At 39.3% G+C, this 72089-nt stretch overlaps 1 protein-coding gene across 2 annotated transcripts; it reads left to right on the top strand.

Moving 5' to 3' along the window:
• The first annotated feature begins 47080 nt into the window (after positions 1–47080).
• On the top strand, positions 47081–71887 carry ZNF365 (zinc finger protein 365). 2 transcript variants are annotated; one of them, XM_057735863.1, is made up of 5 exons: positions 47081–47184; positions 48858–49613; positions 62063–62243; positions 68208–68245; positions 68975–71887. In XM_057735863.1, exons 2-5 carry the CDS (start codon positions 48871–48873, stop codon positions 69234–69236), a joined length of 1224 nt encoding a protein of 407 aa, XP_057591846.1. In that variant the 5' UTR covers positions 47081–47184; positions 48858–48870; the 3' UTR covers positions 69237–71887. The 2 variants fall into 2 exon arrangements, with proteins under 2 accessions (XP_057591846.1, XP_057591847.1); XM_057735864.1 differs by lacking the exon at positions 68208–68245 and having other exon boundaries at positions 68975–69153.
• Positions 71888–72089: the final 202 nt, after the last annotated feature.

Here is a 72089-nt window from a genome sequence, read left to right as displayed (position 1 = left end):
TTCCTAACACTATGGTAGCTCAGGGATCAAAGGCCGAATGGAAACATCTTCTGTAATGTTCAACAAACATTCAACACGTATTTTTTGAATGCCTTCTATGCAGGAGGTACTGGGTTGGGCTCTGGGTAATTAAATCAACCTGCTCCCTGTCTTGTAGAACTTACAGTAGTCTAGTAGGAGAGACAGACAACAAGCAATCAAATACAGAGAGAATTACAAATTGTTATAAGTATTGTGAAGCAAATGAAAATGACACAGCGTTAGAGAATGAATGAATGAACTAACACTATAACACGTTAATTTTGTTGGATTAACAAGAACAGCAACACAAAAGCAAAGGAAATAAAAGCAAAACTAAACAAATGAGACCTAATTAAACTTAAAAACTTCTTCACAGCAAAGGAAACCATTGACAAAACAAAAAGACAACCTACTGAATGGCAGAAAATATTCACAAATGATATGACCGATAAAGGGTTAATATCCAAACTATATAAACAGCTCATACAACTCAACATCTAAAAAACAAACAATCTGATTTAAAAATAGGTAGAAGATCTGAATAGTGATTTCTCCAAAGAGGACATGCAAATGGCCAACAGGCACATGAAAAGATGCTCAACATCACCACTCATCAGGGAAATGCAAATCAAAACCGCAATGAGATATCACCTCACACTAGTCAGAATGGTTATCATCAAAAAGAACACAAACAACAAATGTTGGCAAGAATGTGGAGAAAAGGGAACCCTTGTGCACTGTTGGTGGGAATGTAAACTGGTGCAGCAACTGTGGAAAACAGTATGGAGGTTTCTCAAAAAACTAAAAATGGACCTACCATACGACCCAGGAATTCCATTCCTCTGTATATATCTGAAAAAAACAAAAACACAAATTCAAAAAGATACATGCACCCCAATGTTTATAGCAGCATTATTTACAACAGCCAAGATATGGAAACAAGCTAAGTGTCCATCAACAACTAAATGGATGACGAAGATGTGGTATCCATATACAATGAAATACTACTCAGCCATAAAAAAATAATGAAATTTTGCCATTTGCAATAACATGGATGGACTTGGAGGGTATTATGCTAAGTGAAATACGTCAGACAAATACTATATGATATCACTTACACATGGAATCTAAAAAATACAACAGACTAGTAAATACAACAAAAAAGAAACAGATTCACTGATATAGAGAACGAATTAATGGTAACCAATAGGGAGAGGGAAGGGGGTAGAGGCAAGATAGGGGTAGAGGATTAAGAGGTACAAACTATTATGTATAAAATAAGTACAAGGATATACTGTACAGCACAAGGAATATAGTCAATATTTTATAATAACTATAAATGGAGTACAACCTTCAAAAATTGTGACCCACTGTATTATACACCTGTAATTTATATAATATTGTACATCAACTATACTTCAATTAAAAAAAAAGCTGAAAGCTTTTACCTCCTCCTTCTGTGAGTGAAGGTAGGGTGCAGGAGCAGAAAGGAGACAGGATTTGGTCAGAAAAGTCCAGTAGTCTGGTTCTGGTCCCACCACATAATAATACTGTAGCTGTAAAAGTGACAAATATTCTAAGCTTCACTTTTTTTAGTCAACCTTTTTCAGTCATAAGATTGTTGTAAAAAAAAAAAACAAAAAAACCCAAAATTAATCATTGTAAGTGAAATGTGATAAAATACTATTTATTATCTATTCTCTCAACAAACATTCATTAGTACCATCTTTGGGTTGTGCTTCTCTGCTAGGAGCTTGATATATAAAGCTTCAAGATACAGGCTGTAGGGACTTCCTAGATGGCGAAGTGGTTGAGAATCTGCCTGCCAGTGCAGGGAACATGGGTTGGATCCCTGCTCCGGGGGAGGATCCCACATGCCGCAGAGCAACTAAGCCTGTGCACCACAACTATTGAGCCTGCGCTCTAGAGCCCGTGAGCCACAACTATTGAGCCTGTGTGCCACAACTACTGAAGCCCACACGCCTTGAGCCCATGCTCCGCAAACAAGAGAAGCCACTGCAACAAGGAGCCTGCACAGCACAATGAAGAATAGCCCCCGCTCTCCGCAACTAGAGAAAGCCCATGTGTAGCATCAAAGAACCAACAGAGCCAATAAATAAACAAATAAATAAATAAATAAATTTACTTAAGAAAAATGATACAGGCTGTAATCACAGGTTTCATCTCTAATGTGGGGAGATAAATAAATATATGTAACTATATGTGTGTATTTGTGTGTGTGTATGAAGTTCATTTTTTTCTTTTTAAGGATGCTTTCTAGACAAATGGAATTTTAAAAAATCATATAAAAGTTTCATTTTAAAAGACTTCAAAGTTTTTTTCTCATATTAGTGGAGACCTAGCCCAATATTTGTCATCATTTATATCTATTGTAGTCAGTGGGACTGAATGTTTATAATGTGATGCGGAGGCTCAATCTTTATTGTGCCATTTGAACCACCAAAGATTAAATCATCAGTACACATTTGTGTGAAATACTTTGGTTTGTTTTTTATAGTCATGAAAATCAGTAATTCATATGTAGTAAAAATGATCACTTTCTGGAATTTTAGCTTGCCAGAACACACTATTTCATGATGACAATGTCACATAAGTGAGTTTTTTCTATTAAAAAAGAAAAAACACTATTGGGTTAAAATTATGGACTGTGCAAAGTAAAGGATTTGTGGGTGAATTAAAAATGATTGTGCCAAAACTGAAGTCTTTTAAAGAAGAGAATAAGCTGGAAATATTGTTCCTACAGCTAGACTTTCTCAAGAGTTCAAGCAGAGACTTTATTTAAATTTAAATTAAAATGGGGGGGAATGAATTGGGAGATTGGGATACCAAATTGTACACTCTAAATATACGCAGTTTATTGTAAAAAAGAAAAAGAAAAAAAAATTTAAATTAAAATAGAAAGTTTAAACTATCCCTTTTGAATCTTTAAAAATAAAGACTCCAGGGAGTTAACTCCGTCATTAAGAGTTATTTGGTTCACAATTTCTACAGCTGGTTTGCCTGAAGAGATTGAATTTTAAGACTGCACTGATGAGATATTTTGTTAGCTTTATACCTGTGGATGTTCAGAAACCACCCACATCCACATTCCCTCTCAAGTAGCTTATTTCTTTTTCAAAACAATCTCACATTCCTACCTGTGTTTAGTTTAATCTTTATAAAGTATTTTATAAATGCTACCTGAAACATGTAGCACTTAAAACATTCTGGGAATAACTAAGGAGATGTTCTCAACAAAATTGAATAAACAACACAAAGAAGTGGATAAGACTTCTTGAAAATTCATTTTGGCAACTTTATAGGAATTTAAAAACTCTAGATTGCCTTGTCGTTTATACACGTGGCCCTACTCTGCTTAATTGGGACCTAATTATTCCTGTTTCTAGATTATTATTATAGTTCCACGCTTCCTTCCTTTTCCTCTTTTGTCCTCTGCAAGAAACTAAATGATATGACTTTTAACATTTTCTTTATTGATAGTTCTTGTTATGAGTAAGATGGAGACAGAAGACAAAGCCATTTATGGAAAGGAAGCTCATGGATTACTGGTTGGTAATGATTTCCTGTTGAGTGGGAACCCCCAAAAGAGCAATGACCTTACCCATCATGTGCAACACCACATCTCCAGGACCTGGTATGGGAGCTGATACCTGAGAGGTGTTCAGTAGATACTGAATGGATAAATAAACTCATCTCGTCTTGGGTGTTGCTGATATGCATGACACAGGCTAATTGTATAATCATGATAAAATAGCTGTAATAGGAATCATGGAACTTGATCCGTCAATAACTAGATATAACTCTGGGCAAGAAACAATGCTTTGTTTTTCGGGACGTGGATTTTTAATTTAAAATAAAGATTTTGGACGACATCACAACTCTGAAAACTTTGTTAGTTTTATTTTAGTAATGAAACATTTTTTTAAAAAAAGAGACCATAAGTGGAATATCAACACACTTTATACAGCTACTAAAGGCAGAATAAATTTGGTTTGAAACAGGGCCAGAACCTCCCTTGCTTGGCCATTCTACGCCTGTTGTTTCCTCTCCCAGGATGAGCCTTAAGTTATCTTTTTTGGAACCCTAAGGCTCCAGAGAATACAATTTGATCAATGAATTTCAATAACCAATAACCAATGACTTAGTTATTTTTAATATCCTAGTTTGGAAATTTTATAACCAGCATGAAAAGATGTCATAGTGAAGAAAGAACACACAGGTCCCAAGAATAGCTGAACTCAAGCTCTAGCCCTGCATTGCTGTGTAACTCTGTGGTTCTGTTTCTTATCTATCAAGCAGACTGCTGCTTAATAAGTGGTGTGCTGATGAATGACTAGATAACCTAGGAGATAACTGTTTCGGTTACCTATTGCTGCAAAACAAACTTCCCCAAATGTTGTTTGCTTGCTGGTATTCAGCTGGAAAATCTGGGCTGGTCTGGAGGGTCCAAGTCAGTTTCATTCACATTTCTATTTCCTTGACAGGAATGGATGGCTGGAAGCCTGAACTCAGCTGGGACTGTCGACCCCAGGCCTTTCCAGCGTGGCAGACACAGGGCAGTCAGATTCTTACACGGTGGCTCAAGACTCCAAGAAGAATGTGCTAGTAAACAAGGCATAAGCTGTGTGACCTTTTATGACCCAGCTTTGGAAATCACATAGCCTCCCTGAGCCATACTCTATGTCTCAAACTGTCACAACCTTGTCAGAGTCAAGGGGAGGGGCTAAGAGCCCAGCTCTCAATGGGAGGACTATCAAAAAGTTTGCAGCCATGTTTTAAAACTACCAGAGTTATCCTACTCTTCAGTCTCTCTCATCTCACTGCAGAAGTAAAGGAAAATTGGTAGGAGTGGGTAATATATTTCTCTCCACAGTCTTAAGAGAAGAATATTACAAGGGATTCCGCACTTTCTTGAAAATTCCATATTGGGATTAAATGTACCAAGCCAAGCCAAGTGATTACTGGGTTTCTTGAGTTCTGTGCTTCAGGCAAGCCTCAGACCTGTGCAACAGAAGGTTTTGGCAGAATTCTTTGCCATCGGTATCATTCACTATAAACAAGGCTTCTCTAATTAGGACGTGCTAAACCACTCAAGCATTGTTTGGATAATGGGAACAGGACATGCACATTTGGAGGGCTGCTTCCGGAATTGTGATTCTAAGAGTACCCGGCATGTAGGTTTTGTTACGCAACTGGAGCCATTTGGATATTTTTTTCCTGCCTCTCAGTAATACTAGAAACAAATAAGTTGAAGCCATAGAATGTATGTTGTCTGGGGAAACATACTGAATGCACTTTTGGACACAGCTCTTTTCTTAAAAATGTATTATAGCATGGAAAGAGAACGTGAAAGTGTTTAGGAGGCTAAATTTCTTATTTTCCTTTGTACTGATAAATGGACTCGGCTGGACTTTTTCTACACAAATGAGAGGTAACAGGGAGTGTTGTTTCACTAACAAAAATGATCTTTTTTACCTCTGTTAACTCTACATGTTGCCTGGAGAATTCTTCTCCTAATGTGGAATATATAACTCAAAATTGTAAAGACACATAACAGAAAATAATCTCAGGAATCAAATCACATTGATGGAAAATTACCACAGAATTTTTTCACAAAACTAAGTATGAGAGATTTTCTTAGTGTCTTGCACAAGACCACTTTATACCAAGTGGATCTGCAGTTAATAAGGATATAACTACCAAAATGTCTCTTCTAATCATCATAGCCGTCTCTAAAATTACCAGTATAGGTTAAGCCCTTTGTTTAAATGAAGGTAATGGGTCAACTAGAGTTCTTGCTACCCCTCAGAGAGGTAATAATGAATAATTATTGGCAAGTGCTGCAGTCTTATTATTTAGAAAACTTGCCATTACTGAAGGGAAAGGATGGCAGTGTTCTGAAACCTTGAGCCTCAGGGAAGGTAACTGTGGCTACAGCCAGGATCACTGCTGGGACCCCTGACTAGAGAGAGGCACTAGGAAGGGAACCCTGCACCCCAAGAGGCAGCACCAGGATGCTGCGAGCCAGAGGCACGGAAAGGAAAGCTGGGCTGAGGATCAAGATGGAGGGGTACACCCATGACAAATACTGACTGTGCTCTTTTATATAAGGGTGAGCCTATCTCTGTAAGTTTCCTGGTTAGGAATAACCTGGTTAACAACTTGGTTTTAGTTCACTTAATCTCTACTCTTAAAGATTCAATGAAATGACACATCTGGAAGTGTCTTAACACAAAAGAAGTTCTTGATAAAACAATAGTTGTGTCATTAGAAAGAAACAGACAGCCCATCCAATTGACTCATTTGCGGAGCATTTTGTAATGGAACTCTTTATAAAGGCGTGGGAAGGATGTGGTGAAACCCTAAGCTTAGTACAACTGTGCTATTCACCCAAGGTCTAAATAAATAAGAAAAGAGGGCATTTATCAGAACCTGGAGACAGAGAGAATCGTTGAAGAGAGCTGCCTGAGAGGAGATGGGACTTTCGGTAGACGGACGAAGCCAGCGCATAGCAATCCCACAGGGGGCATAAATAATCCAACTGGAGCCACAGGGTAAGGGAGCTCACTGGTGACATCCACATGGGTCAGCCTTCCGGGGGCACAAAGCAGGGTGCACGGAGAGCGGACTTGGAGGAGCAAATGGAAAAGGGACTCAGCATAACCATAATTATTACTTTTTTTTCATTATTCCGATACCTAATACCAGAATATTCAGTACGTAGCACAGTGCCTGGGACCTAGATTCGTGGAATGAATGAATAAATTCCCCACCCATGATGACATCCGTTAGGAATTAAGTCAGGTTGATATGAAAAGAAACCCAACTACAGGGGCTTAAAAACATGAGTTATTTTTTACATAAGAGAAATCTGGAGGCAGATTTCCAAAGAAGTAGTATCTTTCTGAGTATATTTTACCTTGAATAAAATCTGCTGTAAGTAAGGAAGAAGGTTAGCATTCTCTTGACCAAACCGGATGGACATCAAAGACCAAAGTTTCATACCTGAGAAAAGAGAGTCATGGAAGAACCACATAAGTCATGTCCCTTTATCTGTTTCTTAGACTGGGTCTGAGCTAGCCAAATAATCTAGCGATCTGCAACAAGTATCGGACAGTGGAAGAGAAATAAACAATGACTGAGGTATTGTGTGTTTGTATATGTGTGGTGGGGGGAGTATCTTCTGTTCTTAATCTTCTAACCCCTCCCCACCTCACTTTTTGTGCAGCTTACAAACCAACCACGATACTGAATCAAATCCCAGCTTGTTCCCCCAAAGTAGTTCTAAAAATGGCCCTGAAACATCATTAAACCTATTGCTTGACGGAATTTTTGTCTTTAAATTAAAAAAAATAATAATAAGGAAAAAAATCAGAAAAGTACAAAGGGCAGTACATCAAACTCCCATGTTCTCACCAGTCACAACAGAAAATTAACATTTAAAAAATACTTGCTCCTTTTAAAAAGTAAAAATTATAAAACAAAATCCCCCTCTAGACCAAAGTCAGGGGTGTAAGAAAAGCGGACAAGATGCTAAGGGCAGGCTTTTTGCCCAGGATCTCTTCTGGGGTCTCTTGGGAAGACAGCCTTGCAAGTTTCCCACATACGGACATGAAAGTTGGCCATGTCAATGTGAACTGGGAGGGTCTCTCTCGGGGGATATGTGCAGGAAGAAGGTTTAGCTTTCCAGTACTCTTCTAATTTCTGCATGCCACTGATTGGGTCCAGGGTTTCCTGATAGAGGACATGGGGAATGGGGTGGGGGAGTGAGGGATCAAATCAGAAGACTGCTCTGTGGAAGTCAACAGGTCTGAGAAGCATGATATCATAGTAGAGGCTGTGGAATCAGACTCAAAGCGGAGCAAGACAGGGGCTACGGGAGAGACCCAGCAGGTCTTGAGCACCATCAGGGCTAAGAGAAGACCAAGTTAGCCTGGGAGCACCACTGGGCCAGACCACATGAAGACCAGACAGTAAAGGACACCAGCTGCCAACTTCAGCTGCCGTGCAAGAGGAAAGGCATGACCAGGCAAAAACGAGAGATGACCAGCAAAAGTCCAAGTCCACTGCATCTCCCCGCCCCAGTTCTACCACCATGAGATGGCTTTATCTGTCCTAACCAGATGCTATTCATAGAGCATTAGGGTAAGTATGAGGGATGGATCAGTTTACTCAGTCACACAAAAGATACTATTTGAAACTATAGGTTGAATGTTATTGCTTTAAAAAATATGCTTCATTTTTATAGTGACATATTAACATGGTCCATAAATTGATACAATGTACAGGAAAAACTTTTGCTTTCCCATCCCCCTATTCCTAATCCCCCAACAGCATTCCTCTCAAAGAACACAATTTTCTTGTATATCTTTCCAGAGTTTCTTTATGCTATTACTAGAAATGTTAACACATATTTTTAATCTTATTTTTTCATTTTCCTAAAGCAAAGGTAGCATAACTATTTTTGACCCTTTTTCCCATTTAAATTATATCACTGGGATTTCTGTATCAGGACAGTATATAGTGTACCCATTCTTTTGTTTGTTTTTTGGAGAGTCGTGTAAGGATATTTCACAATTTATTCAACTCTTTCCTTATTGATGGACATAGATAAAATTTTGCTATTATAAGCAATGCGTCAATGAATAGCCTTACAAATATGTTATTTTGTCTACATGCAGGTATATCTTTAACAAAAACCTAGTGAGTTGAACTTTAAATAAAGGTGTAAAGTGGATGAAGACATTTATGCCACAGAAGATTGGAACATTGCCAAGTCTCATTGTCCCAGGCACACAGTGAGAAGTACCTTTTAGGGGATCAGATAAATTAATGGAGAAATAAAGAAGCAACATACTCTTGGTACATTTAAGAATTTTGTTAGTAAGTTGGTTACTCTACCTCACATCCATAGATAAGTGTAAGCACACATTAAAAATATAAAATTGGGCTCATAGTCTACACACCCTTGTAATGGTTGCAAGACAGAGACCCACTGAGGCCAGTCCTGAAAGGATTTACAGAGAATGACAAGGAAATAGTCTTGGAAATCTAAGAACAGGGGCCAGCTAGGGTAGGGCAGGGTCCTTGTGCAAAGGGCTGGAGTTTGCATCTGGATGCCAAGCGCCTGCCAAAACCTCCACACCGGAGCCAGAGTCCCTGCTGCAGAGCTGCACGGACAGCTCGGCAGGCTGCCCTCCATCCTGTCTTTTGCCCCACCTTCAACTGCTCTGTCTACTTATTTTTAATTTCTGTTCCCTCATAGTTTCAGTTTACTACTTCTTACAGCAGATTCTCAATCTTTAAATCTACCGTATTACCTTTTAACTGAGCTCTCACTCTTACTGTCTCATGATTTCTGGGTTTTTAGTACAAATTTCAAACTTTGCCCTGCTCATTTTTTTCATCAAGCCCATAGGGACAATAGGTTGCTGGCAAGTCTACTAATTGGTTACCCTTGGATCTGTTACTCTCCGGAGCCAGTCAGCAATAGTGGAAGGAGGAACCGTGTGGGAAAACAAGGCCCCCCTCCCTGGCGGCAGGAGGAGTGGGTGGGGCTGCTTCCTTCACAGTGGGGTGTGGTCAGGGCAGGTGTGATAACATTTCCCATATATAGAATCATGACAACATTTTTCCATGTTGTTTAATATCCCCACATGATTATAAATAACTGCATAGTCATCTATCATACGGAAATTCTGTAATTTATATTATGAACTCCTATTGCTGGACATTTAGATTGTCTTAAGTTATTTTGATGATCCTTTTAAAATAAAATGAAATGAAGACCAGGTTTAAAAATCCCTCAAGCTGACAAAAAAAACTAAGCCACTTATGCAAAACTAAATCTAGCTTATTTAATGAATTTAAGTGAAATGTAATTTAGGTTATTTCTTGTCCATGCCTTTGATAATCATAAAACAATTCATCATCCCCAAATGGTATAAGATAATCACTTTGCACCAACCCCCTGCAGTCTGGAAACCCCCAAACTAATAACCAATCATGTAAAGGCTAAACAACATCCTCTTTTTCACTTTAGAAGCTATCCTGTAATGCCATGCCTCTGAACTTCGGACCAGGTTTGGGTTTGAAGTCTCCCTGTTTTTGTTTCTCATTCAATGAATTATTCATATCAAGTAAAGTTCTCTGAGTTTTCTTTTGATGATAGAAACAACACTGCGCTAAAAATTAAGGAAAGAGATACTTTAAGGGTGAGAAACAAGGGCTGGCTTCATCGGTGTGACCCAGGCCAGTGTTCAAAAGGGCCCTCTGCGTGGCTTAATGTTCTGCTATAGCTGTATTGAAATTAGTAGTATTTTTGAAGAAGTGGCCTTGTGTTTTTATTTTGTGCTGGGCTCCTCAAAGATGTGATACTGATGTATTAACTGATGCATTTTCCCCCTGTTCATCTTTGCCTCTTATCACTGTCCTCACCTCCACTGGGGCAGCTTCTGGGAAGAGAAGTAGGCAATTCTCTGAGTATTCAAATAGGCCTTTGGAATGATATAGCAGAAACAACTGTCTTGAGACAAAAGGTGTTCTGAGTTGCAAGAGCCTGGATTCTGAAATCTTTAGAACAGAATAATGGTTTTCGAAGAAAATATTCTCTGTTCAAGACAGTTTTCCCATTCTCTCAACTACAATATCCGTAAGAGAGAAGAATCACAGCACATTTAGACACAGTTGTTTTCTGGACAGGGTCCTGTGCCTTGGTCCCCACTGCTGGGGCACGTCCTCAAAAAGTTTTGGGGCTCTAGTGACAAAGAAGTGCTGCGCCTCACTTCCTGAGTGGAACCAGGAGAGACAGCAAGCTTTAGGGGTCTCCCCTCAGCAGCACGGTGAGAAAGCAATCAACAGATACAGTGGACGAGCGTCTGCTCTGGGGAGCCTGAGACACCCTCACATGGTTCCCCAAACCCAGGACGGCTGCTGAAGCAGCAGAATGTTTTCCTGAGAGACGAAGCAATGGGCACAGGCCGCTGACAGAGAGCTGGACGTAAGAGACTTTGTGGTCAGGAGTAAATGGGATCCATGTGTACCCAGGACCTGAGCCAGGTGGGAAAGAGGATATTTCAGAGGATGCCTTTGAAGGCAGACAAGATCAGGGACCAGAGACCCTCCCTGATGCCTTGGAATTACCTACATACCCTGAGCAGGGTCAAAGTGCATCAGATATCAGGGTAATAGGACATAAAAATAGAAATTAAGTCAGTTGTGGAAAAACGAAATACATTTTAAAAACTTGCACTTGTGGCCTGAGATTCTTACCTGCCACACATACTTTTCATAGGTGCAAATATCTGAGTTTAGATAGTCCCTTACAACTCATGAAACACCTGAAAAAAAAAAGTGATTTAAGAGTAAACACTCCTCTGCTCTTTTAAGTGTTTTTACATTTCATTAATAGTTGAACCGGTGTCTGGCTCCTAAGATACTTTGATAAATATCTCAGACACATGATGTTCACCTTTTTCGAGGAGTGATTTCTCAGACTTGACATACTTTTAGCAGTGGAACCCTGTCCTCAAATGAAATATGAAGAACCTCGATATACAAACAGGTGGGGTGTTCTGATGGGAGATTAGAGTCTCTCCTTCCCTCACTGTCCCCTTTCACCCTGACGTGGTCCTAGAGACCCCCCCGCCCTCCACCCCAGCACACACACGCACTTGTGATGGTAGTGACTTGCGTACAAGCTGGAAAACCACCACTTGTTTAGACTGTTCTAGTCTTGATGGCCTCATAAACAAGAAGCAGAATGGTGATGTCTCACTTAGCCGACTGATCCTCTGCCTACGTGCCTGTAGAGTGAGCAGGATGGACTAGCTCAAAGGTGTAATAGGCATTAGAATCTCCAAAGTGACTTTAAGGATGTCTATGCCTGTTTCCCTTCCCCCTGCTGAGATTAGTCTGGAGTGGGGCCTAAGAATCTGCATTTTTAAAGCCCCCCCCCCCATCCTAATATGCAGCCAACACAAGAATGTAGAGGAAGTTACTCTTCAAAGATCGCTATCAACAATAAAATTCCATGAATAGGAATTTGCGGAGAAGAGATATCTTCTCACATTTTAACCAGATCTGTAAGTGACTGGAATAATTTGCTGGTGTACCTTAATTTGATGAACCAATTGGAACAAACTCTGGAGGGTAGGAGAGTCTTTTGAGGACTCATAGGCAGTAGGAATAATACATTTTCAGTTTCACTGCTGTTAAAACGAACAGTGAAGCAGAACAAATTCTATTCTCCTAGGAAAGTAAGAATTTCTTTCCAGCAAAAAAGAATCCTTGAAATAATTATTTGTCCTTGGCTCTTTGGAAAATCATGGCTTACGACCCGATGGGTATAGAAGAAGAATGGGTTTATTCATGTGAATGTCAATATTGCCTTCAGGAGGTAGGAATGTTAAAAACAGTGTTTGAAAATTTTGGAGCCCAGTTATCATATAATTAAATCAAACCTCAGCTACAATCTTGCCTTCTCTGAGAAAAGAATTATTCTATTTTTGTTAAATATTTAAAAATTAACCCATAAGGAAATGAAAATCATCATTTTAATCTTGCCTCATATTTGTTTAATAATCTCATATGATTAATTTTCTAATTAAGGAAATGGAATTGATTTTGGAAAGTTATCATGTAGTATTCATGGTTGAAGTGTTCAATATTTCATTATGACATTTAGCCCAATTTAATAAAAATTTTTCTGCAGTTTTCTAGAAGAGCATTCCCCAAATGTGTCCTTTGCTGCTGCAAGAGTTTGCGGTCACACACACAAAATATTTCCATATTGAAAGAAGTTTGGGAAACACCACACACATATATATGTTTGGATTTGCATTTCAATACCCTAATTAAAGTTTTTAAAAATTTCCTTTATACAGGTGCTTTTACCTCAAGACTATTTATAGACATAGAATAAGAGGCAAAGACAGATTTTTTTCTTTAAAGTTGTTATTCTCAGCCCGTCTCTACGCAGAGACCGTAACAAGGGGGAGCCCACTTTTAACTCTTGGTTCTCCAAATGGAGATGTTGACAGATTACATGGTCATTCTCAGCTGAGACTCTAAAGCAGATCAAGGACTGAGCCTAATGAGGTTCCTCTCAGAATTCTGAGGAGGAGCACAGATGAAAAGACACCATTTTGGGTCAAGTTGCTGATTTTTATCCCTTCATCGCGATGAAGTCTGACATGTGATATAGTGGCTACACTGTCCAATAATGGTGGTCACTAGCGACATGGAGCCATTTAAATTTAAATGTAATTAATTAGAATTCAATAAAAATTAAAACTCAGCTCCACAGATGCATTAGCTACATTTCAGGTTCTCAATAGTCACAGATGAATACGTCCATCATCGAAAAAGTTATACTGGAAACACAGGTCTAGAATACTGGTCCCAGCCACTGAACCCTAATGCAAGATAAAAATTCTGTACCCTCCTGTTTGTCTGGGGCATTCCATATCCATTTACACTGAGCTCCTTTGTCTTGACAAATTGGTTTTTATTTTATATTTCACAAGATTTTCTCTCTAGGTACTATTTTAGTACCTACCTTAGTGTTTCAGTTAGTTTTTATTTTCATGATTCTGAGAGTTAGCTAGGCTCAGTTGGTGGTTCTTCCTCTTTACATGGTTCTTCCTCTTCAGTAGGATCCCTTGTGTGATTGCAGTCAGCTGGGAGCTTCACATGAACCTGGAATGTCCAAGATGACTTCATCTGCATGCTAGGCACCTCAGCAAGGGTGACTGGAATGGCTGGGAGCTGGCTGGGTCTCTCTCTCATAATTATGGTTCAACCTCTTGTTTTACTTTATAAACAAGTGAAAGAAGAAGCTGCCGGACCTCTTACGGGCAGGGCCTAGAACTTGCCTGACATTGCTTCTGTCACATTCTGTAGGTTGCTGCAAGTCACAAGACCAACTGGAGTCAGGGGGAGGGGAAACAGTTTTCAATGCTTGATGGGAGGAACGGTTATCTTTGCAGATGATCTATTATACTATCCAACCCCCTTTTTGATCCTTACATAACACGGTTCTTGAAGATAAATATAAAACACAACTGTATGATGAATAAAAACAAATAAACTTTTACTTTACAGTTTTCACATGCAGAAATATATATTCATAAATAATATTTTCACAGCATTTAAGAACCAGAGGTGGAGTCATTATAAACTGTTGTGATAAAAAAGGTCGGGGGGTGGGGAGGAGTGTGAAATGATTTTCTTTCAAACCCCTCTTCTACCCCTTCTCTTAGAGGGTCACAGTGCTCACGAGTGTACTAAAAAATCTGAGCAATCCTGCAGAAAAGAAGCAGTTTTTCGAAGGGAATTTGGACTTGTCTCTCTTCATATTTACCCATAATGAGATGATTTCCCCATTTTCCTTTGAGATGCTTAAAAGAAATTCTTAGTTGGGCAGTTCATAAGTAAAAGAAATATGTGACGCTAAAATGTATTCATAATTTAAAGATGCAACTGAAAAAAACAAGATATCATATTTTATAAATAATATTTTCCATAATTAGAACATTAGTAGCTTCCAGGATGAGAATGTGTGTGCGGAGGCGGGTAGGGGTTCAGAGTACTGTAAACTTGTGAGAATATAAATTTAAACAATTTTAGATGGCATTTTAACAATATTTATCAAAATTTAAAAGGCATATGACTTCTCAGCATTTCTACTTACAGGAATTTATCCTTAATCCAGTAAATCCTTAGTCAAATCCCTCTCTTAACACACTCTGTATATTTAATGACCTTTTTATCTCTTGAGGAAAAAGAGAAATATCAAATTGAGAGATAGCAATTGTTCACAAGTAAGATGTATTGGCATGGGAATGCTCCTTTCTTAGTAAAAACAGCTTCACATTATTGCCACAAATTGCATGCGGAAAGATTGCAGAGTGTATGGAAAATCTCTGTTCAATAAACTGATCCAGAATGCTGTGTAATATTACTTTAACAATTAGGATAAGAGACTTGGCACACCCCAGTGGATTTTGACCTCAAGGAAGATAATTAAAAGAATTAAAACTTACTTGCCCTTTGAAGATGTCATTCACCTGTAGACAAAACCTTCCATGATCATCTTGGTAAAACACAGTGAGTCCAGACAGCTCAGATATTTGAAAGAATTCTGCTCACCAGCAGCAGACTGAAGCCAATGTGGTAATATCTGAATATTGAATAAAGTTGCTTTGAGTAGAGAATAAAGGTGCTATATAATAATTCTTTTTAACCGGCTTCTGGGTCTCTTGGATCCCTTGAAATTTATGCCCCATTACTTATTATAACCTAAATTAGGACTTGCTTAGAAGGTAATCCTTGATTTTCAAGCACCTAATTCAATTTGACAGACACTCACATAAGTATGCAAAAATATCCATACAGGACTGACTGACCATTGTAGTATGGTTTGCAATTAAAAAAGGGGAAGTAATCCTAAGAGGGATTGGTTGCCTAGATGATGTACATCCATACAATGGAATGCAAATGTACATAGCCATTAAAATAAAAATATTGAAATATATATATGTATATATTTCTGTGGAAAGATGTGCAAGATATGTTAAGTGAAAAAAGAAAGGTACAGAACAATATGCAAAATATACATTCATCTAAGTAAAAAAAAAAGCGTGTGTGAGTGTGTGTTTCAATAGACAGAAAATTTCTGAAAAGGACTATGTAAGAAATTTAACAGTGGTCATCTATGTGAAGGGCATTAACTACACCTTCGTATTATTTGATCTTTAAAAAAACACAAGCAAAGCATACTTTCATAACTTTTAAAAACTAAATGGCAAAGAAATGAAATAATTGGCAAGACAAAGGAAAAAGAAAAATTTAAAGTAATGTGTTCTAAAACAATCCATATGATGTGGTTAAATGATCATTTTAATCTGAAGCACATGGCAGTCAACAGTTTTATGAGACACAAAAAAGAATACAGGGTCTGGAGCCAGACGGATCCCGGATTAAATCCCAGCTACCCAGCACTTAGAGTAGAGCTTTGGGAAGGTCACGTTCACTTTTAGAAACTCAGTTTTCACGTCTGTCAAATGAATATAATCATACCTTCCATACAAGGACAATTATGTTGGTAAAATATATGGTATACTTCTTGTCCCGTAGTATTTGCTCAATAAGGGTTGCTGCTGTCGTTACACTATATACAAGCTGTCTGGATCTAAGAAAGTCTCAACTTCACAGTTTCTACATCTGAAAACAGGAAAAATTAATACCCATTATATGGGCTACAGAGAGGTAAGCTCAGGCAGTTAGCAAAGGGTATTTTTAATATCTCTGCACAAATTTCTTAAGATACTTACAGATGATTTCAAACTCGTGGAATAAAGGAAAAAATATTAGTTTCCATTAAATCCACTTCATAATCAGCCTACAAAAGACCATTCTAGTTGAATATCTTCCCAATGGCATTCTCTTATTCTGTTGCTCACAGCCTTGTGGGTCGATTCCTGTGTTGAAGAATGCTGGCTCACGTCTCTGGGTACTAATGACAGTGTATGTCTTAGTGAGCTCATCTTGGTTAGAAATCTCCCCTTAATCAGACCATGTTCAAAAAATATTGTTTTAAATACAACTTTTTGTTATGGGTTTGATTGGTCAGGATCCTCTACAGAAACAGAACCAGGAGGACACAGATGGGTATGTATGAGGAAATTTGTTATATGAATTGGGTTATGCAGTTGCGGAGGCCAAGATGTCCCACAATGTGCCGTCTGCAAGCTGGAGAACCAGGAAAGTTGGAGGTGTAACTCAGCCTAAGTTAGAAAACCCGAGAACCAGGAGAGCCCATGGTATAACTCTCAGTCCAAAGCTGAAGGCCTGAAAACCAGAGGGCCATTGGTGTAAGTCCCAGAGTCCAAAGGCCAGAGAACCAGGAGCTCTGATGTCTGAGAGCATGGTATATGGATGTCCAAGCTCAAGAAGAGAAAGAGGGAATTCACTCATCCTCCTCCTTTTTGTTCTATTCATGCCCTCAATGGATTAGATGATGTTCATCCACATTGGTGAAGGTGGATCTTCTTTACTCAGTCTACTGAATCAAATGCTACTCTTTTCCAGAATCATCCTCACAGACGCACTCGGGAATAATGTTTTACCAGCTATGTGGGCATCTCTTAGCCCAGTCAGGTTGACACGTAAAATTAACCATCATGTGAGTTTTCTGACTTCACTCTGAAAATATTCCCACCCATCCACAACTGCATATACTATATTTTTTTCCCAAAATATTTGTTGCCTCACTTTTAGAAAAAGAAAGGAAAAATCATCTATTAGTGGTTAAAAAAATGGAGTATTTATCTATGTTTGACTAAGGCCTCTGACAAAATTCCAAGCCAGCTTTCCATGGGAAACCGAGCAGTTTTATTTATTTAGTACGTGATAAATCGTATCTTTGTCAATCATTTCTCTATCATATCTTTGTGAGTAGGAAGAGGTATTTGGTATAAAAATCTTAAAGGAAATATATTTCTCAGTCTTCTCAATTTACTCTGTGAGCAAATACTAAATGTCCATCGACAGATGAATGGATAAAGAAGATGTGGCACATATATACAATGGAATATCACTCAGCCATAAAAAGGAATGAAATTGAGCTATTCGTAGTGAGGTGGATGGACCTAGAGTCTGTCATACAGAGTGAAGTAAATCAGAAAGAGAAAAACAAATACCGTATGCTAACACATATATATGGAATCTAGAAAAATGGTACTGATGGCATTAGGGTAGGAACAGAGATGCAGATATAGAGAACAGACTTGAGGACACCGGGTGGGAGGGGAAGCTGGGATGTAGTGAGAATAGTATTGACATATACATACTACCAAAGGTAAAATAGAAGGCTAGTGGGAAGCTACTACAGAGCACAGGAAGATCAGCTTGATGTTTTGTGAAGACCTAAAGGGGTGGGATAGGGAGGTTGGGAGGGAGGCTGAAGAAGGAGGGGATATGGGGATGTATGTATACATGTGGCTGATTCACTTTGTTGTACAGCAGAAACTGACACAATACTGTAAAGCAATTATACTCCAATAAAGATTAAAAAAATACTATAAAATGTTGTAAAATTTAACTCATAAACATTTTAGTCTGTATCTCTAGTAGATATCACCACATCTAACAAATTTAGCAATGATTCCTAAATATTATTCAATGCATAGCCTAGGTTCCAATGTCCCTGGTGTCTTAAAATGCATTTTTCAATCACATTACAAACAAGTTCAGCAAATTTTATTTGGCTATAAGTGTTTTAAATATATAAAGCAAAACTTACAGACCTAAAAATAGGAGTATCCAAGTCTACAAGAATAGTGGGAGAATTTACATACTTTTTCACTAGGTGATAAAACAAGCAGTCAAAAATTCATCCTTAATAATGTTGGTGAGAATGTAGACTGCTGTAGCCATGATGCAAAACAGTTCCTCAAAGAACTAATAATAGAACTACCAAATGATCCAGCAATTCCACTCTTGAGTATATATTCAAAGGAAACAAAATCACTAAAGATACCTGCACTCCCATGTTCACTGCAGCATTACTCACAATAGCCAAGATATAAAAAACAACCGAGGTGTCCATTAATGAATGAATGGATAAAGAAGGTGTATATATATACAACAGAATATTATTCATCCATGAGAAAGGAGGAAATCCTACCATTTTTGACAACCTGGGTGAGTCTGGAGGGCATTTTGCTAAGTGAAATAAGCCAGACAGAGGAAGACAAATAATATATGGTATCACTTTATATGTGGAATCTAAAAAAATCAAACTTATAGAGACAGAGAGTAGAATAGTGGTTGCCAGGAGCTAGCTGGTGGGGGAAATGAGGAGATGTTGATCAAAGGGTACAAACCTTCAGTTATAAGATGAATAAATTCTGAGGATCTAATATACAGCATAGTGACTATAATAATACTGTATTACATACTTGAAATTTGCTAAGAGTGTAGATTTTCAGCATTCTCACCAAAAAAATTTTTTAAGGTGAAAATATCATTAAAAGTAAAGAAGATTTGAATAAGAGGATTAACAGAGTTGACATAAATGACATATGCAGAACACTCTACCCAACAGTGAGAGAATTCACATTCTTCCAGGCGCACATGGAACAAACCTTAATTAATCTCATGCTGGGCCATAAAGCAAGCCTCTACAAATTTGACAAGGCTGAAAACATACAGATTATGCTCTTTGATCATGGTGGAATTAAGCTAGAAATCAATAATAAAAAGAAAATTAGAAAAAAACCCCAATTTCTGGAGATTAATCACATACACTTAAATAACTTATGAGTCAAAGATGTCATAATGGAAACACCTGGAGTATAAAAACAAAAGTGAATACTTTAATAAACTTGGGAAGGAGATTTCTTAAACTGGAAACAAAAAGCACTAATTATAATGGAAGCATTGTAAAATTGAACTACATTGAAATTACAAATTAAATGAGTAGTTTCTTTTGGGAAGAGGGTAGAGTTAGTGACTTAGAAGGAATACACGGGAAATTTCTTAAGGGGTGGGGCTGGCAATGTTCTATTCTTGATTTGGTTAGTATTTATATGAATATATTCACCTTGTGTAAATTCATCAAGCCTTAAAATTTATGACATACTCTTTTCTGTACATATATGAAAATTTACCAAAAACTTATTCTAAAATATAAGGTTCCTAGGCATAAAACTACCCTCCCAAAGCAACTTCTTTAAAGAGAAAAACTAAAACTAAGACTGAATAAAAGATGTAAAGACAAATTAGAGACTTAAACTATGTTAAAAGATTGAAAGATCCAATAATGTGGAGGTGTCAAAGATATTGATAGGATATTTCCATTTAAAATTTTATATGGAGAAGGCATGACCTAAAATGAACCCATACACTATTTTTCCACTTATTTTTTTTATTGTGGAAAAATACACTTCACATTGAAACCTATGAGACATTGCTGCAAAAGCTATACTAAAGACTGAAAGTGTTAGCCTTAAATGCTTTCATCATTAAAGAAGAAATAACAAAAAAAGGATGGATTCTTAGTATACATCTTAAGAACATTGAAAAAGATCAACAAAATATACCAAAAGAACTAGAAAGATGGAATTTAAAGATAGGAAACAAAAAAATTAATAAAGGTAAAGCAAAAAAAAAAAATCAAAAGATAATAATGCTTTCAAAATACAAAAGATCAACAAAAATTAAACTATGTTTGAGTCTGATTAAGAAAAAATAGAGTAGTCCCCAAGGGCCCTTCAGCCAGCCACTCTGGGACACGGTCCCTCTCACCAGCAGGCAGAACCAGCCCTGGGTCCGCTTGGGTGCAAAGCCAGCCATGCCAGGAGCTGTACCTGTGTACCAGTGGGCCAGAACCAGCCCTAGGACAACCTAGGCTATGTAGCAAACTTCCAGGACCCAGCCCTGCCCACTAGCGGGAGAGAAGCTGGTCCCACCATAACTGAGGGCCCATGCAGCCCACATAGGGGGCACCCCTAGAGCATATAACTCTGGTTACTAGTGAGGAGTGTGCTGCTGGGCTTCATAGGAAGTGTCCCACATAAGGCCACTTCTCCAAGATCAGGAAACATAAACATTTTGCCTAATACATAGAAACAAACACGGAGAATTAGGCAAAATGAGGAGTCAGAGAAATATGTTATAAATGAAGGAACAAGACAAAACCTCAGAAAAAGAACTAAATGAAGTGGAGATAAGCAATCAATTTGATAAACAGTTTAAAATAATGATTGTAAAAATGCTCAACAAACTCAGGAGAAGAATGGATGAACATAGTGAGAATTTTAACAAAGAGTCAGAAAATACAAAGAAGGACCAAATGGAGCTGAAGAATACAGTAACTGAAATAAAAAGTACACTAGAAGGAATCAAGGGTAGATTAAAGGAATAGATCAGCAAACTGGAACACAGAGTAGTAGAAATCACTCAACCTGAACAGAAAAAAGAAAAAAAAATTTTTAAGTGAGGAATTTAAAAAAGCTCTGGACAACATCAAACATACTAACATTCATGTTATAGGGGTCCCAGAAGGAGAATTTAGGGAGACAAAGGGGCAGAGAACTTACTTGATGAAATAATAGCTGAAAACTTGCCTAACCTGGAAATGGAAATGGACATCCAGCTCCAGGAAGGGCAAAGTCTCAAACAAGATGAACTTAAAGAGGTCCATACCAAGACACATTGTAATTAAAATGGCAAAAATTAAAGATAAAGAGCAAATCTTAAAAGCAGAAAGAGGAAAGCAACTAGTTAAATTGAAGGAAACTCCCATAAGATTATCAGCTGACTTTTCAGTAGAAACCCTGCAGGCCAGAGAGGAATGGCAAGATATATTCAAAGTACTGAAAGGAAGAAACTACAACCAAGAATACTTTACCTGGCAAGGCTATCATTCAGATTTGAAGGAGAGATAAGGAGTTTTAAAGACAATTAAAAGCTAAAAGAGTTCAGGGTCACTAAACCAGCTTTCCAAGAAATGTTAAAAGGACTTCTAAAAGTGGAAAAGAAAAGACCACAACTAGCAATATGAAAATTACAAAAGGAAAAATCTCATTGGTAAAGACAAATATACAGTAAAAGTAGTAGACTAACCACTTATAAAGCTAGTGGGAAGGTTAACAGGGAAATGTAGTGAAATCATCTATATCCACAATAGATTGTTACAGGATACACAAAACAAAAATATGTAAATTATGATGTCAGAAACAGTAATTATTTGGTGGGTGGGGGGGTAAAAAGGCAGAATTGTTAGAATACATTTGAACTTAAGAGACCATCAACTTAAAATAAGCATGTATTTATATAGGTTGTTATAAATGAACCTCATGGTAATCACAAACTAAAAATCTATAATAGATACAGACACAAAAAGAGAAAAAAAAGAGAGAGAAAGGAATTTAAACATAACACTAAAAATAGTCATCAAATCACAAGGGAAGACAGCAAAGAAAAATGAAACAAAAACCTACAAAAACAACAAAAAAGCAATTAATAAAATAGCAACAAGTAAATATCTATCAATAATTATTTTAAATGTAAATGGACTAAATGCTCTAATCAAAAGACATAAGGTGGCTGAATGGATTTTTTAAAAAGACCTATATATGTGCTGCCTACAAGAAACTCACTTCAGAGCTAAAGACACACACAAACTGAAATGGAAGGGATGGAAAAAGTATTCCGTGCAAATAGAAACAAAAAGAAAACTTGGGTAGCAATACTTATATCAGACAAAATAGACTTTAAAACCATGACTGTAACAAGAGACAAAGAAGAGCATTACATAATGGTAAAGGGATAAATCCAACAAGGAGATACAACAATTATAAATATATATGCACCCACCATAGGAGCACCAAAATACATAAAGCAAATAAACATAAGGGGAGAAATTGCCAGTAACACAATCATAGTCAGAGACTTTAGCACCCCATTTGTATCAATGGACAGGTCATCCAGACAGAAAATTAAGAAAGTAACACTGGCCTTAAATGACACATTAGACAAGACGGACTTAATATAAACCAGTTACTAAACCACAAAGCTATGAGAATAGAAATAAACTGCAAAAACCACAAACACGTGGATGCTAAATAATATCTTATTAAACAACCAATAGTTAGTGAAGAAATCAAAGGGGAAACAAACAAAAAAAAATACCTGCAGACAAATGAAAATGAAAACACAACAATCCAAAATCTATAGAATGCAGCAAAAGTGCTTATAAGAGCGAAGTTTATAGCAATACAAACTTACCTCAGGAAACAAGAAAAATTTCAAATAAACAATCTAAACTCACACCTAAAGGAACCAGAAAGAGAATAACAAACAAAACTCAAAGTTAGTGGAAGAAAGGACATAATAAAGATCAGAGCAGAAATAAATGAAACAGAGATTAAAAAAGCAACAGGAAAGATCAATGAAACTAAGAGCTGGTTCTCTGAAAAGATAAACAAAATTGATAAATTTTTAGTCAGGCTCATCAAGAAAAAAAGAGAGAGGGGCCAAATAAATAAAATTAGAAATGAAAGAGAAGTTACAACTGAAACCATAGAAATACAAAGATTCATAAGAGTTTACAATGAGCAATTATATGCCAATAAAATGGACAACCTAGGAGAAAGGGATACATCTTTAGAACTATGCAATCTCCCAAGACTGAATGAGGAAGAAATAGAAAATATGAACAGGCTAACAGGAGTGAAACTGAATCAGTAATTTAAAAATTCTCAACAAATGACAGTCCAGCATCAGATAGCTTCACAGATGAATTCTACCAAACATTTAAAGAAGAGTTAACACCTATTCTTCTCAAACTATTCCAAAAAAATTGAAGAGGAAGAAACATATCTGAACTCATTCTATGAGGTCAGCATCACCCTGATACCAAACCAAAGACGCCCCCCCACTCAAAAAAAAAAAAAAAGAAAAAGAAAATTATAGGCCAATATCACTGATGAACATAGATGCAAAACTCCTCAACAAAATATTAGCAAACCAAATTCAACAACACATTAAAAGGATCATACACCATGATCAAGTGGGATTTATCACAGGGATGAAAGGATGGTTCACATCCACAAATCAGTGTGATATATCACATTAATGAATGAAAGAATGATCATCTCAATAGATGCAGAAAAAGTTTTTGACAAAATTCAAAACTCATTTATGATAAAAAAAAAAGAAAAAAACTCTCCAGAAAGTGGGTATAGAGGGAAATACCTCAACATAATAAAGGTCACATATAACAAACAAACAGCCAAGATCATACTCAATGATGAAAATCTGACAGAATTTCCTCAAAGATCAAGAACAAGACCCTGTTCCTGATGAAAAGTGCATGCTCTTGCCACTTCTACTCAACATAGTATTGGCAGTCCTAGCCATAGCAATCAGACAAGAAAAAGAAATAAAAATCATCCAAATTGGAAAGGAAGAAGTAAAACTGTCACAGTTTGCAGATGACGTAATACTATATATAGAAAATCTTAAAGAGGCAACCAAAAACTATTAGAACTAACAAATGAATTCAGTAAAGTTGCAGGACACAAAATATACAGAAATCTGTTGTGTTTCTACACACTAATAACAAACTATCAGAAAGAGAAATTAAGTAAACAATCTCATTTACAATTGTATCGAAAAGAATAAAATACCTAGGAAATAATCCAACCAAGGAGGTAAAACACTTGTACTCAGAAAACCATAAGATACTGATGAAAGAAATTGAAGATGACACAAATGGAAAGATATACTGTGCTCATGGATTGAAAGAATTAATATCATTAAAATGACCACACTACCCAAGGCAACCTATAGATTTAATGTAATTTCTATAAAAATACCAATGGCATTTTTCACAGAACTAGAACAAATAATTCTAAAATTTGTGTGGAAACACGAAAGACCCCAAATAGCCAAAATAATCTCTAGAAAGAACAAAGTTGGAAGTATCATGCAGATTTCAAACTATACTACAAAGCTACAATAATCAAAGCAGTATTGTACTGCCACAAAAAGAGACATAGATCAATGGAAGAGAATAGAGACCCCAGAAATATACCCACACTTATATGATCGATTACTCTATGACAAAGGAGATAAAAACATACAATGGGGAAAAGATAGCCTCTTCAATAAATGGAATTGGGAAAGGGGGACACTTACATGCAGAAGTATCAAACTGGAATACTTTCTCACACCATATACAAAAAGGAACTGAAAATGGATTAAAGACTTAAATGTAAGACATGAAACCATAAAACTTTCAGAAGAAAACAGAGGCAGTATATTCTTTGACACTAGTCTTACAATATTTTTTTGGATATGTCGCTTCAGGCCTGGGAAACAAAAGCAAAAATAAACAAATGGAACTACATCAAACTAAAAGGCTTTTGCACAGTGAAACTATTAACAAAACAAAAAGGCAGTCTACTGAATGGTAGAAGATATTTGCAAGTGATATATCTGATAAGGGGTTAATATCCAAAATATACAAAGAACTCATACAACTCAACATCAAAAAAACAAACAACCTGATTCAAAAATTGGCAGAGGACCTGAATAGATATTTTTCCAAAGAAGACACATGAAAAGATGCTCAACATCACTAATCATCAGGGAAATGCAAATAAAGACCACAAGGAGATACCACCTCACATCTGTCCAAATGGCTATTGTTAAAATGAACAAACAAACAAACAAACAAAAAAAAACCAAGAAATAACAAGTGTTGGTGAGAATGTGGGAAAAAAGGAACCTTAATACACTGCTGATGGAGATGTAAATTGGTGCAGCCACTATGGAAGACAGTACAGAGTTTCCTCAGAAAACTGAAAATAGAACTAATACGTGATCCAGCAATTTCACCTGTGGGTATTTACTCAAAGAAAACAAAAATATTAACTTGAAAGATACATATACTCCAATGTTCATTGTAACATTATTTACAATAGCCAAGATGTGGAAGCAACTTGTGTCCATCAATAGATGAATGGATAAAGGAGATGTTATGAATGGATAAAAGAGTTGTTATGAGATTATTCAGCCATAAAAAAATGAAAAAATCTTGCCATTTGCAACAACATGGATGGATCAAGAAGGTATTATGCTTAGTGAAATAAGTCAGACAGAGAAAGACAAATACCACATGATCTTACTTACATGTGGAATCTAAAAAACAAAACAAATAAACAAATAAAATGAAAACAGACTCAAAGATACAGAGAACAAATGGGGTTTGCCAGAAAGGAGCGGGGTTGTGAAGTCAGTGAAATAGGTGAAGGTGGTTAAGAGGTACAAACCTCCAGTTATATAATAAATAAGTCATGGGAATGTAATACACAGCATAAGGAATATGGTCAATAATATTGTAATAACTTTGTGTGGGGGCAGATGTTTACTAGACTTGCTATGGTGATCTTTGCATAATGTATGCAAATATCAAATCATTATATAGTACACCTGAAACTAACATAATATTGTATGTCAACTTTATTTCAATTTTAAAAAGAAAAAATAAAATAGATACTACAGATTTTGCTCGATTCTAAGAAGGAATCATAGGATTTTGTAGATTAAAAAAACAACTCAGGAGAACTAATACAGATAGCACAAGGCTGGGTGAGGGGGAAGTTTTCCTAATCTAAGGGTGAGGACTCAGTCTAGATCTAGGACATTTGGGTGCGGTGAAGGGAAGATTTTTTAGAATGTTCTTGAGGTCAGAAAGAGTATCGTGTTTCAAAACACTAACTTTCCATATCTAGGACTAAGGAAACAAGGATCATATGGGGTAGAATTTTGCTTGAATGCATGAATGATATCACAGAATCTGTCTTTCTTTGCAAATAGCTACAGGCTGGCAACAAGAGGAAGAAGAAATACATCTTATTACCAAGATATATACTATTGAAATATATGATATTATATGTAGGTACAAACTGGATACACAAGCTCTGGATATTATCTGAACACTATTCCAAAGGGAGAATTTTTTTTTCTCGCTCTTGTAAGCTTTCAGCTCAGAGAATTCTACCTGCTTTGCTATTTCATCATGTAACTTAACACCACATATGTTAGTCACTTCCTGTGTGTCCAATCTACTATGCGGATAAATTGGATACCCAGCAACCAGGAAGTATATGAATAATCTCTGTGAAGCTCTTACTCACCATGCATTAGTGATTTGAATACTAATTAGTGTTTGTAAAGTAGGAGGAGAAACAGGAGTTAAATGGTGGTTGATTTTCATTACCTGACAGTAACAAACATATCACAATATTATTCCAAAGAATGGCATCCTACTGTCCTTTCATCTTGCCAATTTAAAGAAAATGAGTCTTTACCTCATTCTACTTGGAAAGATCTGAAACAGATAAGGATAATTAAAACATGGTCTTCAAAAGGGCTAAAAATAATAGTGAAACCTATATTTCCACTCCTAATATCTTTTCTACTTGTCACACCCACATACACAAGGACTTATTCAATAGGTTCAGCTGGATATCCACAACTCAAACTTGTTCAAAATGTCAGTCATCATCTTACCCCCAATTCAAAAGGTACATCATGGAATTCTACATCTTTCCCTTTAAATCTACTCTTCTGCATTTTCTATCTTCATATTCAGCACAAACATTGACCCACTTTCCTAATCCATAAATCTGGGAGTCATCTTATCTCTTCAACTTTTGCCATGTCCATAAAAATATCTCCCCCTGTCCTATTGCTTCTACCTCTTAAATTATATTCAAATTCCATATCTTCTTCATCTCCACTGCCACCACTACAGGCTGTTATTACAACTTTCAGATTCCTGTAATAGCCTCTTAATTTCCTCCTGACTCAACTTTTGCTCTTCTCCAATTTATTTGGTATGTATTGGTACCAATCAATCCTTATAAAATGCAAGTCTCATTGCCTCTCTCCCTAGTTTAAAACTTACCATTGTTCCCTACAGTACTTTGGATTAAACACAACAGTTTTCGTTTCATCTCTAAAGTTCTTGATGATCTGAGCTTTGCCTCTCTCCCATATGTACCTGACACAATAGCCACACTGAGCTACTTGTATTCTTCTGGGCCTTTGCCCTGCTGCTATTCCCTCTGTTGAAGCATTTTCCCTCTTTTTTCTACTCTCATATCTTTCCAGTACTCCCCAAACCTGCCTGCATTGTATTCAATCTTAAAGACAGCTCAAATGTTACCTTTTCCCTAGACATATGTCCTTCATCTCTTGCCTTCATCAGTCTGAGTTAAATGGCCTTCTTTGTACTACACTACAGTGAAGGTTGGCAACTGTTCTCTGTGAAGGGGCAAATAATAAATGTTTTTAGGTTTTGATAGTGTAGTGGGCTGCATAGTGGACCCTAAAAAGATCCACGTCTTAAAACCAGGAAACTGTGAATGTTACCTTATTTGAAAAAAGTATACTTGCAGATACAAGGAATCTTGAAATGAGGAAACCATCCAGGTGGGGCCTAAGCTTGATGACAAGTTTTTTATAAAAGAAACATAGAGGAAAAGACAGGTAGAAGAGGTGGAAGCAATGTGACCATAGAGATAGAGGTTGGAATGGAGTGATGCAGCCATGAATTAAGCAATGCCAACAGCCACCAGAAGCTGGATGAGGCAGAAAAGGGATTGTTCTCTGGAACCCTTTGAGGAGTGTGGCCCTGTCAACACCTTAACTTTGGACTTCTGACCTATGCAATGTGACAGAATCAATTTCTATTATTTTAGCCACCCAACTTATCATCGCTGCCCCAGGAACCCATGTAGCAAGTTATACAGTCTCAGTCACAACCACCCAACTCTGCCACCATAGTGTGAACACCGACATAGACAATATGTAAACAAATGGGCATGACTGCTTTCCAGTAAAAACGTGACTTACCAAAACAGATGGTAGGACAGGTTTGACCCACAGGCTGTAGATTTGTAACCCATGTTACAGAGCAGTGATGATCATACCTGATTATTACTCCTCTAGAATATAAAGCATATTGAAAGCAAGGATGATGTCTTTTATCTTAGAATCTCTAACTGAAGAATCTGAAACTTTAATTTCAATAGTGACCAGGCAGGTGAATTAAGTGAGTGAAGCAGACTGGGTGAAAACGTGAAAGTGTCATTTCATGAGGACAACATCTAGTCAGCTTCTGGCAATTAGTGCCATGTTAGCCACTCCCCCCCTCTCTGCCCCACAAAAAAGGGCCAAATAAATAATATCTGGGGTTGATATTTAGTTTCTGGGCCACAATCTTGCAAGTTTGTATAACCAATGCCTGGCACAGCATATAGTAAATACTTTGTTGAATGAATTAATACATTCACAAATACCAACATTCTAACCCTGAACAATGAGAATATTCTAAGTGTATTAGCTGGGATATAAATTCAGCGGCATGTGATAGGGACAAAAAGCATTAATGGTACAAACCACAAAAAAGGGTAGATTTCTCTCTCAAGAAAAAGTCTGAGCTAGTATGGTGGCTCTTCTCCCTGAAAATGTGGGGGACCCAGACCCCTTTTTACTCTCTTTTTCCTAAGGAGTTGCCTCTGTCCATGTAGCACAAGATGGTAGACCACTACATGCATATTCCAACCTCCGGAAACAGGGAAAAAGGAAGGGGAGGGCAGATACTGTCCCCTTGAAGATATGACCAGGAAGATATTATATGACCACATAATTTATGCTCACATTTCAAGGGAAAACATATCCATACTTAGCTGCATAGGAGTTTGGAGAATGCAGATTTTATTCTGGGCAGCCATGGACCCAGGTAACAGCTGAGAGTTCTTTGACTGTGGATGAAAGGGAGAATGGATACTGGGGGACAACAGGGAGCGTACAGGGAAACCAATAAAATAATTTACACATTGAGAGCAATGTACAGTGTGGTGTAAACACTTCTACAAATCAGGGCGATGCTCCTACTGCAACAACTAGAAAAGATCAAATCAATTTTTTTAAAATCGTATTTTTAAAAACTCAGTGAACTACAAAAGCAATGAAGACTACGCTAGTCTGCTCAGGCTGCCATAACAAAATACTTTAGACCAGGTGGCTTAAGCAAAGGAAACGTATTTTCTCACAGTTTTAGAGGCTGGAAGTCCAAGATCAGGGTGCCATTGGTCAGGTCACGATCAGGTTCAGGGGAAGTCTTTCTTCCTGTCTTATAGATAGCCGTCTTCTCGCCGTGTGCTCACATGGCCCTTTCTCCGTGCATTCTTGTGAAGAGGGAGAGAGCAAGTGCTCTGGTGTCTCTTCCTATAAAGGCACTAACCCTCATGATATCATCTCTCCCGAATTACTTTCCCAAAGCTCCATCTCACACTGAGGCTTAGGGTGTCCACATATGGATTTTGTGGGGGATATAAACATTCATTCAATAATAAGGGCTACATGAATGAGATGCACTCATAAAGAGTGAAGAACTTTCCCAGATGAGCTGTCAGTCACCAGCTGTTCTTTCCTTGGAGGCATCTGCTGATCCTGGGTTCAGGATGAAGGTCTGGCTTAGCCAAAAGGAGAGACTCTGCTCAGGGAAGAGATAAACCAGTAAGCTTTTAGTGGTCATATGGGCTGCAGTAACAAATTAGAGACTTAAGGGGCCTCAAAAGCACAGTGAGTTCTGGAGCTAAGTGGGACATTGGGGAGTTAGGCTTCTAAAAAGCAAGGTAAAATCTCCTGCAGTTTTACATAATTGAGAAGAAAAGATCATCCAGGGGAGAAATCCCGTTTCAAGCACAGGATGGTTTTCACATCAACTATTTGAGCGAGGCATTGTCTTCATCTAAGGGTGATTCTTGGGGAAGGACCAAGCTACGTTCTGTCAGTGTGCAATACTCCTGGTAAGAGGAAAAGTACCTCCATCTTTAAAGAGGAGTCTTGGTAGTATACTTGAGCAGCCCCTGCACAATGAAAGTTAGAAGATAACTGATGAAATCTTTAGAGAGCTAAAATAAAATTACTTCCAACCTACAATTCTATATTCATTGAAAATATCTTTTAACAATGATGGTTGGACTTCACTGGTGGTCTAGTAGTTAAGACTCCATGCTTCCAATGCAGGGATGTGGGTTTGATCCCTGGTTAGGGAACTAAGATCCCACATGCTGCAAGGTGCAGCCAAATAAATAAATAAATAAAATTTAAAAAACATGATGGTGAACTAAGCACATTTCAGACAAACAAAATTAAGGGAACTTGGGGGCGGGTGTTTCATAAATTTATTTATTTATTTATTGGCTGTGTTGGGTCTTTGTTGCTGTGCTCGGGCTTTCTCTAGTTGCAGCAAGTGGGGCTTCTCTTGTTGCGAAGCACGGGCTCTAGGCGCGAGGGCTTCAGTAGTTGTGGTTCGCGGGCTCTAGAGCGCAGGCTCAGCAGTTGTCTTGCACGGGCTTAGTTGTTCTGTGCCATATGGGATCTTCCCAGACTAGGGATTGAACCCATGTCCCCTGCCTTGGCAGGTGGATTCTTAACCACTGCACCACCAGGGAAGTCCAAAATTAAGGGACTTTGTTGATAGAAAGTTTTCTCTAAAAGTAAATTTATAAAATGTCTTCAGGCAGAGGGAAAATGACCCCAAGCAGAAACATGAAAATTCAGGAGGAAATGAAGAACACCAGAAAGGGAAACTAAATGGGTAAATATAAATGAGCATTCATTGTACAAAACAATAATCATAATATCACATGAGCTTTACATTACATTGGGTTGGCCAAAACGTTCCTTTGGTTTTTAAGTAAAAATAAAAGACATTATTCATTTTCACCAAGAACTTTATTGAACAACATATTCACTGTTTTGTTTCACTCCTTTCTGCCATTCTTCAGGCAACTTCATAATTCCATCTTCCCAAAAGTTATCTTTTGAGCAAGGCACTGTCCCAGGTACCTTTTACAATCTTCCAGGGAACTGAAATTTTTTCCATTAAGAGAATTTTGTAAAGACTGAAATAAATGGAAATCTGAAGGTGCGATATCTGGTGAATACAGCAGATGAATCAGAACTTCCCAGGCAAGCTGTAATGGTTTTTGCCTGGTCATCAAAGAAACATGCTCTCTTGGGTTATCCTGATGGAAGATTATGTGTTTTCTGTTGACTAAATCAGGACATTTTTCACTGAGTGCTGCTTTCAGTTGGTCTAACTGGGAGCAGTACTTGCTGGAATTAATCATTTGGTTTTCTGAAAGGAACTCATAATAGAGGACTCCCTTCCAATCCCACCATATACATAACATCACCTTCTTTGGATAAACACTGGCCTTTGGCGTGGTTCATTTCCCTTGCCCCATGATCTCTTCCGTTCCACATTATTGTACAGTATCCACTTTCCATCGTTACAATTTGTTTTAAAAACAGAATGTCTTTGTTATGTTTTAGTAGAGAATCACATGCGGAAATACGGTCAACAAGGTTTTTTTTTTCCGCTTAGCTTATGTGGAACCCAAACATCAAAGCGATTAACATAACCAAGCTGGTGCAAATGATTTTCAGTGCTTAATTTGGATATTTTCAGTATGTTGGCTATCTCTTGCCTGGTATAATGTTGATTGCTCGCAATTAATGTCTAGATTTGATTGCTATCAACCTCAAATGGTCTACCTGACTGTGGAGCATCATCCAGCGAGAAATCTTCAGCATGAAACTTTGCAAACCATTTTTGACCTGTTCGATCAGTCACAGCACCTTCTCCATACACTGCACAAATCTTTTTTTGCTTTTCAGTTGTGTTTTTACCTTTCTTGAAATAATAAAGCATAATATGCTAAAAATGTTGCTTTTTTCTTCCATCTTCAATATTAAAATGGCTACACAAAAATTCACCAATTTTGATTTTTTTTTTTAATGTACACTGATATGACAGCTGTCACAATACAATCTAGCAAAACTATTTTGAATGCAGTTAAAGAAAACCAAGCGCTACTAGAGCCATCCTATGGAAAAAACCAAATGAACTTTTTGGCCAATTAAATATGTAGAGCAGGGATATTAAAAGAAGGCGAGTGCCGTAGGATGGACATTCAGAGTTCACATACACAGCGTGATCTGAGGGGCGCTGACCAGAGGTTACCTCTTCCATACCGACCCTTCCTGGAGCCTTGAACTGTTTCATCACCGTCATCAGCAATACGATCTTTTGTTCCTGGGGAGACAGACCACGGGACAGAAAACCATATCTTCATGGCTGTTTTCCTTGGAAACCCAGTGGAACGTTTCAGGGAACTCAGTTCTGCAAACACACATCAGTTGAAGACAAGAAGTCCTTTCGAGAAAAAGATGGCGGCGAAGTAGAGAGACGTGGAGTGCATCCCTCTCCACAGATGCATTGGGAATGCACGGAAGGACACAGTCATTCCCACAGAGAACCAGCTGAACACCAGCAGACGGCCTCGGACACCAGAAAGGACTGCGGGGAGCCCGACATAGCCGGTAGGGAGGCATCTACGAGGGCTCAAAGAGGGTGAAGCGGCGGAGCTGTGGCAGACGGGAGGGAGTGAGAAACATACGGAGGGTCCGCAGCGCAGCTCAGCGTTCCCGGACTGAGACATCGATCCGCGGCTGAACGGAGGGTCCAGGAGCGGGAGCGTGGGAACCGGAGAGCTGGTTCGGGGGAGAAACACTGTTGCCGGTAGGGTGACGGACCGAGAGGACAGGAGGGAGGAGGTCCGCGGAGAGGAGTGCCGATCCCTGAGAGCTGCCCGGCCATGATGGCTGCTGGAGGCTGCAGGCTCCCTGGCGGGGGTGGGGAGGAGCCGCGCGCATAGCCTCTCTCTCTCTTTCTGCGCCTCTGCAACAGGCAGCGGAGAGACGCCCTGCGGGGCCACATAAGGCGCTCAGGGATAACAAGCACCCTCAGGCGCTCGGGCGGGGCTAGATTAAAACTCCTTGCAACGCCAGCAGCAGGGAGGCTGCCGAGAGAAAAAAAAAAAAAAAAACCAGCATCAAAAAGAAAAAACCCCGAGAGAGGCCCAACTCTAAGACTTTCTGTGTACGCCTGAGCCACCAGCGCCCTCTGCAACAGGCACCTCCAAGCCTGACTGAAGCAACAGTGCGCCACTGCTCACTCCCTCCCAGGAGAAGGAGCCACTATTGCACCCTCTCCCTCCCCACACACCCAGGCTTACAGACGAACAATAAAGGAACCTCTGCTGGTCACAGAATAACGCAAAAAAAAAAACCCAAGGCAAGGAAAAGGACACTTACAGCTGAGACGCTAAGGAAACAGAAATAGTAGTATCAATACCTATTGAACTGGTCCATTCGGGGATCAGTTCTGGATTTTTTTTTTTTTTTTTCCTTTCTCTTTTTTTTTTTTTTTTTTTTTTTTTTGCCTTTTAAAATACTTCTATATCTAGCTAAGTTTTTGGTAGTACGGACAAAATATCTTTCATACTTTCCTTTCATCCCTTTCTTTTATACACTTCTATTCCTTTCTTTTTCTTTGCATATTTCCAACCACATTACGCTCTTCTGTTCCCCTTTCTTCCAGCCATTTTAAGTGTATTTTATCTTAACATACTTATAAGCAACACTATCGGTCTGCTCAGACTCCTTGCTCTATTCTCCAGATGATGCACTGCCTTGGTATTAATATTAGGCTTTTGTCTTTATCTTAGTTCTTAGTACAGTTGTCTAATTACATTCTGAGAATCTCCATTCTCTCTGGTGGTACTCCAGCTCATTTCTATATTTGATCCTAGCTTACAAAATCTCCCTGGATTGATGTTTGTATGTGTAGGGTGTTATTTGTTGTTTGTTTGCTTTTGCTTTTGTCTCTGATTTGTTCTGTTTCAGTTGTCAATTTCTGCTGGGTTTCTCTCTGAATATCTGATAGCACACTGGGGTTCTGTCAGGTCTTTCTAGAGCCTTATGTCCTAACGGATTCAATAATTGTGTGTCTTATACATGTATGTGTTTCCTAGACTTAATATTCGTTTAATCCAATACTTGGACATTAGTCTGAGGCTTGGACAGTCTTCTATAAACACCTCTATCACCAGGACAAGCAACCCCAAAAGCTTGGACAACCATGAGGAAACAAAGAAACCCCATGCAGGCAAAGGAGCAGGAAAAAAACCCACAAGACCAAATAAATGAGGAGGAAATAGGAAAAATGCCTGAAAAAGAATTTAGAGTAATGATAGTAAAAATGATACAAAATCTCGATAACAAATTAGAGAAAGTACAAGAAACAGTTCATAAGAACTCAGAAAAACAAACAGCAATGGATAACAAAATAACTGAAATTAAAAATACTCTAGATGCTCTAACCAGCAGAATGACTGAGGCAGAAGAACGAATAAGTGAGTTGGAAGATAGAATGGAAGAAATAAACGCCACAGAGCAGGAAAAAGATAAAAAAATAAAAAGACTAGAAGACAGCCTCAGAGACCTCAGTGATAACCTTAAACGTACCAACATTCGAATTATAGGCATCCCAGAAGAAGAAGAAAACAAGAAAGGGTCTGTGAAAATATTTGAAGAGGTTCTAGTGGAAAACTTCCCCAACATGGGAAAGGAAATAATGAACCAAGTCCAAGAAGCACAGAGAGTCCCATACAGAATAAACCCAAGGAGAAATACACCAAGACACATATTAATCAAACTAACGACAATTCAACACAAAGAAAAAATATTAAAAGCAGCAAGAGAAAAGCAACAAACAACATATAAGGGAAAACCCATCAGGATAACAGCTGACCTTTCTACAGAAACTCTGCAGGCCAGAAGGGAATGGCAGGATATACTGAAAGTCCTGAAAGAGAGAAACCTACAGCCAAGAATACTTTACCCAGCAAGAATCTCATTCAGATTTGAGGGAGAAATCAAAAGCTTTCCAGACAAGCAAAAGTTAAGAGAATTCAGCACCACCAAACCAGCCTTACAACAAGTGCTAAAGGAACTTCTCTAAGTAGGAAACACAAGAAAAGGAAAACACCTACAAATACAAACCCAAAACAATTAAGAAAATGGTAATTGGAACACACATGTCAATAATCACTTTAAATGTCAATGGATTAAATGCTCCAACCAAAAGACACAGACTGGCTGAATGGATACAAAAACAAGACCCTTCTATATGCTGCCTACAAGAAACCCACTTCAGACCAAGGGATACATATAGACTGAAAGTGAAGGGATGGAAAAAGATATTCCATGCAAATGGAAGTCAAAAGAAAGCTGGAGTAGCAATACTCATATCAGACAAATTAGACTTGAAAGTAAAGACTATTAAAAGAGACAAGGAAGGACACTACATAATGATCAAGGGATCCATCCAAGAACAACATATCACAATGGTAAATATCTATGCCCCCAATATAGGAGCACCTCAATACATAAGGCAAATGCTAACAGCTATAAAAGGGGACATCGACAGGAACACAATTATAGTGGGAGACTTGAACACCCCACTTACATCAATGGACAGATCATCCAAACAGAAAATAAATAAAGACACACAAGCTTTAAATGACACATTAGACCATCTCGACTTAATTGATATTTATAGGACATTCCATCCAAAAACGACAGACTACACTTTCTTCTCAAGTGCACATGGAACATTTTCCAGGATAGATCACATCTTGGGTCACAAATCAAACCTCAGCAAATTCAAGAAAATTGAAATCATATCAAGCATCTTCTCAGACCACAACGCCATGAGACTAGATATCAATTACAGGAAAAAAACTGCAAAAAATACAAACACATGGAGGCTAAACAATTCACTATTAAACAACCAAGGAATCACTACAGAAATCAAAGAGGAAATCAAAAAGTATCTAGAAACAAATGACAACGAAAACACAACAACCCAAAACCTATGGGACGCAGCAAAAGCAGTTCTAAGAGGGAAGTTTATAGCAATACAGTCCTACCTTAAGAAACAAGAAAATGATCGAATAAACAACCTAACCTGACACCTCAAACAACTAGAGAAAGAAGAACAAAGAAACCCCAAAGTGAGCAGAAGGAAAGAAATCGTAAAGATCAGAGCAGAAATAAATGAAAAAGAAAGGAAAGAAACCATAAGAAAAATAAATAAAACTAAAAGCTGGTTCTTTGAAAAGATTAACAAAATTGATAAACCATTAGCCAGACTCATCAAGAAAAAAAGGGAGAAGATGCAAATCAACAGGATTAGAAATGAAAAAGGAGAAGTCACAACGGACACCTCAGAAATACAAAACATCATGAGAGACTACTACAAGCAACTATATGCCAATCAATTGGATAACCTGGAAGAAATGGATACATTCTTAGAAAAATACAATCTTCCAAGACTGAACCAGGAAGAAATAGAAACCATGAACAGACCAATCACAAGTACAGAAATTGAGGCAGTGATTAAAAATCTCCCAACACACAAAAGCCCAGGACCAGATGGATTCACAGGCGAATTCTATCAAACATTTCGAGAAGAGTTAACACCTATCCTTCTCAAACTCTTCCAAAATATTGCAGAAGGCGGAGCACTCCCAAACTCATTCTATGAGGCTACCATCACCCTGATACCAAAACCAGGCAAAGATGTCACAAAAAAAGAAAACTACAGACCAATATCACTGATGAATATAGATGCAAAAATCCTCAACAAAATACTAGCTAACAGACTGCAACAGCACATTAAAAAAATCATACACCACGATCAAGTGGGGTTTATCCCTGGGATGCAAGGATTCTTCAATATACGCAAATCAATCAACGTGATACATCATATCAACAAATTGAAGGATAAAAACCATATGATCATTTGAATAGATGCAGAAAAAGCTTTTGACAAAGTTCAACATCCATTTATGATAAAAGCTCTCCAGAAAATGGGCATAGAAGGAAATTACCTCAACATCATAAAAGCCATATATGACAAACCAAAAGCCAACATTGTTCTCAATGGAGAAAAACTGGAAGAATTCCCTCTAAGAACAGGAACAAGACAAGGGTGTCCACTCTCACCACTGTTATTCAACATAGTTTTGGAAGTGTTAGCCACAGCAATCAGAGAAGAAAAAGAAATTAAAGGAATCCAAATTGGAAAAGAAGAAGTAAAATTATCACTCTTTGCAGATGACATGATACTATATATAGAAAACCCTAAAGACTCTACCAGAAAACTGCTAGCACTCATTGATGAGTTTAGTAAAGTAGCAGGATACAAAATTAATGCACAGAAATCTCTTGCATTCCTATACACTAACAACGGAAGAGCAGAAAGAGAAATTAAGGAAACTCTCCCATTCACCATAGCAACCAAAAGAATAAAATACCTAGGAATAAACCTGCCTAAGGAGGCAAAAGATCTGTATGCAGAAAACTTTAAGACATTGATGAAAGAAATCAAAGATGACATAAACAGATGGAGGGATATACCATGTTCCTGGATTGGAAGAATCAACATCGTGAAAATGACTGTACTACCCAAAGCAATTTACAGATTTAATGCAATCCCGATCAGATTGCCAATGGCATTTTTCACAGAACTAGAGCAAGAAATCTTACGATTTGTATGGAAACGCAAAAGACCCCGAGTAGCCAAAGCAATCTTGAGAAGGAAAAATGGAGTTGGTGGAATCAGGCTTCCTGACTTCAAACTATACTACAAGGCCATAGTGATCAAGACAGTATGGTACTGGCACAAAAATAGAAAGGAAGATCAATGGAACAGAATAGAGAACTCAGAAGTAAGCCCAAACACATATGGGCACCTTATCTTTGACAAAGGAGGCATGAGTATACAATGGAAAAAAGACAGCCTCTTCAATAAGTGGTGCTGGGAAAATTGGACAGCAACATGTAAAAGAATGAAATTAGAACACTTCCTAACACCATACACAAAAATAAACTCCAAATGGATTAAAGACCTACATATAAGGCCAGACACTATCAAACTCCTAGAGGAAAACATAGGCAGAACACTCTTTGACATACATCAAAGCAAGATCCTTTTTGACCCACCTCCTAGAATCATGGAAATAAAATCAAGAATAAACGAATGGGACCTCATGAAACTTAAAAGCTTTTGCACAGCAAAGGAAACCATAAACAAGACTAAAAGGCAACCTTCAGAATGGGAAAAAATAATTGCCTATGAAACAACGGACAAAGGATTAACCTCCAAAATATACAAGCAGCTCATGCAGCTTCATACCAAAAAAGCAAATAACCCAATCCACAAATGGGCAGAAGACCTAAATAGACATTTCTCCAAAGAAGACATACAGATGGCCAACAAACACATGAAAAGATGCTCAACATCACTCATCATCAGAGAAATGCAAGTCAAAGCCACAATGAGGTATCACCTCACACCAATCAGAATGGCCATCATCACAAAGTCTGGAAACAACAAATGTTGGAGAGGGTGTGGAGAAAAGGGAACTCTCCTGCACTGTTGGTGGGACTGTAAGTTGGTACAGCCACTATGGAAAACAATTTGGAGGTTCCTTAAAAAACTACAAATAGAACTACCATATGATCCAGTAATCCCACTCCTGGGCATATACCCAAAGAAAACCATAATCCCAAAAGAAACTTGTACCATAATGTTTATTGCAGCACTCTTTACAATAGCCAGGACATGGAAGCAACCTAAATGCCCATCAACAAATGAATGGATACAGAAGATGTGGCATATATATACAATGGAATATTACTCAGCTATAAAAAGGGATGAGATGGAGCTATATGTAATGAGGTGGATAGAACTACAATCTGTCATACAGAGTGAAGTAAGTCAGAAAGAGAAAGACAAATATTGCATGCTAACTCACATATACGGAATCTAAAAATGGTACTGATGAACTCAGTGACAAGAACAGGGAAGCAGATACAGGGAATGGACTGGAGAACTCGAGGTATGGGAGGGGGCAGGGGGTGAAGGGGAAACTGAGAAGAAGCGGGAGAGTAGTACAGATATATATATACTACCAACTGTAAAATAGTCAGTGGGAAGTTGTTGTATAACAAAGGGAGTCCAACTCGAGGATGGAAGATGCCTTAGAGGACTGGGGCAGGGAGGGTGGGGGGGAATCGAGGTGGGGGCGTCAAGGAAGGGAGGGAATATGGGGATATGTGTATAAAAACAGTTGATTGAACCTGGTGTACCCCCCAAAAAAAAAAAATAGAAAAAAAAAAAATATGTAGAGCAATAATGCAAAGTGAGAGATAGGCAATAGTAAAAGTAACAATTTGTATTAGTCTATTGTAAGACAGGATGTGGGTTGTATATCTAGGAGAACTGTTATATGAATAGTTAATGATATATAATTACAAGATAATAGAAGGGATACATGAAATAATTTTAAAAGTTTAGTTCTAAAGAAGGAAAGAAAAATAGAAAAAAGTAACAAAACAGCCTTAATAGAAAATATACAGCAACATGATATATATAAATCCAACCATGTCAGTAATTACATTAACTATAAATGAACTAAATACACCAAGTAAAGGTTTACGGTTGTCAGATTGGATTAAACAACAACAACAATATTGTTCTTAAAGTGCACATTTTAAGTATAAAGATACAGAAATGTTGACAGTAAAAAACAACAAAATATGCCTTGCAAACACTAACCCAACAAAGGTAGTACATCTATAGTAAAATCAGAAAATGCAGAATTAATGCAAGAAAGAATTACCAGATTCACAGACATAATATAAAAAGAATTATAATTATGAAATCTCATAATTGTAAAACGGCCAATTTAGCAGGATGCCATTTACAATCCTAACTTTGTATGTACTCCATAACAGAGCTTCAAATGGACAGAATGAAAAGAAGCAATGAATAGATCCATAGTCTTAATGAAAAACTTCAGCATACTTCATTTAATAGCTCATAAGATAGTCTCACAAAAAAATCTGTAAAAGCAATACATAATTGACCAATGTGATCTAACTGGCCTATATAGAATACTGCATCAAACATTTACAGAATTCACCTTTTCAAGTGCACGTGGACTTTTTACCAAAGTCTTGAAGAAAGCCTCAATGAATTTGAAAAAAAGTCAATCACAGTGTGTTGTCTTTACACAATAGAATCAAGATAGAAATCAATAACAAAAATTTAACTAGAATAATGCCAACTGCTTTGTAATTAAACACTTTATCACCAATTTACTTGACAATTTGGGTGAAATAGATAAATTCCTAAAAACATATATAACTTACCAAAACTGTCAGAATTAGAAACTCTGAATAGCACAATATCTATTAAACATATTTTATCTATTATTTAAAGATCTCTCCCAAAGAAAACTCTAGGCTCACATGGTTTCACTGGTAATTTCTTACAAAAATTTAAAGGAAAAAAAATATAACATGAATCTTGCAAAATCTCTTCCAGAAAACAAAGGGACAACTGTTTTTCTAATGCAGCTTTCATGAGAGCAGTATAACTAGAATTCCAAAATCTGACAAACATATTACAAGAAAGCGAATTAACAGAACAATCTCCTGTAAATACAGATGAAAAATCTTTAATAAAATATTATACAATGGAATCTAGTGATAAATAAATTGAGCTTATTGTAGGAATGCAAGTTTGGCTTAACATTTAAAAATTAACCCAACCATATTAACATAAAAAAAAAGGAAAAAGATTATATGAACATCCTGATAGATGCAGCAAAACAATTTGACAAAATTTATCTCTCCCTCATGTATTTTATATATATATAAAAACAAAGACTTCACAAACTGGGAATAAAAGGCAACTTTCTCAAGCAATTAAAGAATACTACAAGTCAGAAAGAGAAGGACAAGTATTGTATGCTAACTCACATATACGGAATCTAAAAATGGTACTGATGAACTCAGTGACAAGAATAAGGACGCAGATACAGAGAATGGACTGGAGAACTCGAGGTATGGGAGGGGGCGGGGGGTGAAGGGGAAACTGAGACGAAGCGAGAGAGTAGCACAGACATATATATACTACCAACTGTAAAATAGTCAGTGGGAAGTTGTATAACAAAGGGAGTCCAACTCGAGGATGGAAGATGCCTTAGAGGACTGGGGCAGGGAGGGTGGGGGGGACTCGAGGGGGGGGAGTCAAGGAAGGGAGGGAATACGGGGATATGTGTATAAAAACAGATGATCGAACCTAGTGTACCCCAAAAAAATAAAAAAAATAAAAAAAATAAAAGAATACTACAAAACAAAACAAAACACAGCAAACATCATACCCAGTGGTGAAAAGTTGAAAATTTTCCTTCTAAGGCTGGGAATGAGGCAAGGATGCCAGCTCTTACTACTTATAACTGATATTTTACTGGAGGTTCCAGACATCGCAATATATTAAATGTGTATACATGGATTTGAAAAGAAAAAGAAAAAAGTTGTCATTATTTGTAGACAGCATGATTATATGCCAGAAAATCCAAAAGAATCTATAAGCTATGTGAAATAATAATTGAATCTGCAATGTTGCTGGATAAAAGGTCATCTTAAAAATCATTTGTATTTCTATATTATTTGCAAATAGAAAGTTACAGTTTAAAATATACTATTTATAATAGTATCAATATATCAACTACATAAAAGTAATTCTCACAAAATAAATATCACAAAATATTTGCAATGCCCCAACACTGAAAACTATAAAAACCCTTGAGAGAAACTACATATCTAAATAAATTTAGGAATAAACTTTTGGGACTTCCCTGGTGGTCCAGTGGCTAAGACTCCATGCTCCCAATGCAGGGGGCCTGGGTTTGACCCCTAGTCAGGGAACTAGATCCCACATGCCACAACTAAGAGTTCACATGCTGCAACTAAGAGTTTGCATGCTGCAACTATAAAGATCCTGCATGTGGCAGCAAAGATTCCCGCGTGCTATAACTAAGACCTGATGCAGCCACATAAATAAATAAATATTATAAAAATAAACTTTTACTATTCAGAAATCTCAGTACTGTAAAAATGTGAATTCTTCCCAAATTAATCTATAAATTAACACTATCCCAATCAAAATCCTAGCAGGGTTTTTTTGGAGAAGCTGACAAAGCTGGTTCTAAAATTCATATGGAAATGCAAAGGGCCAAGGATATATAAAATAGATAACTAATAAGGACCTACCGTATAGCACAGAGAACTTGATCCAACTCTGTAATGGCCTATGTGGGAAAAGAATCTAAAAAAGAGTGGATATATGTAAATGTATAACTGATTCACTTTGCTGTAACCTGAAACTAGCACAACATTGTAAATCAATTATACTTCAATAAAATTTTCTAAAAAGTAACTATCATACTATACTAAAAAAAAAAAAAGGCCAAGGATATCTAAGGCAACTGAAGAAGAAAAGCAAAGCTGCAAGATTAATTCTACTTGAGAATGAAACCCATCATAAATCGATACTCATGAGGACCTCATGGGATTGACATAAATGTTATAAAAATAACCAGTGACTAGATTAGAAGGTCTATACCTGAGTGGTCGTCTGATTAATGACAAAGGCAACGATGGAATGGGTGAAAGAATAGTATTTTCAATAAATGCTGCTGGATTAATTGGATATGTGAAAAATGCATATATACATACGTACCTCTTCCTCTGCCATTACTCAAAAATTAATTCCAGATGGACTGCCGATCTAAATGTGAAACTAAAACAGTAAAGCTTTTAGAGGAGAACATAGGAAGACATCTTCATGACCTTGGAATAGGTAGAGATTTCTTAAACAAGACACAAAGGGCACTAACAGAGAAAAAAAATCCCCATATGTATATCTAACAAAGGAGTAATATCTAGAATATGCACAAATTTTACTAATCAGTAAGAATAAAGCAGAAAACCCAAGAGAAAACCAGAAAAAAAATTATTTTGAAGAGACACTTCACAAGAGGATATCCAAATATCCTAAAACTGCGTGAAAAGGTACTTCAACCTCATTAGCCATCAGCGACTTCTAAATTAAACCACAGTGAGATTATTACTGCACACCTACCAGAACAGCTAAATTAAAGTCAGAAGATTCCAAGAGTTGAAGACGATGTGTATGTAGCATTTGCAATTCTTATCCATTGTTAGCTTTGTAAACTAGTGTAACATTTGTGACTACGATTAGGCAGTATCTACCAAAACTAAAAATGGCACATGCAATAGGATTTCATTTAGGTGAAGCACACAGAGGCAGGCCTAAGGCACGCTGTTCGAGTCAGGGTAATGCTTACCCTCGTGGGGGAAGGCACACATGCTTGAAAGGAATGCCACGGAGTGAACGTTCTGAGAGGAATTGCTCTGTTTCTTGACCTGTAGGGTGGTCACATGAATACCTCTAGTTGTGAAAATTCATGAGGGTTTTCACTTACGGTATGAAAACTATTATATGTGTATTCATCTCCAATAAAACGTTTAAAATACACTAACAACTCATTTTCAGAGAAGAATTAGACTAGAAGGTAGAGACCCAAAAACACTACTAATTTTCACCTTATAATAAGAATGTTCCAAAGAAGTTATCTTTTTAACTCACCTTTAGATCTTAGCCAGGAGCCACCTAGGAAAATATCTCTCTTAGCACAACCTAGGAAATCACGCCTGAACTGCTGTGGGACACTGAGAGTGGGGAGGTGGTGGGAATCCTTCTTCCCAATCAGATTTCTTTCTATAGCCTATATATTATTCTCAAGTTCAGTTCTCTCTTGCCTATAGTTATGTGCCCTCTTTTTCCTCTCTGCTTCTAAAAACAAATATAACTTTTGCCTAAAATAGCAGAAAATTGCTTGTGTATTCTAGGTCCCGGAAAAAAGGCCCTATTTTGACAGAACATCAGTTCCATAATTCATTTTTCACATAATTACATAATTCAAACTCATTACCTAACAATATTCATATTTTCACTGTATCTCTTTCTGTATATTTTATTCCCTAGCAACATGTTTTCTACCTCCCCCACAACCATTTCACTTAGGAGAGATGTCTCAAGGGTTTCTCTTCACATTACAAACTACTAAGAAAGGAAAAGAAAGGAAAGGGCTTTGAAGGTTTGTGAATAATAGGCACTGAGAACCTTTAGCATAGCGGTCATTCACTGCACATTCAACAGTAAGTTTCTGAGGGCCCTTAGGGGGTCAGGCAATGATCTGGGCACTGGAGATACAATGGAATAATGGCCAAGCATGCAGGTTCTGAATTTAGGTGGCCTAGGTTCAAATTCCAGCTATATAATTTACTGCCTGTGTAAAATGATCTATTAATTCTATTTTTATGACTCAGTTTACTCATTTATGAAATAGGGATACTAGTAATTTCTCTCTCTTGGCCTTGTCAGGAAGGTTAAATGGCATATTGTGTGAAAATCACTTAGAACCGTCCTTGGCACATGATAAGCACTCCATAAGTCAGCTGTAATTACCAGAGATCACACCTAATGATTTTTGCCAAATCACTTGTTGACAAATGACAAACTTCACTACCACCAGGCCTGCCCGCCATGTCCTCTCTGTGAGCCACCCATCCACACTAGGAAGGAAATGACAGACGCATTAACTGAACTAGCAGCTAGGACTTTGGCACTGAAAAGTCCTTAGTCCATTCCAGCTCCTGCCTTTTACAAACCATGGCACCAAAGGCCAGAGATGTTTCCCCTCTTGGATTGAATCTTACACAGCTAATTAAGGAGTGAAGCTGGTATTAGACCTTGAGTGTCCACACTCCTAGTCCAGGCACTAGGGTGGAGAAATCTCTAAACTGGAAGATTAGCCCATTCTCTCAACTGGCTCATGCTGGACCCCACCAAAGGGAGCAAGTTGCGCTCCTCCTAGTGGGGGAGGGGAAACCTCGCTGTAAATTGTCTATTTTTAACCTCTCTATATGGCCTGCTCTCTGCAGACTCACTCTGGCTAACAGACTGCTTTGGGATTTGAGGCACTTTCCACGGTGTTGCTTGGTGGTTGCCATGCCAACGAAATTCTACAGAAATAGAGTTTTCTAGTAGATTATTCTGGTGGAGGCTTTAAAGCCAGAGTACAGCTCTGACTGTGAAGCTTAAATGATGCAAGTGATTAGTGCTGGTACATAGTAGGTACACCATTACACTGGTTGAAAAACAGAAAGTGTGAATGCAATTAGTTGCATTAGGGAGATGCTGTACAGCAGATGCTACTTACATCAATCCTTACAGTCAGTCTGGAGCAACTTCACTCATAACCTCACTGGATTTTCATAATTACCTGATACTCTGTATATGAAATGATTTGTCTGATTCCAAAGGACTGCCTCTGATCTTCAGACCACCTATGAGCTCTACAACCCAGGGGACTCCAACTGCACACACATGTGTTATTTTGCAGACAGGGAGAAGGTAGCAGGAATCTGACAAGGGTTTCCTTCGCAGGAGCTTATTCACGTCTGAGAGGGTCCCTGTTCAGTTCTTCTAAGGTCAACTTTTGGTAAATGTAATCACCATATTTAATATATTGTAAAACACATTTGAATTCTAGAACTAGGATTTGAATCAAGCCTAACTCTAGAGCTTGGACTCTTCCTTACATTGATATGATGATTCATTTGCAAAAACAAAACAAAAAACAAAAAAACCTAAGATAATTACTGAGATATTTACAGTTAAAATAAAATCAAGGTTGAAATGAGTAACAGTAAGTTCTGAGAACAGAGGCACCCTATGGGGTCAAGAAAACTCATCAGGCTGTCTGCAGATGAACAAAATCTCGCCTTCTGACAAGAAAACCCAATGGTAACTTTTATTCTGGTTTCGTATTTCAACATTTAGACTAGGAACATTCCAAAAGAGGTTAAAAAAAAAAAAAAAAGCTGTCATCAGTGTCCTTTAGAAGGCAAGAAAACTCTCTTTAGGATGATAAATCTTCACTTCAGCAGGGGGCCAGAGGGCCCCTCAGAGATGGGGGTGCGAATGGGGAGGGTCTCGTTTCTTTATCGGTTCACAATCCTGTATTTTTCTAGATTTAGTTCTGCCGCTTAATTTAGCACCAGAGCACTCCGCCAGAAAGGTTAGGACGGACTCCCTAGGTTAGTTATTTTGGGGTGTTAAGCTGAAGAGGTCCTAACATATACACCCGGATCTTCCGGCTGGCAGATTTTCAAAGATGCCCAGTCGTGCTTCACCTTGATGCACACTCTCCAACTCCCCAATAACTGTAAAGGGGGAAAAAAAACAACCCTGCCAGGGCCTGCAGAAAGCGCAGTGCCTCCGAGGCGGGCACGCTTTCCCCCTTCCTCTCCCGGGGAGCGATCCCAGCACCTCTCCCGGTGATGTCAGTGGAATCCTGAGCCCGAGCCCGCTCCACGGTGGGGGAGGGCAAGCGGTGCCCTCGGCAGCGGGGCTGAGAGCAGGGCTGTCTCCTGTGGGACCACTGCAGTCCGGGACCCCCAGGGCGCCAACTCCCCCGGCGCGCCGGGGTCCCGGCAGCCGCGTGCGCCGCCCCCGCCGGCCCGCGCCACGCTCCGCCCTGGACGCCGCTCGTCCCGGCGCGGGGGTGCGCGGGGGGTGGGAGCGGGCCCGCTCAGCCTGATTTACGGCTCTGCTGAAAACCGCTTCGCTCCCGCAGCAGTAGCACCGTCGCGGTGGCAGCGGCAGCGGTAGCTGCAGCTGCGGCAACAAGTCGGGTAAGTGGGCGTCTGCGCCCTCGGCCCGGCCCGGCCCAGCCCCGGGGGCGCGGCAGAGGGGGCCGTCCGGGCTGGGCAGTAGGTCCCGTCCTGGCACCACGGCGGGGACTTGGGCTGCTCGGCCCCGCGCCTGCGGGAACTCGTGTGCGCACGTATCCACTCTGGCACCCGCGGGCTGGCACGCTGCGGGGCAGGGGCGGGCAGAGCCGGGACCCCCGAGGCAGTCATTTCTAGCCTGCCCTGCTCAGGCAGAGGAAGCTAGGGCTTGTCCGCCCACCCTGTGTCCTGGGGCTTCCGCTGGGCCCATGAAACCTCGCCTACTCCCGAAGTGCGTGATTACCCATTTCCCCATGCCGGGATGCCACCCCTTCTCATGGCTCCCTAGAGTCCCGAGTGCCCCTTCCTTCACCTCTGGTCTGCGTTTTCGGTCAGGGTTGGCATCCTATCCCAAGAAGAACCGTGGTTCAACAGCCCGGTGTAGCACAGGAAGAGATTCCCCTCTCTGGGGGCCAGAGGCTTATAAACCTGGAAGCTTTGCCTAGCTATGTGGGGACCATTGGCACCTCTGCTTTTGAAGAGGCTGAGGGCTCCATAACAACACTTTTCAGCCTAGACCTTTGTTTGGGGCCCAGTGCTTATTACATGTAAGAAGAAATCATTCCTGGAGGGAATAGACAGGCGCTGCTTGTAGAATTGGATTGCTAGCAGTCATCTGCTGCTAGGGCTGAGATAATAAATTTCTACAAGGAAATAAGAACTTCCTCTTATTGAAAGAGTTATGCTGATACCTACCAGGTTCAAATTTTGGCCATCCTAGAGGTTGTCGAGTTACAACAGGATCAGAGACAAGACAAATCCATCCAGAACACTCCGTTTTAATAAAATCTTGTCCGTGGCCCCACTTAGGTCAAGTAGTATTTGACATATTGGGTTTCCAGATTTCAGTAAATCTGGGGTACTGGGGGGCATCATTATTATTATAACACTTTGATATAAATCATAACTGCAATAATTTAAAAATAAAACTAAGGGTAAAAATCTCAGGTTGAAAATTTTTCAGCTGATTGTGTGCTTAATGCCACTGCACCTAGTTTGAGTGATACCTTTCCTAGACTTGAGCTTCCTCTAGTAAGACCTGTTTTGTCAATTCATGTGAGTTTTTCTCATTTTTGTTGTATTCATGCTTAGCAGAGTCATCAGTAAAATAGGGCACGTTTTTGCAGTTACTGTACTAAATTCAGGAGGGCAGGAAACTTGAATTCCATGTTAGAATCTGACACTGCCCATGTGGCCTTGGATTAATTACGTTATCTCCTTGCTCCAGTTTTCTCATCTGTGAAAAGGGAATGTCACATAACTTTTTTATCCTGAGCAGGGGTTGGCAAACTTTTTCTGTAAAGGCCAAGTAGTAAGTAGTTTTGACTTAGCCTGCTATAGAACCTCTGTCTCAACTACTCACCTCTATCATTTAGTGCAAAAACAGCAGTAGACAGTATGGAAATGAGTGGAATATGGCTGGATTTGGGTTTTTAATTTTATTAATAAGATATTATATGCAAGAGTTACTTGGAATTTAAAAGCCTCTGTCCTCATGGAGGTGATCAGCAACAAGCATTTCAGTAGCATTTTTTAAACAGACATGCAAATTACCTGTTTTATTCTCCCCTGCCCAGGACTTTTAGAGTGATGCAACAGAAGGCTTTTGAGGAAAGCAGATCCCCCTGGCAGGAGTCCTTTGAGAATGTCGCTGTGTGCCTGCCATTCCGCTGCCCGAGGTGTGGGGACCATACCAGATTTAGAAGCCTGTCCTCATTGAGGGCCCATCTGGAATTCAGTCACAGCTACCAAGAAAGAACCCTCTTGACAAAATGCAGCCTCTTTCCATCCCTCAAAGACACAGACCTAGTCACTTCCTCAGAACCCCTGAAACAGGGAAAATTGCAGAGCTGTGGCAACATAGTGAAGCAGAAACCGAGCTATGTTAACCTGTATAGCATTTCACATGAACACTCCAAGGACAGGAAGCCATTCGAGGTGGTGGCAGAGAGGCCTGTGTCCTACGTGCAGACCTACACTACGGTAGACCTACGTGCAGACTCGCTGGATGGCCCGAGGTCCAGTCCTGGCCTTCCCACCGCAGACACCAAAGCAGCTTTCGAGGCACATATCAGAGAAAAATTCAGTCGGATGGTTGAGGCCGTGGACAGGACCATTGAGAAGAGAATCGATAAACTCACCAAAGAGCTGGCCCAGAAAACTGCTGAACTGTTGGAAGTTCGGGCGGCTTTTGTGCAGCTGACTCAGAAAAAGCAGGAGGTGCAGAGACGAGAGCGGGCGCTGAACAGACAGGTGGATGTGGCCGTGGAGATGATCGCAGCACTGAGGCAACGCCTGACGGAATCCGAAGAGGAACTTCTCAGGAAAGAAGAGTAAGTGGCATTGAAACAGGATGCTAACCCTGTTGTTTTAGACACTTCCCACTCCCTCCCAAGTTACACTCGAGTGTTCAGCAAGGTTTGGTTTTAATTACTTGCAGGTGCTTTGGCTGCATCTCCCATTGATATAGCTGAATGTAAGCAGCACAAGGCTTTTAATACCAATTACCCTCTCTGCTGTGGTCTGCAGCTCAGCAGCGTGAAAGTCGAAATATCGAATTCCTTCTCACCTTGGAAACTGTAAACTACTACAAATAATTTTTTTAGAGAGAGGAGTAGTGCAGTCTGTCGTGGTGGGATCCTTTCCTGGCAGGAGGGTGGGGGAAGGAGTTGAATGAGAAGGCAGACAGGGAGTGCTCAGGGGTCACTTTCTGTCTTATTGACAGTCTCCATGTAATAAAATCAAGAACAAGAGATGCTGTCTTCTTCAAGTATAGAAACATATTCTAAATATAAATAATTTTGGCTTCTTTGCCATTTTGGATTACCTGTCCGTGTTAATTAAATGTCAGTAGCTGAGAATCTATTAATTATAATTTTTATTTGGAAGAAGCAGACATTAGGAAACCCAGAGGAAGCTCCTGAGATTGCCATACTTTTATGTACTTTTAAATTTGAGAATTTTCTTTTTGTAAAATTTTCTTTTTGTAAAAACTAGACTGTCATGCCTGCTTGCAGAATTGACACTGGTTTTTACAAGTTATAGGTGATCAGAGAAGCTATTACTTTAAAAATTATCATACTTGGAAAAGCATTTCCTTATTGATAAGTATGGATTCAGCCCAACCTAGAAAAGTATATGTAACAATGCAGTGTTATTTCCCAAATGCGGAATGTTGGATTTAGTTTGAAATGGAATTCATAGACCAAAGGACGTAAAAATTGATCGACTAAGCCTGAGAGGAAGGATTTCAAATAACTTGAGTTCTGTTATAGAGACTGACTTAATTTCATGCTTTCTTTGCCCTCTGGCACTCTTCTACCTTGGGTTGTCTCTTAAAATGTAGTAATTAAAGCTTCCTCTACTTGGGAAGAGGTTGAAAAACCCTATATATTAAAGAGATCATCACTTGCTATTATTAAATGCTCTACCGCCTACCTAGAGAGAAAGGCTGCTCTGCTCAGCCAGATGTTTTTAAAATCATGTAGCGAGGATGGATTTGAATCCGCCACTGATTTATAGGGTTGGCCAAAAAGTTCATTCTGGTTTTTCAATAAGACAGAACAGGAACACCCGAACAAACTTTTTGGCCAACCCCATACTTTGCTCCTAGGGAAATGATCTGCATCGAAAAATGTTTCTCCTTTGGCTCTTGGTGTTTCCTGGTGGGAAGTTAGTGCCTTGACCTGCTGTAGCACCCAGGGTGACTAACACTGCACCACTGAAAAAATGGCAGATGGGGTTGCTTTATGTGCAGAGAAAAGCCTATAATTAAATTAGTGATATTTCTGTTTGACTGAAGAGCAGTGAATTTAAAAGGCAACCACATTGTGTGTGTTTACTTGTGTGTCATGTTTTATTTATTATGTACACAAGTAATAATGGACATGGGATTGGGGTGGTGGTTGCTTGGAGTATGGGAAAACAGTACGGTGGTGGGGAGGAGCATATGATTAGATCTAGGTTATTGTCCAGGATCTAACTTTTATTTTGGGTGGTGTGTTCAAGGGTGCTTTACTATTAAAAGTAACTGGTTAACTGTAGTAAAAGTGGGCCATGCATGCATCAGTAGTGATAATATGTTATATATGGTTAATCTAGTGCTGTTACCTGAGGACCAATTAAAAAACTAAACGTACAATCCTATGTACTTTATATGCACATGTAGAGTTACTGTGTTTTCCCAAGTGGAATCATGACACATACAGTTCTAATCAGTTTGCTACTGATGAATACATGGTTTAGTTTCATTTTCCTGGTATTAAAAATGTCTCAGTTAACCCTGGTACGTATATGTTCGTTCACGTGTTTGGGTGTATACCTGAGGGTAAATTATGGGTTGATTTTTAGTATGACATTTTTGAACTACCAGGGGGAAAAAAGCAATGACATTTAAAAAAACACTGTACATGAAAATTCAGTGAAACTGCCTTACACTTTTAAACATAAAATAAACAAAGTCTTCATTTTGTTAAGCCTTCATCTGGCCTGTCCCATTAATTTCTGTATTCAAGCCTCAAATAATCCCTCTTTCTGTACATAAAATAGGACTGAAAGAGTCTTCTTCCCAGGAAGGACAGCGGAGCTCTTGGTGTGAGAGCGCAGCTGTGGCCAGCAGCCGCAGTGGCTGCAGTGTCCAGCTCCTCCACCCCCAGATGGGGAGCAGAGCAAGCCAGCTGCCCACCTGTCGCCCTGTTGAAACCGGGGTGGTTTGAGTAGATGTGCCTGGCTGGGCCAGGCTCCTGCCCTCCACCACTCGCTCACAGTGCTGAGCCTTCTACCAAAGAGATGACATTGCAGATATGGAAGACCTGCTTGGCCAGTGAACATACCAGGAGCTGTGCTCTCCTGTTAAATGCCAGCAAATGAGTTCTCAAGGCCCATTTGTGAGAAGAAGTAGGTTGTTACAGTTTCATTTGAAATTGACTTAAACTCTGGGGACCCTTTAAGACACAGATGCTGCTAGGTTTGGTTTTAAAAAAAAAAGCAGACATCTAGTATTTGACATTCACATGAGGCTCTCTTGCTTATGGATTTCCCTCTCAACTTTAAAATCCTTTCTTTCATACTGAAAAAAAAGAAAAAGAAAAAGAAAAAGGCTTGAGGGCTGATTTTGCCTTGAGGCCATCTATAGGCTGAAACAACTCAACAGAGGAGATTGTTTGAATTGGCAGTGTTTTGTACTTTTGTCCTGAGTCTTATTGTACCTCTACAGAGAGAGGCGTCTCTGTTTCTGGAGTGCAGATCCAAGAAAGAAACTGTCCATTGTCTTCACAAAGTTTGTGCGACTTTAAAAGTCCTATAGAAACAGGTACTGTATTTACTTGTTCAAAAATATTCAGAGCTTGTAGGGTAGTACTGCTTGTAATTAGGTAAATCCATCCTGGCCAGCCTTGCAGTAAGGTATCCCTTAATGAGAAAGGATGGATCGTAGCTGATGCCTGGCTGACTTGGTTACCTGGGGTTTAGAGAACATCAGTGTAATAGCAGTAGTCCTAAATTTACTTGCACGCTCATCTGTTGGTAAGGTTGCAGAGCCCTGACTGAGCACCTGTGTTGTGCCCAGCACCGTGTTAGGTCTGTGTGGGCAACATAAAGTTCTTGGTCTTTTTCCCTAAGGAACATACACACTACATAGGAGTAATAAAACACACGCATGTTCAACTCAGGGTAGTTTGAACAAGTGCTTAAATACAAGCCACGGTTTCAAGTTGATGACCATTAGAGAACGGGTTTTCCCATGCAGTGAGGCCACACTGAAAGGGTGGCGAGGAAGGGTGGGATTTGCACTGGTAACTGGAAGACAGAGACATTGAAGGACATCAGAGAGGTAACAGTTAGAGATGAATCCTTAGGGGACTGTAATTTTAGTTCTGGAAGGTACCTTCATTTTACAGATGTGGAAAATAAAGCCCTGAACAGTAGAATGACAAGGACAAAAATTTAGTAGCAAAGTTGAAATGGGAACCCAAATTTCCTGTCTCTCTACGGAGTGCTTTTTCCATTAATTCACTATGCCTCAGCCAGACTTTTGAAAATGTGGTATTTGCCCAGAGCGTCAAGACTTAGGTAATACCAAATCTGGCCCATTTTGGAATGGGCTTGCTTCTCTGCTATGCTGAGAAGCTGCCATAGTGACATCACTTATTTTTCTGGTGAAATTAAAGAAAATGTCAGCTGGTATCAAAGGTATTGGGAAACAGGGAAAATGGTGGCATCATCAGTATATGTGATATTAAGCTTGCAGAACGCCAGCCCAGGACGTGTCACTTCCAGTAAGGCCTTTTAACTTGACCCTCTGAATGTCTGTGCCTAGTCAGGGTGGAGTATGTGCCACTACCATCTCTAATGTCCATCCTGCTCCCTTGCAAGCTGTGACCGATGTGATCTTTCCCTTCTTCCTTCATCATTTGACTTTTCCCCAGCCTGGTGTCAGCCAGAAGACATATCTTTATTGAATGCTTGCTGAATATCAGGTACTGTTCTGGTCCTATAGTGATAACCAAATGAGTCCAGTTTCTGCTTTTATGACAGGGGTAGACCAGCAGGTAAATTAGACATTAAACATCATTAGGGGTATCTTAACGAGACATCTAGGGGTGGCTTGAGCCAGGAATGTCCATTTAGGTTTCTATCCAAAGCTGGCTGTGGAATGCTGTCCTTTAAAGGACAAGTTTGACTTGGTAACCTGCTTTGTACAGCTAAACCCTCTTGCCACTTAATTACATCTTTCCCATTTTTGATCAGCTAAAGCAGTGAGTGGACAGTTTGGTCTCCAGGCTGATCCATAGCTAGGAAGCAGGCCAAGAAAAATCATGTCAGATATAGAGTTCAGTGGGACAGGGAGGTGTCTGTCTGCTCCACATTTTACTGCATTTATGTAAATGGAGTCCTCTCTATCCAGGCTGTGTTTCATGCAGACTTACAAACTAATGTAGGAAAAACTGAATGTCAGACATTCCCTCTTAGGGCTGGCATGTGGTAAAATTTGGAAACACCCCCCCCCCCGCCCCCAATTTCCTCTTTGTGTCTCTCATGTCTGTCCCTCCCTCCCCTACTGTCCTCTCTGTCTGGACAGAGGGGCTTAGAATGTGGTTTTGATCTATTTAGAACCATTAAGAGTAATTTGACTTTCTCAGAGTTATTTTTTGTCTTAGTTAGAACTATATATTACACTTTTTGGTGTGTTCCAGGAAGTCAGAAGAGAAAGATGAGGCAAAGGGCTGACAAGAGTAGAAATGTGACGTGGCTTCTGACGTGTGGCAGGTGTGGATTCACCCTGTGGGCCACGCCAGGGACAAAGGAGCTGATCCTGAGCTCTGAGTGTGCAGCCCGGTTTCTGGTGCGCAGAGGTGGTGGGCTCCAGCTTTAGGATTTGCCTTGTGGCTGACATTACAGTCTGTCTGAGGTGTTCTGTGATCAATAGCTAGGCTATTTTTAGCCAGGGGTATTTTTACCGTTTCATATACCTCTGAAGAGGTTCATAAATCAGTAATGCAAAATGAAATTTAAATAACTTGGTAGAGCTTCGCCCTTGGGATGAGAAGCTGTTAAAGTGTTGTTTAAGAATAGAAGAGAGGCATCATTTTTAGATCCCACCCCCATTTCTGTAGCAGGTACCTGTGTGGTAGGTTACTTACTGGTTTTATGTCCCAGTACTTGTCTGGAAAAAGAGACAAGGAAACCGAAGGATCTTTTAGACAGCCAAAGATTTTTGACTAGAGATGTAGTTAAACATTTCATGCATTTAGCAGAAATTTGTGGAGCCTCTGTTGCCTGTTGTGGGAATCACAGTGAAGGAGCAGGCCACGGCCCTGAGCGCACTGATTTTGTGGTTGATGGCGTCAGTGGCACGACTAGTCCCCGCAGTGTGCACTGTGATAGGCTGCGTGGTTCCGTGGGAGAACACAGCAGGTGACCTAGCCCACACCTACGCGTGTGTCTATCGGGAGACCTGAGGTCAGAGGGATCATTAAGAGTGGGGGCTTGGGAAGGGAGCCTGGTGGAGGGAACAGCATGTGCAGAAGTAAGCATCCAGCTTGGAGGCTGAGTTCACTGATACTGGAGCAGAAAGGAGGTGATGTGCAGTGATGAGGCCCAAGGGGAATGTAAGGCTATAGATGGCCATGAGAGGTGAAAATGTAGGGAGATAGACATGATAAATGGTGTGTTGATAGTAGGTTACAATGGGTGATATGAGCAGTGGATCATCCCTCATTAACAATGTATAGTTCAATGCCAACCTAAAATCGCAGTGAACACCACGGTGCATTAATGTGCATTTTCCTCTATGTCTACACCTGCTTCTAGAGTGTGTTGTCCACATGATAGTATCTCTTTGGTTTTTCTGAAATTAACCCATCATTAACCCACCTCAGAAGAAGTAACTGAAGGGGTTCAGTCTGTAAAAGATGAAATATTATCTATGTTTTAGACCTTAGAGCCATCCTGCTTTTTTCTAAATAAAACCTTGATTGTACTGAAGGGGCTTTTTTACTCAGTGCCTCCTTCTGCTGTGTAGGTTTCTGAATGCCTGTGAATCCCAGGATACTAACAGATTTCTAGGTCTGCAAATCATTCATCATGATAATGAACTTCAGGCCAGTTTCTCATACTGGTATTTTTTCCTTTAGTATCAGATATTGCTTTAAATAAGTATATTTTCCACTGAAGCTTAAAACCTTGATTTCAATCATTTTTAACCTTTAAAAAAAAATAAGAAGTCAAAGATAGGGCTGGAAGCAGCCTAGAATCAGTTAATTTCCCCAGAGCTGGCCTGCACCCACACCTGGATTGAATTTCAGGTTTGCCCTTATCTTCTCATCTGGCCTTCCAGCTTTACACTGTATTCTGAGTCAGGGTTGAGAACTTAAAGTAAAACCACACAGGTCTTTTACTCTGCTGTCTGATAGCATCATGTTATTCTTTTTCTTAGTCGCATTCAGCCCAGCTCTGTAATTTCGTATTTATTTCAGTATTTGCTTCTTTTAACCTCTGCTTCTACCATTATGTGAGGGGTTTGTACAGCACAGCCAGATCCAGCCTGCCACCTGTTTTTGTGGACTCCCTGTGCTAAGAATAGTTTTTTTTTGTTTTTTTTTTTTAACATTTTTAAGTGCTTGAAAAAAATTCAAAAGACAATAATTCATGGTATATGAAAATTATATGAAATATAAATTTCAGTGTCCGTAAATAAAGTTTTATTGTTATGCAGCCTCTGTGGCTCTTTTGTGCTAGGCAGACGTGAGTAGTTGCAGTGGAGACTGTGTGAACCTGCAGAGCCTAAAATATTGACTCGCTGGCCCTTTACAGAATAAGCTGGCTGACCCCTGGGTTAGACAGTAAGTCTCATGAGGACAGCCACTGGTTCGTGGACGCCCTTGCCCTGAGTGCAGTGCCTGACAGCATGCAGTACGTGTTTGTGGAGTTCGTGACTAATGGAGTAAAGAAATGTGTGGTTTGTGGCTGCGTGGTACTAGAGTTCTAGCCCACGCTGTCCCCCCTCACCAGAGTTCTGAGGTTTAGGACCACTCTGTACGTGGCATGGCAGCGGTTCTCAAGCTTGTTGGCCTCAATTCCCCTTACACTCTTAAGAAAATCTAAGGACCCCAAGAAGCTTTTCTCTGTGTGGGTTTTATCTATCAATATTTACTATATCAAAAATTAAAATTGAGAAGGTAAAAAAGACACTTATTAATTCATATCAAAGGAACGATATTAAATCCATTACTTGTTACCATAACTAATGCATTTTTGTGTAAAGGAACAATTTTCCCAAAAACATTTTAGTGAAAAGAGTGGTATTGTTTTCGAAGTTTTGCAAATACTTTTAATGTCTGGCTTAATAGGGCGCAGCTGAACCTTGTTCGTTCTGCCTTTAATCTGTTGCAGATTTGTTGTTTTGGTAGAAGCAGATGAAGGAAATCCAGTCTCACACAGATATGTAGTAGGAAAATGGAGAGGTGTGTTAATAGCCTTTTGAGAGAATAGTGGATATTCTGCTTTGATACTATGCCAAAGCTTGACAATTGGTAGTTTCTCAAAGGTTAATTGCAACGTGGAATCTGAAACCACATCAGTGAACAAACATTTCCTTCTCCCCTGTGTTGAAATCCATTGGTCTGTCTTGCACTTTGAATGGATATTTTACTCTTTGGAGTGTAATTATTAAAGTACAAATGCAAAGTAGTTAAATCTCTTTCTTTTTCATTCAGGAAATTCACAGGATTCCTTGGGGAAATAAGAGGTGTTTCTGGATATTGTTAATCCAGACTGAACAGGATGTGAAAGGGGGATTTGAAGCTCTGCACACATGCTATTCCACAATTAATCACTAGGTTTTGTTCCTGTTTTTATCTAATATAGATACCCACATACCTTCTCAGTATGACGAACTTCTCCAGCCCTTGTCTCATGTAACTTCTCTTTTAAAATTAAATCATCATTGTTTTAACTGTTTTTCTTTTCTTAGTTGATGTGAAACATCCATAAACTGAAATTAGGTTAGCATTGGTGCCAGGTTGGTTGGAAAAAAGGGTATTAATTTCTTAGCTTTAGGGCACAAGGTAATTGAATGAGGGAGGTTAGAAAAAAATGCTTCTTTTTTACAACATAACACCCCACAATCAACTAGTGGCATTAATGGTTTAAAAAGTTTTATATGGAACCAGTAAAAAAAAAAAAATCACATGATTTAAAAATACAGCCACGATCATAAGCTGTATTGCATTCAGATTTGTTTTCTTGCTTTCGAGATGTTAATTCTGTGGGAGTAAGCTGTCAAATATTGCTGTCTTACATTCTAAACTGTACAGCCTGAGAGCTCAAGAATAGTAAATATGTACAAGGGAAAAAAAGACTGGAAAAAATACACCAGAATGTTGACAGTAGTTGCCTCTGGGTGGTGGGATTATGGGTCATTTTTTGTTCTTTGTCCTTTTTAAACATTGATTACAACAAATATTAATTGAATATTATGTGTCATGTATTATGTGAAGTGATGGGCTTAGAGCAAAGAACAACAAGCTTGATTCGGCTCCTGCTCAGATATTCCATAGATCACTTTTTATATTTCCCATAATAAATAGGAAATATTTTGGTAATGAGATAAATATAGTAAATATTATAAACCAAAATGAATTGAAAAAAATACACTGGCTCTTGGTTCTGTGTTTTTGGTTTTGGTGGGTGAGAGGGTTGTGGATTTTTGGTTGTTTCCCCTGTAAGTACCAATTTGGAGACTGGTTCATACGTCAGTTATCCTAAACATCACCAAGGAGTCTCTACAATGGGCTTGACTCCAAATGAATTGAAGCCTTAATGTTGGAAAAGAGGAAGGAGTAGCCATTTCCAGGGCTTTGTTTTTGGTGGTGCTTTTGAGCTGTGTGAAAGATATTCCATTCAAAGGCTCTCAGCTATAACTAAGAACCATGACAGGGCTGGATGGGGTACCTGGATGGACCTCCACTATTTTGCTGCTGGTTAGGGTTTGTGACCTACCTAGGAGGCACATCAAAGCCAAATGACGGTAGAGCTTGAAAATTGGCTTGTGTCCGTGGCTTGAACAGCTTGGAAAGTGCACATTTTCTATTTAGGGCTCATATGGAAACATCTGGAAATAAACTTGAAACTTAAGGATGAAAGAGAACTCCTTTCTGAAAGGACTCATTTCTTATATGTGAATACTTCTTAGCTACTGAAAGATAATGGGATTATTATGGGCTCCAGGTTTATGTTTGATCTGGATAGGAAACTAGAAAAGAGGGTACTGATATGATGAGCAGTTTTTGGAGGGAATCATTGTTAGAACCAGTCTCTTTTCTATTTTTATAAATATATAATCCCCAAGGTTTTGCAGAGACGTTTGACTCTGTAGGAAGTGTCAGAAAAGTTTCAGTATGGCCAAGTGTGATGTAATATATTTATGAGAGAAAAATCATGACTGATTGTAAAACTGGCTCCCTGACTAGTTGTACAGAATGAAGGAGCTGGAAGCCACCACCAACTGTTTTGCAGAGACCTTCTTTGAAACTATGTCTTCCTGAGCTGAACATCCCTGAAGTTCTACTCTCAAGAAATTATGGAGCTTAGCAGAAAATAAAAATCAAGTGGAGGCTGAGAAGATGCAGAGAAGGCAATGAAATTAATCGACTGTCTAGAACAACTGTGTGAGGTTAGGTTTAAAAAAATAGGATTTTTATATCTAAAATGAAAGAAGTTTAGGGGGACAGTGATCAGAGTCCTTAGGGTCTTGGTTCTGCATGAGTAGAACATGGCTAGAAAAATGAGGGACCACTCTTTGAAGGTTGAGAGAGTTCAAAGACACATAAAAGAAATACTGTATCCAACAGGTAGAGAAATTATGGAATTCATTAGCTCCAGTGAGTGTGACACAATGTACAAAAGGGATGGCCAAAAAGATCTTCATAATTTCTTATTAAGTGAGGCAAATCAGATGAGAGAATTGTGATACTGTATACCTATTGGTAGTGCTGATTTGTGTATGTGTGTGTGTGTGTATTTGTAGAGATGTTTATGAGTATGGTTACCAAAATGTAAATAATGGTGGTCTTAGGATAATGGGGTTTCAGGTGACATTTTCTTCTTTATATTTTTAATGTGTTTGAATTTTTTATAAAGAACTTATTTATTATTCAGTGAAGTGTTATTTTCATACTTGCATTAGAAATAAAAAGATATAAAATAGTAATATAGTTATTAAAAATTTTCTGAATTTGTGAATCACAATTATGTAGATAAAGGTATTTTGCTCAACTTTTGGGGGAAAGGTGACCTTCACATTGCTTCTCCTTTGTCAGCTAAAGTAGCTTCCCTAGTAGACCTTGGATCTACCTCAAGATGGCAGTTCTTGGACTGTTTCATTCTTAGCTCAAAAATATACTGTTGAGCATGGTGACTCATTTTATACACTTTGGTGCTCAGTGTGGCCTCTTGCTTCCATACTTCCCTCCCTGTAGTCTTTTCTTCCCCAATAGCCAGACTTTTAAAATGTGAGGGTGAGTCAAAAATTATCCGCACTCTGGCTGTAGAATTTATTTTAATTTACTTTTAGAAAAGACAAATACATCATTTTTCTACATAATCTCTTTGCTTTTCAATAACCTTTGTCCATCTGTCAACAAGCTTTCATATTCCCTCATTAAAAAATGTTTTAGGCTGAGCTGCGAGCCACAAATGCACCGCTGTCTTCACTTCTTCATCAGAAGTGAATCTTCGTCCTCGTAGGGCTGCTTTCAGGGGACCAAACAGGTGAAAGTCCAGTGAAGCAAGATCAGCACTATAGGGAGGATGCTTTCACACCTCAGAATGAAGTTTTTGCACAGTGTCAACACTGTGGGCAGAAGTGTGCAGACGTGCATTGTCATGCAAGATCACGATGCCCTTGAATAGCAGTCCTCTGTGTTTAATCTGAAGTTTAGGCTTCAGCTCTTCAATAAGCATCTCACTGTGATGAGCACTGTTGATTGCTAAACCTTTTTCCTGATAATGTTCCAATACTGGCCCTTGAGAATCCTAGAAGACTGTAAGCATCAATCTTCCAGCTGATGGTTGACTTTTGAACTTTTTCTTGGTCGGCAGTTGAGGATGCTTCCATCCCATACTCTGCCGTTTACTCTCAGGCTCGTAGTGATGCTTCCATGTTTGTCACCAGTAATGATTCTCTTTAAGAAACTTTCACCTTCCTTAGAGTATCAGTCCAAATTTTGTTTGCAAATATCCAAACACTTCTGTTCATGCTCTTCCATGAGTTGTTTCGGTACCCATTTAGCACAAACTTTTTGAAACCTAGGTCTGTCATGTATTACTTCCTTTTGAGGTGTTAAAGCATCCACCATATAGTCCTGATCTTTCTCCTTCGGACTTTCACCTGTTGGGTCCCCTGAAAGCGGCCCTACAAGGATGAAGATTCACTTCTGATGAAGAAGTAAGACAGTGGTGCATTCGTGGCTCACAGCTCTGCCTCAAACATTTTTTAATGAGGGAGTACGAAAGCTTGTTGACAGGTGGAAAAAGTGTATTGAAAAGCAAGGACATTATGTAGAAAAATGATGTATTTGTTTTTTCTAAAAGTAAACTAAAACAAATTCTATAGCCCGAGTGCGGATAATTTTTGAGTCACCCTTGTATAAGTCAGAACAACAACAAAACATATATGTCAGAACTTTTCTCAGAAGTGGCCAGTGGTTTCCCATCTCACAATACGATCTGGAGTCCTCACACTGACCTGTGAGGCCCCACCTGGCTGCCTGCTCTGGCTGTCCTCCCATCCCCACTCTGCTCTGGCCTTGGAGGCCTCCTTGCTGTACCTCAGACCATTCTGCACATTCCCACCGAGGACCTGGCTTGCTCTTGCCAGCTGTCTGCGTGGCTGTTCCTTGCTTCCTGGTGTCTGTTCAAATGCTGCCGCATCCAAAAGGTCCTGACTTTGCTTTCTACAGTATCACTTACTCCTTCCCTTCCTCCGTCGTTCTCTGTCCCCTTGCACCGTTTCCGTTTTCTCCTTAGCACTTATCACCACCTGCATATGTGTATATTTGTATATTTTACAGTGACTCTCTTCTACTAAAATGTAATCTCTAAATGTAGTCACTAAAATGTAATTTTCTCTCTTTTATCATGGCTGTGGCCATACTGCCTGGGCCAGTACCTGACATATAGTAGGCACTCAGTAAATAGGTATCGAATGAATGAATTCCTGCCTCACTTCTCCATTTTGTGTCCTGATGGGTTTTTTTGTTTTTGTTTGTTTTTTGCTTTGCAGGGAAGTGGTTACATTCAACCATTTCCTGGAAGCCGCCGCTGAGAAAGAGGTTCAAGGGAAAGCTCGGCTCCAGGACTTTATTGAGAATCTGCTGCACCGGGTGGAACTGGCGGAAAAGCAGTTGGAGCACTACCACAGACAGCGGGCCACTGGCCTTTGCCGGGATGTCAGTGAGCACGTGGTGAGTCACGCTGGCCCTGCGCCAGGTGCGAGGGCTGTGATATGTCAGGTGGGGTCGAGGACAGAAGAAAAGGGAGCTGGGGAATGATTTGCAGGAATTTTCTAGTCATCATTTGAAAGCACTGCCCCGGCCATGCCTATGTTGTGGAAGTGATACAGGTGAGTCCAGGATACCTGTAAGTAAGCACAGTCCTGGATGCACGGTCTCCAGTTCTTCACCCTCCAACTCCACACCAAGCTGAGTTGGTAGAAATATTTTTATATTGTAGAATAACAGTTTGAAGTATCCAAGGAAATCATCTGTCCCAGCCTTGGTGTCAAGTAGGTCAGAAGTTATTATCCTGTTTTGGACCTCTTCAAGGAATCTCCTGAAGACTTTCATGTTTCTTAGCAAGATTTAATCACATTTTTTTTCCCTTAATAGGAAGGAAAATGCTATTTGGTAGTCTCTATAGGTGAAACATTCTTTAAGTAGATTTTCAGAAAGACTAAGAAAAATTCACAGGTGATATGCTATAATAGATTTTTGCATACGATTTTACATATGGTTTCAGGGACTTTAAAAACAACCCCCAGAGCCCAAATGAGAACCCTGAATATGGATGAAGGTCCAGACTCTCGTAAGTGGCTTGATCAAGATTACCTGGTCTCTTTGGAGGGTTGCTGGGCAGGGTGGTTTACAAATAACTATGCTCTAGGTGAGGGAGGTGAATGGTCATATTTGCCCTCTCTACAATTTCCTTGGTGGTATAAACAACAAAGCCAAAGAATGGATTTTTGAAAACCTAAAGTGGTTTATTTATAACATTTTCATTATCAATTGAATTTTATTTATGCTTACCACCTTCCCACAAGATTTTAAAATGATTCTTTTACTAACCGCCAAATGGACTGTATATAAATGAGGAAAAAAAAAAAAAAAGGAAACGTTTATGCTAACTAAAAGGTGAGTAAGGTTGCTATCGGTTGATTGAAAAGGTTAGGTTGAGCAGTCTGAAAGCTGGGATTAACAGGAAACATGATTAAATAATCAAAGAAGGAATGAAATGAAAGGCAGGTGGATAAAAGAAGGAAGACGAGAGAGAGAGAGAGAGAGAGTCAGACAGCAGGAAAGAACAAAGACATGGAGGGAGGAAAGAAATGAAGAATCTTACACAGTGCTTACTGTAGTAATGTTCTCTCAGCCTTAGAGCCGTACAGTTGTGCAAGTGCCTGAACTTCCCAGTCAGCAACAAAGTAGACTGGAAGGAAGTAATGTGCTATGTCTGTGAGGTTTCAATAACTTGTCATCAAAGCAGTTTCAGCTACCTGATGTATTTATTATTTTCTGGGTGGGTGTCTGTGGTCTCTTGAGAAGGAACCTTTATTCCTCTCCTTGATTCCCCTGTCACCTCCTTGGGAAACTGCAAGAGTCTAGTCATAGCTGGAGGGATACTCTGAGCCCTTTCCTGCCTCCTTTCATCTTGCCATCTCTCAGGGGAGGGTTGTGGCATGAGGCCACGGAGCTCGGATGTGAGGTGAGGTGGCCTGGCTTCTAGATCATTCCCACCCTGCTTCTGACTGGATGAGACACCTGTCTTCCTGGGCCTGTCATTCTTCTATAAATGAAGCAGTTGGACTAGATGCTCTATAAGGGCTTTTGGCCTCTTAAATTCTCTGATCATCACCTGACTTTGATGGTTAGAAATTCTAAAGTTAAAATGTAGCCATAATATTTTCAGTACTTAGGCTTATTAGTAACCCAGAGTTAAGAAATGTGTAAATTATTAGTAAAATGGAGCTAAGAAGTTCTTAAAGAAAGAGAAAATAACAGAAGGCAAGGAGAAAGAAAGGAAGCCCATCAGTTTCTCACCTTTATTTACATTTCTGTGCTCACTTCTGCTCACTTTCCCTTTACAGCTTGGAAATTGAATACCTTTTAAAAGGCATGGCCAGTCATTACTTCTCATCCTGCTGTGTTGTAATCAAAAGTTGAATAGCATCTCAGCTCTTCTAGTCAGATATTTAGATATAAAGTTATATGTGTGTGTGTACATGTACACATGACATATATATGTACACACACGTACACATAAATATGTGTATGTACATACACATAAGTTTATGTGTACATACATATATGGTGGGACATTTAATAAACATTTGTTTTTGTTCTTTATGTCCCAAATAGGACATCGTTTGCCTTCTTCAGATTTGATCTATATAGAGAAGAATTGACTAATTTGGATCAAATAAAGTGCAGATAAGATTGTAGCCGGGAATTTAGAAGTGAGAGCTGTCTGTGAGTAGGGCACGATCAGGCTGTAGTGAGATGAGCTGGCTTTTGGAGGGTGGACACGTCCCCCTGAGAAAACCAAGAATGAGATGTTTAATTTCAGAAAGTATGGGCGGATGTGGTTTCCCCTGTTTTCATGTATAGTCCTCTGAACGCTACTGTGGACCATAATGTACCACGTTATAAGACAGTCTACAAACCCTAAGATCATTTTTCCTTTTTACTTAGTCTGTGTCATCATAATAAAATACATTCACCACATCTTTGATGTAATTAAACTACCAACCTGGCCTCTGTGGCTGTGGATACACGGAAGAACTTGGATTCTTTTAGCAGGAAAACCTCTGAATTGTATCTTTAGTAGCCTTTTTGGCCCAGCTGAGCGAAGGTGCAGAGCACCAAGAAGCCCAGACTTCTGGAGCCTCAGCCCCGCCCCGGAGAGCTCCTTGCCCCAGTGTACCCCAGGATGGAGCAGAACTTTCTGACCGACTCCCCCCACCTCCGCTCCCTCCTTCAGAACAGTGGGGCCTGCCCTCAGGAGCTTGGCTGGCTCTTGCCATCTCCACCAAGGCTGCTCTACAGAAACAGCACAGCCTCGTCATCCCCTTCCTCTCCCACCCCCAGTTCCCTCCCTCTCTCCTCTTCCCTCTTTTTCTCATTACCACCTCCAGAGAGTAGTGACATTTCTAGATTGACGTGTAAGTTGCTTCTTTCTAAGATGTCTTCTAGCTTTAAGACTCTTTTGTGCTCTAGAAAAATTTCCTTCCCCTCACATTGAGTGCCTTTCCTGAAATAACATTTCAGCATATGTATCTGTCCCTCAGTCCCCTTGAGCATTTACGTTCTTTGTTACCTGGCTGATTTCTAAAAATGTAATGTGCTTACTCACATAATTTGTCTGCATGCTCTGAAACGTGCTGTCGAATTAGACACAAAGTGACCCCATATCCCATCTGCCAAAATCACTCACAGAACTGCTCAGATGGAAGGTCATGAAATAGCTTGGATAATCTTATTTTAAGCATTGCCTTTATTCCCCACAGGTTGCTAAATTAGGACTAGCAATATTTCATTTAACATATTTATTGGGGACGCAGCACTTGCTGGGTGCTGAGGAAGCTGCTGTGAACGAGATCGACGAGGTCCCTGGTCTCGGGGAGGAGGGGGCGCACGATAAGCCAGCACGTGATGAAGATGCTTTTGTATAGTGAGAACTGTGCTAAAGAAGAAAGTGCGATGATGTGTTTGAGATCGCCACTTTAGCAAAAATGCTTTCAAGAAAAGCCTTGCTGAGGAGGCTGCATGTGCACTGTGACCTGAATAAAAGGATGCAGCTCTGTGAAAGTCTGGAAGTGGAACATTCTTGGCAGAGGAGTAGGAAGTGCAGCTGCCTCAGGAGGGAACAAGCGTGGCACGTCTGAGTGGTGGGAGATAAGTCAGAGAGGTCCAGATCAGCCCGGGGCTTCTTGGTCACATAAGGAGCTCGGATATGTTCCGTTGCACGCGGGGAAGCCATTGAAAACTTTTAAGTAGGAGGTGATCTCAGTCTGTGTTTCAGCAAAGTCACTCTGCTGGTCTGTGGGGAGCTGACTGGAGGAAGGTACGAACGAGAGACCGCTTAGAAAGCCCTGACGTCATGGCAGGGGGGAGGGGACAGCAGCGTGGGTGGAGCCAACGTAGAGAGAAGTGAAGGGTGCAGGGTGTGTTCTTGGAGGAGGACTGACAAGACCACTTGGCCTTGAGGAAGGATGAGATGTAGCCGGTGAGGGAAAGGGAGGGGTCAAAAATGAGTCCAAGGTTTTGGCCGGAACAGTTGGGTATGTACAGAGGGGAAGCTGGAGGAGGGCTAGGTGTCCCGTTTCCCAAAACCCATAAGAACCTGAGACACTATATGTGTGTTTTAGAAGTACTTAAATTGGCTCTCAGTGCAAGATGATTTATATTTTTTCAAACTGAAACCTTGACCAAGGACTCTCTTGATCCCCATCTTCGTACCCTCCTCTCCCTTGACAAAAAGAAGACAAAGTAGTTGGACTGGGAGAACATGGAGGTAGGTAGATGGGCTGCGTGGGAAGACCATTTCCATCTGCCCGAGGCTGTGGAGGCCAGAAGGAATGTGTTCACAGGGAGGAGAGCATGTGAAATTCTTTGGTGCCTGGGATATCCGTCCCACCTTCACCCCAGGCCTCATAATCTGTCGGATCACGGTTGGTCTTTCCCTGGTGAGAGAGGTGCACGTGCGCGCATACACACACACCCCTTTTGCGTAAAATTCCAAAGGGAATTATGCACCCATATGCCATAAATCATCACAGTATCTGCTTGCATACATACATACAGTAAAGTTGAAAACATTTTGTTATGCCTCAATGATCATAATGTTTTTAAAGTGGGAAAGTATTTAAAGGAAGAAAAACACTGTAAGTTTTTACAGTTTATATACACACTAAATCCATTCAGGGAGCCCAGCTGATGGGGGGATGGGGTGGGCAGACGGGGGGACAGAGAGTAGAAGTGCGGATGCTTTTGGGGTTCCCAGAAACTACCAGTCTGGTGTTTGCCAGAGCCATCTGTTCTCCCTTCTTTGTATATTGCAAGACCTCATGGCCCTCATGCAAGGAAGGTGCCTCTTTCTGTGCACCGTTACTAAGCTCATGCCAAACCCAGCCAGTGTGGACAGGGTCAGTAATAACGCTGACTTTCAGTTGTGTCCCAAGGGAGAAAGAAGGCAGGAATCCCATCTTACCTTCTTAGGCACATGACTCCCAGATGTCAGTTTAAGAGACCGTCTTTCTGATTTGCTCCTGACTAAAGCTTGAGCTGCATACAGAAGACCGGGAGGAAGATCCTCTCATGCCGAGCTTGGTTTTTAGGTGATTTGAGTATAGCGGGGATGCGTGTGTTGGCCATGCTTGGCCAAGATGGCCCTTTCTCCACGTTCTCTTTGTCGTCCTCTTCTGTTCGTCTGCCTGCGGACGTGACACCACTTCTTTTAGTGAAGGCTGCATGCGGGAGGTTGGGAACTGAAGGTTGGGAATACACTATAAATACACTTGCCTATACAGTGCTTGGTGACATGTGGAACACAAAATGGTAACTATCAATTTATTCCACAAATGATATTCTGAGCCCAGCCACAGAAGTGCATGCAGATATTTTATTGAGAGTGGAAAATAATCTCAATGATAGATGGCCTCAGGAAAGTTGTGGAGTTGGTCTTCGTATGCTGTCATTTTAGAAATGATGTATTTTAGGCAATAAACATTTTATGCCAATTTTCCCCTTCGTTGATACACTGTGACCAGACATAGCTGTGGTAAATTTGCTGCAAATACAGCCTGAATCAGTCAGGAAGTAATGGCACATCATTTCAGCTTTTAAAAACATGTTTCTTCAAATGTTGTTCTCTCGAGGGGCTGTTTAACTTTTTGAAATTTTTGAGATCTGCTGATACTGGCTTCTTGGACATCTCAGAACAGTGAGCCACAGAGACTTCCTGAGTAAGCAGAGCTGAGCACGACATGTTCTTGTTCACTGCGGTGATGGATGGTACCACAGGCAGTGCTCCTGATAAGTTACCAGCTTCCTTAATGGGAGTACAATTTCTTAAAAATGTAAGCAAGGAGGATTTTAGAAACCAAATACAACCTTTAAGTGAAGTAATGTTTTGTCTTATTTGTTTTCCTTCAGCTTACAGATATCTCCTCAAATAGGAAACCCAAATGCCTGTATGTATATCTTTTTATACTTAGGCCGTTTGATAATGTGTGCATAATATGTTTTCCTGTTGCACTTTATATCTGTAATGTAAATAGATTTGAGAGTTTCAGGTAAAAATTTACCTGCTTGTGAACCTAACTTTCTAAAATGTGGATGTGACTTTTAACTGTGCTTATAGTCTATAAGTATATGGCAGTGTTACAGTACTGCAGGAGCCTTTTTAAAGTGTTATACAGTATAACTTTCTCTAACTGTGCTATAGTGTAGTCATAATAGCTCTGTGATACTGATGTAGTGTGCACATTAATATTATTTATATATATAAATTTATATTGTGAATCATATATTTTATGATAGCTGCACTACAGATTTGTCTGAATCCCTTAGAAGTCACTTAATGAGTCAAGAGATATGGGTTCTGGTCCCATCTTCTCCATAGACCACTGTATGTATTACCCTGGGTAGTCATTTAATAAGTTTTCTATGCCTCCATTTTTATCACTGGTAAATAAGAGTAGTAATATCTTTCTGGGAATTTAGTATCATGAGATCACTTCATGAAGGCCATAGAGATTTTTGGAAGAAAAACATCAGTGTGTATTATTTGTTTTGCTAGCAGCATTATTGCCACCTTAGCACGCAGGAATGGTTGTGCCATGAGTCGTTTTTATTCTTTTAAGGATTTAAAGAAATCTTTCTTTCTGCTCACCTCCCTTCTCCCTCCCAATCATCTATAGAAGCCGAGGGCACCCACATTCTGTGTGTAACCACCCTGATCTCAAGACCCATTTCCACCCAAAGGGAAGGAGCTACCTGAAAAAAGCCAAGGATGACAGAGCCAGCATGCAGCCTGCTAAGTCCATGCACGAACAGGCCGAGTCCCCAAGAGAACTCTGCAGACCAGCAAAGAAAGGGGAGCCTCTGGGGTTTACCCGGAAAGGCAACATCAGGCCCAAAATGGCCAAAAAAAAGCCAACAGCGATTGTGAACATCATCTAAAAGGGTGGGTGGCTCTGGACAACCACCACCCAGCTTTGGGAATGTTGTTTTAGGGGTCAGTAATGTCCTTTTGGATGCATGCCATCGTAAAACACATCTCATGTCCACACAGGCACCTGGATTAACCAGAACTTAACAAACGGGAATCGCGGTGAACCAGAATTTTTGACAAGTCCCTTTTGGAAGCAAGAGTCAAATTATAGAAAGAATTTTTTAAAAATGAAAGCAGTCTTATTAAGCTTTTAGTAAAATTAAGCTCCAACGTCTAAAATAATTAGCCCATCACCAGCAGTTTCCACATCTGGGGTTCTGTGCAGAGGTCATTAATTCTCAGAAGATGTCATACACTGGGAAAAAAAAAACTCACCTGTGCCCACTGCTCTCTGAATTGTGAGGCAAGGAATGGGAATGTAAAGTTCTCTTAATAACAGTGAAATAAATATATTTTTGTTTGTTTTTAACCTTACCCTCAGTTAATGTGGGAGCTTCCAAAATAAGGCTTCGTTTTCCCCGAGTATTCTGGTTAATCAAGGTTGCAGTGTTTGGGTTGCTTCAAGGACTCTTTCTGTCAGACTTCAGTTGTCATTTCGACAGACGGTTTTCCAGTTTGTTTGATTCATTTTTTGTTTCCTGGATGCATGTTTATTCTTATTTTGGTGCACCTCTGCTTGCTTCTCTGGCTGAGTATTCTGCACCCGAAGACCATGCTGCCAGCCTCTGTCTTAATAGCTGCTTCTGCTGCTCTGGTTGGGGAGAATAGTAAAACACCTTTGATCAGCACCCATCACCAGTTCAGGGTCTGCATGGTTGGATGCCAGTGGACTGCATGTTTAGTGCATTGTGAGCCATCCTGGAGATAATACAGGTGTTAGTTACTCAGCCCTTTCCTAAGACCTGCTTCCTGGCGGGTGTCAACAGCCTCCCTGTTAGCTGTAGGCGCGACTTTCTACTTGCTGGCCTTTTTCCACCTCCTGCTGCTTCTGTGCCCTTTTATGACTGAAATACATGTCCTTACCTTTTAACCAGGTGTCTGATGTATTTGTTATATGCGGCCTTCTAAAGTAATTTCTGAAATAAACTGCATGTGGGATCCGGAATCTGAGATCGTCCTCCCCTCCCTGCCTCCCTAAAATGGCCTTTGTTTCCATAAAGAAGCATCTGTTATGAACTTGCTTTACGGCTTTCTTCAAGAATGAATTTCCATGTTACTTTTTTTTCTAAATTAGCAATATCATCAGGTCTCCTGCAGAGTTTACAAGTGCTGACATTCTTTTGGAAACAAGAACAATTATGTCCACAAATATATACATTTATTTGTATAAACGTATAGCATATAACACATACAAAATATGTATGTCAAGTATATTAATAATTTATTTTTAAATATTCATGAAAAAGGTGTGTGTTTGTGGTGGGTGGTTTTTTAACTACATATGTTCATGTAAATTTAATTCTCTTATTTTAAAAAATTAAAACTGTAACCTAATTAACAATAGTAGAATTATGATTGTTATTATTGCAATAAGCATCAGATTAGCAGTGCATTAAAAATAGGTAACAAAGCAATTACTTAAAATGCCAATACTGAAAAGTGTAACATATTCTACAGATACTTTGAACCTATCATAGTGGAAATGTTGATTTTTGGATCTTCACCTTGACTTCTGGCTCATGGGGGCTGGCCATTCATGTGGTGTATACGCAACTATCAAGTGGGAAAAAATACTCCTGTGAATATCACTGTTTAGGCTAACACTGTAAAAACTGTAATGTTATATTAACTATTTATTTGGAGAATTAACCTCCTCCAAGGTTATTTATTATTGATGTTTATACCATGATTGCACTTTAGCCTTTTACATACTAAAAAATTGACCTGTTCGTTGTATTGCATGCTCTTTGTCCCATAATGTGTGTATGCAATGACAACGGTTTGCTTTTAAAGGTGGTATAAGCCAGATTTTTTCCCCATTTTATTTAAAGTAACTTACATTTTCAATTTTCATTTAATATGCCTAGAGGGCATGATAGCTCTCTTTGACAGTGGTACCCAGTGATCTTCAGAAAGCACCATAATGTCATATCTACTCTATGTACATTACACAAGACAAATGATCTTAAGGTTTATCATATTAAAAAAATTATTTTAAGTTCTAACTAAATTCTGACCCTTATATAAGGAGACGTATTATATATATTATATGTGTTTCCTTAGAGACATAAATTAGCTTTTGAAACATGGGAGTCACCTCATTCTAAGGGATATCCCATTTACATGGCTTGGCCTGAGGCTTGTGCCATGTCTGATTTGGGTCTTAGTTTTAAATATTTTCTTTGTCTTAATAGGCAGTCAACCTTAGAATTGCTTTTTTGAAGAAATCACCAAAGTTTCTGGGAAAACATGTTCAAGTTTAAACTGAAGAATGGATCTAATTTTATTATTTGCTTTGTAAGGAAGAAATCTTTATTTCAAACCTTCTTTCATTCTCTTTTCCCAAACTAGGTTACAGATTCTTAACTGCAAAGTTCAGATTACTTAGACACTGTTTTCTGCAGGGTCATTATGTTGTATGGAAGTTGGAATATTCTGTTCCAAGATTTTAAAAAAGAAAAGTTTTTAGATTATGAAATATTATAATAATAAAGCTATATTTATGACTAATGTGTTGGTATGTTTTGCCTAGTTGAAGTGTTTCTGGGGAACCAAGTGTGCTGGTCCGTTCATGTGAACAAAATGGTTCTTCATGAGTAAGCTGTTCATTGTACATATAAACACCATGCTCTTGTACCTATAAGTTTTATTGAGAACTTAGCTTGATCGTTTTTGTTTATCATAATGCCTCTGTCTAAAGG

The sequence above is a fragment of the Hippopotamus amphibius genome, chromosome 5 (assembly GCF_030028045.1).
Source record: "Hippopotamus amphibius kiboko isolate mHipAmp2 chromosome 5, mHipAmp2.hap2, whole genome shotgun sequence".
Taxonomy (NCBI): domain Eukaryota; kingdom Metazoa; phylum Chordata; class Mammalia; order Artiodactyla; family Hippopotamidae; genus Hippopotamus; species Hippopotamus amphibius.
Note: the sequence above shows the minus strand (reverse complement) of the source record. Positions and strands in the feature narration are given on the sequence as shown.

Excerpts from the sequence above, each read along its gene's own strand:
- ZNF365 (XM_057735863.1), top strand. The coding sequence starts at position 48,871 with ATGCAACAGAAGGCTTTTGAGGAAAGCAGATCCCCCTGGCAGGAGTCC. Across the intron at positions 62,244-68,207 it reads GGGATGTCAGTGAGCACGTG|CTTACAGATATCTCCTCAAA; the intron begins GTGAGTCACGCT and ends GTTTTCCTTCAG. Across the intron at positions 68,246-68,974 it reads AATAGGAAACCCAAATGCCT|AAGCCGAGGGCACCCACATT; the intron begins GTATGTATATCT and ends AATCATCTATAG.